Raw genomic sequence first — 72,089 nt, 5'->3', positions numbered from 1 at the left:
AATAACACACAAGCAATTCCTGCCCCTCACTGGTTCCCCAGCCACACACCCTGCTTTTATGAGCATCATCGCTGCTCCCACATGAGGACTCCTCTCATATTTACGCTAAAGAAGAAAAAAGTTAAGCCATTCCCATAACAACGACTGCAGAGAGCTGCCGCTAAATCCTACCTTATAGGACTTTTTCACAAAATGTGGCTCTGTCTCTGACTGGTGGGTAGATGTTTAAACTTTATGTTATTACCATTGATGGCAAATTAGAAGCTAGCCATACCTCAAAAGAGGAGGGGAAAGCAAATACTTGCCTTATATCTTAAACTCTTTCTCCTGAAAAAGAAGTCATTTAGGTGTGGGTCATTTCAAATATGTAAAGAGGAATAATTAGAAAGAAAGAAAATGGGATGTTAGGAAAGGTGTTAGGAAAATACTTAGGTGAGTATAACTTTTTTCAAGAGCATTTATACAAGACTGCAAAGAGTGTAAGACAAGCATCCTTTGCTTCTGGGAACTTCTTAATTATCAATCACCAAATTTTGTAAGTTCCCGAGGTACCTACGTCACCTAAGCCATGAGATAAAAGATGATTTGTAAGATATAAAATGAAATATAAAAACTGTTATGTCTCAGTGAAGGGACTACATTCCTGGTGAGGAAGAGACTGAAGGACTGAAGTGTGGGGAAGATGACTACAGAGATAAACCTTCCATGTTCTCATTGATGCATATAGGAAATCTGTATCAGAAACAACAGTAGCTGCAAAGAATATCTACTGATATGATATTTTCTTTAGTTGAGAGCTGAGTTACAGGATGCGCATCTCATTCACTGTCATTATTTCAAAGGCCACCTGTATTTCGAGAACCTCCCTAAGTTCTACTTCTACATGAGAGATTTCATCAGAACTCCATATCTGTATCTCTACAGTCTACTGGACATCCCAAAGGATGTCAAAACACAATTCACACCCAATAGGTCCAACTATTGACCTCATCAATTTTACTACTGGCCCATTCTTACTCATTTAGGCAGTCAGTCAGTCACCAACTCATTTACCCAATATTTATTCAGCAGCCACTACGCGCCTGGCATCGTTCTTGCTGGGGACACAACAGAGAGAAGACTTACACAAATGCCTTACCATAAGGAGTTTATATTCTAGAGGATATGTACAAATGAGGACAAATAAAATATGACAGATAATGATAAATTCTAAAAACAAAGATGGATGAATTGGGAATTCAAAAATTGTACCTTTTGGGGAGTGATGGAAATGTTAGCTATCTTGATTGTGGTAGTAGTTTCATTAGTGTATACGTCTATCAAAATTCATCAAATTGTACATTTGAAATATATGTAGTTAATTGTACAGGAACCATACCACAGTAAATGTGTCAAAAATAAATAAATAAGAAAAACAAAGAAAGCAGGAAATGGGGAGGTGTTTTAGATAGGGGAGTCACCTCATAGAATATGATCCTCTTCCTGTGTTTTTTGTCTCAGAATGTCACCAACACACACTCAACTGCCAATCCAAAGACAGAGGTGATTTTTGATGTTGGAATTATTCTATATCCAAAATAACTCTCAATTCATTCAATTATATCCTTCCCACTGTTATGACATTAGGTCAGCCTGACATTATCTTTTGCCAGAATAATTGCAACAGACCTCTGAAAGGTCTCCCTAGCTCCAGTTTTGCACAGCTTGAATCCATTTTTCATACTGTAGCCAGAGAGATCTTACTAATATATAATCATTAGAACTGCTCAGTTTCCCCCTGGATAAAATCCAAATGAGCTACTTTCCTTTTCCACCCCTTCTCCATCACCATCACTCTCTATTTCACGTTGGACTCTCAAGCCATATACTCAGCTACTGACAATCTCCTGACCTCCTCATACTTTTTCTTGTTTCTACATGCATTATCCATTTCCTTTCTCTGGACTATTTCTCATCCTCTCACCTTCTCTCTCTCTCTCTCTCTCTCTGTCTCTCTCTCTCTCTCTCCGCCTCCCTCCCTCCCTCTCTCCCTTCTATTTTCAACTGGATAAACTCTACTCATTTTTTTGTTTAGACATCATCTTTTTTGCAGGGAGATCTGAGACTCCCTGGAACTGACTCCTAGGGCTTCTCATAGCATACGGTGCCTATGCATGTGAGAAACCTTACAATATTATATTGAAAACCCAATCACTTATGTGAAAGAATGATGCTTTATGATACTAACTTGTGTTTTTTTCTCCCTCCTTTTTATTCAAATAGGTAGTTGGTGATGTAAATGTTGTTTCAGGGAGAAATGCATCAGAACAGAAAGGAAAAAAAGTCCATGAATCCTCCTGCTTCTAAAGGATGGAGAGGATTTTTATGTGTAGGCAAAATGACTAGTTTTGCATCATGAAAGAAAAAGGATTTCCCTGCTACTAGAAAGAAACTATTGTGTCATGGGGGCAGGGAAGGGGTAAAGAACAGAGGTCTGTGGGTCCAAGAGCAAAGAAGACCTGGGCTTGGCTCCCAGAGCAGAGTCCCTGGGGGTGAATAACTGTGTGGTACATCTCTGCAGATGGATCCACAGGCAGTTTTCAAAGACATCCGTACGCCAAAAGTAGTATCTGAGAAGTAAAATGCCACTAGATCTGAAGCAGCCATGTGGAGCAGGCTGGTGGGTGACTCAGTGATTTTCTGGAGCACTGGGGACTGAGTGCTCCATGTCTTGGCAGCACATGAGAGTAATATTTTTTGGTGGAGTCAGTGTGGAAGCTGTGTCTGGCTGTCTACTCAATAACTATCTACTCTTCCACCTTATTAACAAGAACCAATCTTCTTCAGCATGTCAATGCGCTTAACAAAAATCCCTATGATTTCCAACCTTCCTCATAGCTCTGAAAGCTCAACAAGATGTTAGCCTAAGCCTGGAAAGCTCTGGAAATGCTTCCTGGAAAGCTCAGCTGGCATGCAGACTTTGCCCTTTGCCTTTCCTCAATTCCTTGCGGGTGACATTGAAGACTGTCTTTGTCACTGTATCATTCCCAACAAAGTACACACAGCATAGTGATCATTTAATAACTATTATTTAATGAGTTAATAAATACATAAGGAAACGTTGCGTTCTGTAAATGTAAATGATTATTACTTTTGAGCTCTGAGTTTCCCAAAGTACCTAAAATAAAAGAACAGCATTTAGGTCACGTATTCCTTAAGAGTAAGGACCTATGTATTAACCATATTAGGTACATTAGCCACACAGAGCCCGATGTCATTTTTTTTATAATTACCGGTAAAACATCAAAATTAATAATATTTTAAAAACTACTCTGAATCACCTTCTTACTCTAATAATACGGGGACTCTGCCTTAGCTCTAGTGTAATAATCCCCTAGAATTGTCTGCCCACGCAGCTTTTCCCATGAAAAATCAGGTACCAGCCAGGATAGGCTAGTTTATGCAAGAGTAGTCAACAGCCTTCAAGTCTCGGGGATTTACCACCAATAACATTTTTCTCTAGCTCATGCCAGGCCTACTGCCAGTCCAGGTGGTTTTCCAAAGAGACTCTCCTTCCGGCGCTGGCTCTGTACTCCAGGCTGCTTTAATCTTTGGCACCTTTATGTCAACACATGCCTCCACGATCACAACAGCAGGAAAACAGAGTTCTTAAAAATCTCTTATCAGCCATCAAATGTTCTGACAGACAGTGACACATGCCATTGCCACCCACAACACTCTGCTACAACTAGTCACACAGGTTTGCCCTTTCGTGGGATATGCAGAAGTACACTCCCAGGCTTCCAAAAGGAGAAGAGAAATAGACATGATGATTATTTACAGTCTCTATCACACACAGGCAATTTTTAGAAGAAACATTCTCATATCTCTAAAGTCAGATGTTCTCAGAATCTTTGGTTTCAGGATCTCTCTTTACTCTTATAAATTACCTGAGGGTCTTAAGGGCTTTTCTTGATGCTGATTTTGTCTGTCAATATTTATCATATTTGAAATTAAAGCTGAGAAATTTTAAATATATTTATTAATTCACTTTAGGAGAAAAGTAATAAATCCATCATATATTAACATAAGTAATGTTTTTTTAAATGAAAAAATAACTGTATTTCCAAACAGGATAAAAAATAGAGGAGTGGCACTGTTTTACATTTTTTGAAATCTCTTTAGTATCTTTCCTAAATAGAGAACAGTTACATTCACAATCTGCTTCTGCATTCAGTTTGTTATGATGCCAGGCTTTATGTGGCCTCTGGAAACGTTTTATTGTGTACTCATGAGACAATAAAAGTAGTAAAGGCAAATGACACCTTAGTATTATCACAAAAATAGTTTGACCTCACAGAACCCCTGAAACGGTTTCTGAGAGTACTCCCAGGACACTTTGAGAAACACTGCTTTAAGATGGTGAATGCGACTGCTCAATGGCACTGCCCGCTGTACAAAGATAAATGGTTTGCTGCCTATAGTGTCTTCTACTTTTATTTACTTTCGTTCTAAAACTTTTATTAGGTCAACTCATTGTGCTTTGATTGAAAAGTATTCAGTGCCTCAATCAGGGGATAAACTTGCCTTCTGGTTTTTCCAGAAACGATCTGTGAAGAATGTCTCCATTATCTTAAATAATAGTATTGTTTTCTTCTTCTGGTGTGCCTTTTCAACCTCCTCAGTGAATCCATCAGTCATTTTCTGATCAGCAGCTGAATAGGCACATTTACTTTCACATTCTCCTAAATCCACTTCCTCAAGCCATCAGGACGCTAAATCTCATAGTCTGAACACACTCTTACCCTTAACACACTCGTTCTTCCTACCTGTGGGTTTATTATCTTACCCTGTTCTCTGGATGGTCCTTTGGTTTAAATCCTTTTTTTCCTCAGAACTCAAGGATTCTCTAAAATAATATGAAAATACTTCCCATCTTCTTTCTAATTAAAATATCCAAATCAACAAATACTCATTGAATATCTATTATATACAAAAGATTCCCTTCTGTATGTACAAAGAGTACATACAAAAGAGTCTACATTTATTCACATAAATGTAAACTGTAGACTCTCAATACTGATTTTAAAGTTATCAAAATGAACAATATACTGGTGTAGAAAATAAGGTTAAAAGTCAGAGGACAAAAAATAAATATGTTTTGAGTCCCTTCCCTTTTTTGAAACTCAGTTTCTGAATCTGCAAAATAGGACTAAACAGAGAGGTCTCAGGTGACTGGGAATTCTTTTCTCAGTCGGCCAGGAAATGTACCACTCCTCAGGCCTCCTTGAGCCTTGAGAGAGCTGGGGGGATGAAGGTGTCCTAGGGTCAATCCCTTGGGGCCAATGGGACAAAGCACGATGGCTGCCCAGCCCCAGGATGCTGACCAAAGACTCAGGGTCTTCTTCTCTCAACTCTGACAGGGCATTCTCGGTACTGTGGGGACCAGAGCTGCACAGAAGAAGCTGTGCTTGGCTTGGAGCTCATGCTGTCTTTGATGAAACTGAAACTGTAGGTGAGGATGCCATCTCGCAAATAAATGCTCATGCCCGCCAGGAAGCCCTCCAAGCAGCCAGTGTCTTTTGAGTTGAAGGGTCTCAACATTCAGCAACTTCCCCTCCCACAGTGGGATCTCCATCTTCAGAGATCTGAATTCAGATCCCTGCTCTTCCACTCCTGGTTGTGTGGCCTTGTGTTACGTCTCTTAATTCTCTGAACATGAGAGAACAAGACATGATACTCTGCAAACAGTAAGTGCTCGATACATGTTAGCTTATTATTATTATTGTTTTTATATCTCCACTTCTTAACTGCATTACCTTCATCAAATAATTTCTCTAAGCCCCATTCTCCTCAGCTATAAAATTGAGAAAATTGCATTTGTTCTCCCAATAGGGATGTGAGAATTAAATAGCAAGGTACTTGGCACACACTTAGTATGCTGTAAGTATTGGCTTGTGCTACTTCCATCCATACCTACTGGCCATGTGACTTCCACATGTTACTTCACTTTTCTGAGCCTCAATTTCCTCATCTGCAAAATGGAGGCAAATAGTATCAACCTCCTAGAACTGTGAGCATTCAATGAGATGATGTTTAACACACAGTAACTGACACAATGTGTTAGTATATTAGTACTATTATTCCTGTGGTTATTATTAGTGCTCTTTACTAGCTGTGACCTTGAACAAGCATCAGCTTCCTCATGAAGTAAGATGGAAAAAGTCAATACCTTTCCCAGTTTTAGTATGAAGAAGAAATGGCTACATCAATGTGCTGTCCTTATCAGCTCTGTTTCCTGGTTCTGTGACTGCAAGCAAGTCCCTTCCCCCGTCTATACCTCAGTCTCTTCATATCTCTGCTTTATCTGATGCTGTAGGATAGGAGGAAATGCTCTAAGCCTAGTGCCTGACCAGGAATGGCGGGAACCATGGACGGGCCTGGCCAACCTCTGGGAGAGGAGAGGGACTCACCAAGGAGGAGGAACTTGCACTGTCTGTGTAGAGCTTCCACAAGCATGCACAATAGTCCTGGACTGGAAGCCCCAGCCCGACAGCGGGGCATCCACAGAAGCAGAAAAAACTCCTGGATAGGGTGGGGGATGGGGGATGTGCCAAGGCTGCTTACTCCACAACTGTGGGGGCCACCATTCAAGTTCAATCCCGGAGGGCAACTCTTACCCAACCTCTGCCTCAAAGACCCAGAGTCTTCTGGAAGGACATGTATGACCTAGGCCTCCTCTGTGGCCTACTTGGGGGACATCTAAACCCTTTGGGCTGCATGGAAGAATGGGATATGGATTCGAAGAGCCTGAGTTCAAATCACAGCACCTTTTCTGATCAGCTCTGTGAAGAAACCTGTTTTTGCCTGGGGTCTGCTATCAATTAACTATTCCTTTAGACTTCATTCTCTTCAACCAAAAGAAGAATATTTTACTGTTCACATTCTTTGACCTCTATCATTCTATGATACGAGTCAGGGTCCAACTAACCCAACTATGCATCAGCAAATCTCTTGACATATGTTCCTTTTTTCACCATCTCACTACATACCTGGTGGAAGCTCTACAAATATTAGTTATCTCATTGTCAATCATCATCTGAAATTCAGAACAAACTCTAGACCAAATATCATAACATGGCTCCCTGAGAGAAAGAGGAAAGTGTCCAGGGCATCCCACAAGATGGCTATTCACAGTTACTCCTTGCAAGTTGTAGAAGTAAACTGAACAGGTTAACTTGTTACTAAAATGTTTAAAATATTAATAACCATGTAAAACACAGCTGAAACTTGAGAACCCACTACTGACCAGATACCACAGCTTATTTAGAGTTTCTTGTAAGGGGAGCAATGCTTGAATTTTCAAATTCAAATTTTCAGTTTCAACTAAACTATTTTTCTTATTAAATCATTTAAAAATGCAGTTGAAGAGGAAGAAAAAAAAATCTGGTAATGGAAACCTTAAAATCTAAGAATCATTATGCACCCGTGGTTCACTATCCACAAGTCTAAAAGAACTTCCTTAGTATTATAGGTAAGAAAAGCAAATATGAAAGAAACTAATCCAATAATTCAGTGGATCACCATCTTTGGAATCAGAAAGACCCAAATTTGATTCCCACTCTGTCACTTTTAGAGATGCAACACTAGGCAAGTTACTCAACCTTGCTGAGCATCAGTGGCCTCACGTGTGTGGGGTCCTCCCCATCGGTATGACTGAAATGACACAATGCTTGTACCTGATATATTTAAGGAATTCAAAATAATTGCTTGACAACATCATCCTTCTGACTTGACTTTGCTGATTTCACTGGTTTCATGTAAAGGAAAAGGGACTTTGAAACACTCTTTGACTAGAGTATTAATCAAAAGATTCAGAAACATGATTTTTAAAGGATAAAGCTAATATAAACTAATTATAATCGTTAACCAGCTTTACAAATTAAGTTGTTAACAAAAATTACAACTAAATGTCTGCAACATTAATATCAATAGTAATAATACTTCCATCTATAAAGTCATTTACTTATATTCTCAACAAAACAGTACTGCTTTACAGTCTTAAGTGCATGTTGGAGAAACGAAGTGTACTGCTAATAGTAATTCAAGATTGGAAGGAAGGATTAGGCTTGCAAATAAGAATGCAGTGCTTTTTCAGTCCTTTTCAAAGATAAAAATGTATAAGGACTGACAGCTTTCATCATAATGACTGAAAATGATTTCAGAGGAATTGAGGGAAGGGTACAATTATCTATAGCTTACTAAAATGGTTCCTATGGGCAAAGTAAGTATGTATACGGCAGGCATGACTAGAAGGAATGCCTTCAAGTGAGTTATCAAAATGCTCGAGGTTTATCTTTACATTGGAAACAATCTCACATCTGAATGGAAAAATAAATCCAAAGGAACAAACTCATTAAGTGGTTCAAGAAACAAATCTAACTTTCCATATGTGTGAAAACTTGGAGAAGTCCACACATGAAGAACAACAGGAGGTTTTCACATGAAAAATAAAATGGATTTGAATAACCCCCTACACATAATTAACTATACCAAATAAAATGCAGAAATCAATATCTTACTTTATTCACCCACACACACAGACAGTTAAAAATAAAATCCCTACTGTGAAAATTTCCCTGAGTGAATACTTCTGTAATCACAACTTTAACATTTCTCTAAGTCTACGTTTACAGATAAATGATACAGAAATTATTCTGATAATATCCCTTTTGGGGAATATGTGGATGCTATTTTGAAGTGGTCACATAGGACTAACTCCTAACACTTCCACATTCACATTTATGGGAGTAGAAATTATTTTGTTAGTATCCGTATTTGGTAAATATTCCCATGCCATCTTCCAGTTTTAAACGTGTCCTACAAATGAATCGATGCCCAGGGAAGCTTTTCTGACCGTACTACATTTTTGCCCATGAAGGTGATCCCTCCCCGAAAAAAGTCAGTTGGGAAGTGGTGACAAGGTGTGACTGTGCTTGCTGTTTGACTTACATCAAATCATTTCTGACACAGTTCAAATCTTTAGGACCTATCTGTGGTCAATTCAAACAAATAAACACTTGAATAAGAAAAGTACAATGAAGTCCTGCTGTCATACATTTCACTTAATAGTTGCTTTCCTGATGTATCCGAGAGGAGTGTTTGAAAGGACAGTGTGCATTTTCCTATGATGTCAAAATGTCAAATCAAGATCCATCTGTTTTAGCAGAAAAATAATACTTTTGCTATAAATGCGAGCTAACAGCCAGTATTGTACCAGGCACCCAGAGGAGACTGAGATAATCCTCTATTGTCCTAACACAATATTAGTTATTATTTATAAGGCCTTATGGAAAAAAATAGTTGTCTGACATTCATAAAGTTTTCTTATGAGAAATATTCCCTTTCCTCAAACAGTGTTTAAAATATATCTGGGCAGTCAGAGCTCTGGTTATTTTCCTTGATATTGAATTATTTTTCTAAAGCTTGTCATTTTAAAGAAGAGATGCTAAATATTGATAAGGTTTGGTTGGTTCCACAGCTTCCACACTGAGAAACATAGAGAAAACCAGGAATAAAATAAAACTTTTCTCCTACTGTGCTGTAAATACATCTCATTCAAACCTGGTGTGAATGCCCCTCAAGTCTATAGTCTGCAGAATTTTAAGACTAGAGCATATCAAAGACAAGATTGCCAAATTAGTACCAATTTAGTGCAATTTAAAATTGTGTAATCTTGTATAAGAGAATACAAGCTGGGACTCTTTATCTAGTGACATTTTTGGCTGTCTCATTGGTCTTTATTGCCTCACTATTGCAGGGACAGCAAATATCTTTTCAAAATATCATATGGCTTTCTGGCTAACATGGGGAAAAAACACCTATGGAGGCCAATTGTTGGTTTAGGGGGTATTCATCTTTCAAAAAAGCCACAAAACTTAATAAGCTAGCCTGAGAGACCAATTTGTGTTTAATAAATAAACAGTGTGACATTCTAACCATAACATTTTATCTGAGATACAATAAAGGTATGACCAATGATTCTTTTAAGAGCAGATTTTACAGATAACCATAATATATACAAAAAAGTCTGGGACAGTAGGGGATGGAGTAATGATTTCTCAAACTAGACAACTCTCTTGAATGTGTTTTTAGTATCTTTCACTTTTTCTCCTATCGTCTACCCAAGGTATAATAAAACACCTTGGATTATAGTTAAGCATCTTTGGAAAACTCAAGTTTCATTAGAAAACTCAAGTTTCATTAGACCCTACATCTTCTTATGCAAAATGAGAGTGTCAGACCTCACCATTCATTTACTCACTTTGTGTCCTCCCCAAGTATTAATGAGTACCACATGTCAGGCCTGTGCTATGTGCAGTGGGGACAGATCAGCAAATAAGACGGACAGGGTCTCTGGACCACGGAAGCCTGCAGCCTCGGAGGGAAGACCGACACTATCCCCAACAACAACAAAAATCTATTTCAATTGTGATAAATACTATAAAGAAGCAGTAGAGGGTGATACGGAAGCGTTTAGCAAGCAAACTTGACCTAAGGTTGGAAGGGAGAGTCTTTCAAGCAGAAAAACACATCTAAAAATGCCTTAAGGTGGGAAAGTGCAGGTCAAGTTGAAGAAAGCAAAGAATGTGTGGTTGGAACGAAGACAGCTACGGGGCAAGCAGGCCAAGATGGGGCCACAGAGCTGGCAGGAAGCACGATGGGGTGGGTCTCTCAGGCCACGTGAAGGGTTTGGGGCTTTATTCTGAGAACAAGGATAAAAGTTCAAAGATTGTAAGAAAAGGGATGACATGGCTTAATTAGCCTTGAAGTTAAAACGTACTCTAAAAATTCTATAGGAATTTTTTTCCTACTATTTAAAATTGAAGTTGGCAGGGCTGCCGTTATTATCATTATCTTACTATAGAGATTACGAACTGACATAGGCGCAGAGCCCAGGTTGATAAATGGGGACTTTATTTTTACATTGTTAAACTTAATTTACCTTATTAGCCTCGATTCCTCTATTCCCAGTGATGACAGGATAACACAGTCTGCAATTCAAGTTAAACAGTCACTTCTGCTTTGAACCTTGATCTCTCTGTTTAGTACAACTCAGTCAGCTGTAGTCACTCCTTAGGATTCTTCCACCGCCCCCATTCCCATCTGACTCCCTTTCCTTTCTTACAGGAGGTAACCTATATTCTCAAATTGTTGGGCATCTTGCCACGGCCTCTTCATACAACTCTCCACGTTATACGTAACTCATCTCATCTAGTCTCCTTTATAAGATGCTGGTATTTTCTGCTGATGTCCTCAATTCTACTTTTACCCAGTCCAAGCATGAATCTACTCCTCACCCTGACCCAGGATGTAAGATCTTCTTCCCCAAGTTAAGAGGACAAGACTTTGAGAGAGTCCACCAGGCCGTGTTAGAGGTATTTCTCTCAGCCTTTGCTGCTCTGTCCCTCCAACAACATGCTAGATACAGAAGTTCCTAACGAAGTTTGTAGTCTCACCCACCTATCCTCCGTAAGGCAGGGCATGTGTCTCTTCTACACCCACATTCCCCTAAACATATCAATGCTCTACACACTCCCCTGCCCCACTATCTACCCTGACCACCCAGACCACGACTCCAGGCAGCCTCTGAGTTCCAGTCACACTCTCTGATCTTCTTCTCGCAACCACTGACCAAAACTGGCACCATGTGAGTGGGCACAATGCTTTTATGTCATTCACACAGTCTTCCCTAGTCTGTGGTTTATTGTGTAAACCCCCTGCCCAGAGTCCTCCAGGTTTTGCTTTTGATATTCAGAGAACATCTTTGGGAATTCAAACAAAATAAAACAAAACTGTTCTCTCTGAATAAATTCTACCCACTCCTACTCAAAAGAGCTTTGACTTTCAGACTATTGACTTCGCAGTAGATTTTAAAAGTCTACCTGGGAGTTCAAAAGCCAAGAATCTAACTCTTTATTCCCTTTAGATTATTTCTGTGCTTCTCTCAATGGGCAATATGCCTCAGCCTCTCAAATCAGTTCTATTGGGAGGGTCCAGGATGTAAAGAAAAAAGAAGTACATGAAAGGTAATCTCTACCTGGTATTCTTTCAAAAGTTTTACCCAATACATAATAAATGAGGCACTAAAATAAGACAATAGGTTGGAAGATACAGCATTGAAAACATAACCTTCTATGTTAACTTGCAAAGGAATAGAAATAAAACATCTCAGATTTTGTTTCCAAAATGAGGCTTCCCTTCTGACAGGCTTAGCCTCATAAATTTACAATAAAAACAAAAATATGGTTTCACTACTGAAATCTGAAAGAATTCTTATATAAAACAAGGGGTATCCTGGAATATAAAGTTTGCTCTCACAGGTTCATAGAACACGATTAGAATGTCTTTCCTCATAGTTCTAGAACTCAAAGCAACTGAGTCCTAATAATGACCAAGGCATATTTTCCCCTAGATTTAAGGTATTTACATTTAAAATAAAGTAACATCAATGGCTTAGTTCAGGCTTTGCTACTCGAAACATGGTGCATGAACTACAGACAAAGGCATCAATGGGAAGATGTTCGAAATTCAAATTTTCAGGTCCTTCCTCAACCCTAATGAATCAAAATCTGCATTTTAACAGAATGAATCCCTGTGATATGTCGATAGAAAATTTGAGAAACCCTCTGGGCTAGGGTATTTCTCTGTTGGCTTCTCTTCTACAAAAGAGAAAATGGGATGTTTTATTAAATTTATTTAATTACTTACTATAATCAATGAAGTAATTAAGAACTATTTTCTGAAAATAAAAGGTATTTTAATGTCATTTGCATAGCATTCAATGCTGAAATATGTAATTACCTAACAAAGTACACTAATGTTGCTAAATGAGCCAAGCACAATGTGAGAGTGAACCCACACTTTCCATTCTTGAACTGTTTTCAGTGCTAACATGAATTATATCAAGTCCACTGGCAAGTTTAGAATCATGATGCAATTGGATAACTCATTAGTACTATCTGCTCTAAATCATCCTGCTGTGGTTTGAAATAAAGTTCAAATATTTAAACATTTTTCTGAGAGAATTTCCTATGGTTTCACTTTGTGTGTGTGTGTGTGTGTGTGTGTGTGTGGTTGTAAAGCCATCACAAAACTGAATAGTATAAAGTGATAAAAGAAAGCGTCAAAGAAAGCACTGTATTCAAGTCTTCTAAAAATTTCATTGGAACAATTCATACATTAAATGATGTCTTGTTGACGCATATGATGTGCTTGAACATACTATATTTTTAGTTGTTCCATCAAAAATCAGAAACCATGTGCGGCATGCTTTTCAGTAGTCATGATAAAATCTTTCTGTGATCATTTTCCATCATGAACACTCCCTTATGCAGCAATGCATAATCATGTCTCCAGAACCAAAGTGAAACTTGGAGGCAAACAATTATTCAGTAATTTCTAGTGCCAGGTATGGTGTTGGCCCTGGTGGATGCTTATAAATGTTTACTGATGATGATGTCCTATAAAGCTGCCACTATTTGCTATGAATTACCCAGATTGCCTCTTGGAATTGTGAATGTTCTCTAAATAACTCTGAGCTTCATTTTGATTCTTCAACCGTGGCATATATGTCTATCTTGAATAAGTTCCTCCAAACTGCCCCAGAATACCAAATTTTGAAGCCTTAATATGCCATTTCTCTTTTGGCCTTCTAATTCTGTCTCTTAAAATGATAGAGTATTGATGAATTGTGAAGACTGAACCTCAAAATTCAATCTGAATGATTTCTCAGGCAAAAGGCATGGTCTGTTCCAGGCCATCTGTAATCGCTTTGCTTTTGCAGCCCACAGCACACAGCGGTGAGGCAGCTGGTTGGGCTGGGGATAGAACAGAAGGCAGTTACATCACCGTTTACAGCCCTTTCATTAAGTTTACTGATCTAGAAAGAATTACAGCAATGCTACTGGCTCTTCATGGTTCAGTGTATTTCAAGTAACTTGTAGGTGTTTTTCATTCATTATCTCATTTAATCTTAAAAACACCCTATGAGGTAGGTGCTATTATCATCATTATTCACACTTTACAGATGGAAAAACTAGGTAATAAATACTAGATAACAAATAGCTAATAAATACTATAACCAGGATTCAAAACCAAGCTGTCTTTCTCCAAAGTCCTCCTCTTCCCGAAGGCTTTCATTACCATGACATTCACCAAATACAGCTCCCTGACCTAAGCTATCCCACACAAACTTGAATAACACTGTTCACGTGAACAGAATTAACCTCTATATTCTGAAAACAGAAAACTTCAAGCACATATACACTCATAAATACAGGCTTGAAATGGAACTGTCCTGAGTCATAAGCAGTACACATGGAGTGGCACACATCTGGCACCATATAACTACGAAATGTAAATGAAATGAGAATTACTACGCCATTCCTACCGGATCATATCTGATCCCTCACACATCAATGGACATAAACAAATGTACATGAAAGTAAGAATTTGCATTCTCTAGATAGACCATATATGTGCATTCTAATGTGTACGTACAAATGGACCTACACATATAGACCTCCACTGTTAATACATACCACTTTTAGGAACATTTTTACGTAGGAAAACCCTGAGTCCACTTCAGAAATTTGATCATTCCATGTGCATGGACATCAGTAGAGGCTGAAAGCTTATTAGCTGTAATCAAGAAGGTCCTTTTGGAATTATCTTCCTTAGCCTACTTCCAAGGGAAATCATTTGTAGGTTTCTTCAGGGCAACAGTTATCCACCAAGTGCTCAGACTCATCTTCAGATGTTCCAGACCAAATTTACTGTAATCATGATAACTGCTCTTTCAGTCTCCTGATCTTTTAAAATGCTGTACATCTTTTCATCGATTTCCATTTCCTTCGGATAGAGTGAAGACTGAGAAATCATCAAACCCATTTTTCAATGCTATACATCATCAGAAACAATTTTGATAATCATATTATTAGTGTGCATAACCCCATCCTTCAGAACTCTGCTAAGAGTCGTTTAAATATCCTGCTTTTATTCATATGCTCTATTTATATCTACAAATGTCAAAAATTCTAAATGAAGTGTATGAGCCTTGATTGACAAAGAGAGATGGCTCTCTTTTGTAGCAAGTAAAGAACAGTTAATAAAATCCTAGCACCTGCTTAAAATTAATCTGTAAGTCTCTTTAAAATTGTTCTTTAGCTAATTCAGATGACGCACGTTTGGATCTCGGTTCAGGAATAGCTTTTTAAGGCATGATTATTTGGGAGAGAATATTAGATTTATTACCTTTGCTAATGAACACTTAGATAAAAGTGGTATTCTCAAGATGAGTATTCTCAAGAGGTGAACTCTGATTACCATATATTAATTTTCATTTCAGTTCAGAATTATATAAAGAGTGAACCTGGTGGCTTTTACATATAGAGAATGGGCCCTCTCCAAAGTACACTCTGCCATAATTCTCAAGTGTCCCCCGTCACTTTTCTAATGTCACATATCAGGAGAACCAGAATTCATCATCACAGAAGCAATTCTGGAGTTTAAAAAAGCAGTGGATGAACCTTAAAGACACAGGATTTAACTTCAGGTCTTTAAAAAAACATGTGTTCTCTGTTTCAGTGGGATTAAGGGAACTAGCTTTAAGAACGGTCAGTGAATTGGTTGAGATGCCCCTTCCCATATATTCTACACACATTCTAAATTTTTCTGCTCCTTTTTCATAGCAGCATTTAATACAGAGTCAAATGCAATAGAGAATGCAATTCTTTAGTAAATCCAAGGTGCATCTGCATCTCCAATATTTAAGACAACGCCACAGCTTCTTCATACCAAACAGTGCCTCTAGGACTACAGAACTCATATTCTCTGCAGGATATGTACTCGTCCTGAGGAATCTTGGGAAAATAGATATATCAGAAAGCCAGCATAATCAGAATTTTAAGGAAAATTATTTAATCTTCTAACTAACTAGAATGACCAGGGGGAAAAAATTGACTGCCTTCATGAATTCTCAGAACTAGAGGTGCCCTGAGCCATCATACATTGTGATAATTTATGCCAGGATATTTGATGTTCTGGTGGGCACAGGAACTATCAACCTATTGTGCAACATTTGCTGCAACAGAGAAATGGCACATCTGCATGATTAATTAGCTTGTTTATGCTTAATATTTTTGTCCTGTGTATCTTTTTTAAAGAATCTCTTCAAATCGTTAATAGCTTTAGTGAAAGATGATCAAAATTAGCATTAAGCATTTTAACTCTTTTGTGGTAATAAACATACATACAGAAAGATTCACGAAAGTGTAGAGCACAGGGAATTCTCACAAAGGAAACATACCAATGTAAGCAATACTCAATCAAGAAATAGGGTAACATTCAAGTCCCTCACTCCATGTTCCCTCCCAGTAACTACCTCCTCCCTTCTCTCCAAAGGCACTAGAGTTTTAAATAGGTCTGTAAATTCTTTGATCATCTTACCTTCAAAAGGTGGAGCCCAATTCCCTTTACCTTGAGAGTGGACTGAACTAAATGGCAGTGATTTGCTTCTAATACATGGAATCTAGTAGAACTGGCAATGTGCGACCTTGGGCAATACATTATAAAAGGCATTATGCTCCCTCCTCATGTGGGCCCTTGAGTCACTCACTCTGGAGGAAGCCAATCGCCATGCCATGAGAACACTCAAGAAACTCAAGCAGCCCAATGGAGAGAGTCCAAATGGAGAAGAATGAAGGCTTTTGGGCAAAGCCAGTGAGGAATGAAGGTCTTTTAACAAGCTCATGTGAGTGAGCCATTTCAAAACATATTCACCAGCCCCAGTCAAGTCTTCAGATGATTGAAGCTTTGGCATTTGGATGACACTTCATGAGAGACTCTGAGCCAGAATCAACCAAGTAAGCCGCTCCAGAATTCTTGACTCAGAGACTCTATGAGATAATCAATATTTATTGTTGTTTAAAGGCACTAAATTTTTAAGTATTTTGTTTTGCAGCATTATAATTAGTGCAAAAGGTAGTCATTTTCCTGACTGCTAACATCTTAGTTTAATTTAGCATGTTTTTTAAGTTTCTATTTAATCTTCTATTAATCATTGTTATTTATTTTTGTATGTTTAATTTATTTCACTTAATATTATGTTTGTTAGATTTATCCATATTATTACACAGAGCTGTGCTGTGGTTATTTTCTTTGTATTTTTCAAGGCATGAATATACCACAATTTATGTATGCTTTTTACTGATGATGTCTGGTCTATTTTCAGTTTTTTACCATTATAAACAATATTTCTATGAACATTACTATACACATGTTTTGGTACATAAGCAAGGATATATTTAGGGTATGCAAACCTGAGAATAGAATGCTAGGTCATATAATTTGAGAATAGTCAAATTTCATTCTTAGTAACAAACATATTTCCACAGTGGCTGGAAAAATTTACATTTCCATTAGTTCTGTGTGAGAATTTCTATTGTTCTATATCCTTAACAGCAATTGGTATCATCAGGGATAAAGATTTCATCATTTTTTCCAACTTAAAATTTATCCCATAAAGACATATGCAATTCATATATCTGATAAAAGAACTGTATTATGAGTATGTAAAGAATTTTTACAAATCAACGGAGGAATGTAAATGAAAACAAATCAAATTTTTAAATGATCAAAAGACCTGAAAAGGAATTTTTAAAAAGAGAACATCAAATGACCAAAAAATATAAAAAGATATTTAGCATTAACAGTAATCAGGAGGGAAGTGCAAATTAAAATCACAATGCTATCCCTACTATTACACACCCACTAAACAGGCTAAAATTCAAAAGAACAAGTTTAGGCAAGAATGTGAAACAAATGGAATTCTTACACATTGGCAGTGGATGCAAGGTGGTACAATAACTTTGTAAAATTGCTTATCATTTTATTTGAAAGTTAAACACATAGTTACTTATGATTGGTATTCTACTCCTACATATTTATAGTATAGAAGTAAAAGCATATATCCACAAGAAAAAAATATAAATAATTATTCATTGCAGATTCATCCATAATTTTTCAAAAATTGAAAAAATAATCCTAAAGGTCTATCACAACAGAATGGGTAAGTAAGTTGTGGTTTATTCATGCAGTGAAATAGTACTCAACTATAATGTTGTACGTTTTATGTACAACATAAATGACTCCCAACACATTGTACTGGATGGAAGAAGTCAAATACAAAATGAGTATGATTTCATTTATGTGATATTCAGTAGCAGACAAAATTAATCGATGGTAATTGTATTAGTTTGCCAGGGCTGCCAAACATCACAGATTAACTCAATTAAATAATGGAAATTTATTTCTCACATTTTTGGAGGCTAGAAGTCCAAGATCAAGATGTCAGCAGGTTTGGTTTTTTCTGCGGTCTCTCTCCTTGGCTTGCAGATGGCCACTTTCTCACTGTGTCCTCATATGGTGGCCCTTCCATGCTACATGTTGGGATATAAATTTAAAAAACAGTTTCAATAAGTCTTGCATATTTTAACTGGAAGAACTTCAGAAAAACTTGTTTCCCTTTTTTCATCCAAATCCAACTACTCTAACCTCTTGAAAGAGGAAAAAAAATAATAAAAGTTCATCAAAAAGAAAGCATTAGTTTATTTCTTTTAATAAATTTGTAAGTCATTCTAAAAGATTGTGTTCTAAAAATAAGAAGAAAGAAAAATATGACATAAAACTTTTTCTCCTAAGTCATATATTTGTTTACATAATAAGATAATTTCATACCACCAGGCTTAAAAGAGATAACATCATGTTTACACCATGCTTTGGAATCTATATAATTAATGATGTCTGTGAAAACTCTTATTCCAATGGTAGGTAAAAGGATCCCAAAATCTGGACTTTCCTGCAATTAATTATCCTTTCTCAAGTTTCAACAGATGAGTCCTAATAAAGTACTGGTAAATTATAACGTAACAAGTAAGTGATGTATAATAAGACCTTTTAAAAATACTTTCCCACACACGTATGTTTCAAAGGCACATGAGAAGTCCCACAAACTCTGTCATATTTAACATCATAGCAAACAGGAAAGGAGAAATAGCTTAAGTACAAAATGGATTAGCTGACTATTTTTTTATATAAAAATGCAGGTGTCCAAAAAAAGTACTGTATTAACATGACTGTGAACTCTAGAACATCAAGACCTACAATTTAGGCAGACTCTATCTCTGCTCAGTAAATGTTACTTTGCGAAAAGAAAGAAAAGTATCCATCTTTAACAAAAGAATAGATGATTAATTAATCATTATAAATAACCTCCCAGATACATAATTTCTTATTTTCTTCTACTTGGTGATCCACAGTGTTCTAGGTACTGTGGGTACAGACGTGAACAAAACAAAGTTCCTGCATTCATGGAGGTGGCATGCAAGTGCAATAAATGATGATAGGATAGGATAGGATATAGGATATATATATGTGTACATTTAAATTAGGTAAAACTGAAAAAAAGTTGAAGAACATTTTAAAAAATAAAGCAGGTAGGAAAGGATAAATTTGGGAGCTTAAGATTTGTAAATATTAGCCACTATATACAAAAATAGATTTAAAAAAACAAAATCTCTTCTGTATAGCACAGGGAACTATATTCAATATCTTATAATACCTTTAATGAAAAAGAATATGAAAACGAATATACGTATGTATATGCATGACTGGGACATTGTGCCGTACACCAGAAACTGACACATTGTAACTGACTATACTTCGAGAAAGAAAGAAAGGAAGGAAGGAAGGAAGGAAGGAAGGAAGGAAGGAAGGAAGGAAGGGTGGAAGGAAGGACGGGTGGAAGAAGGGAGGAAGGAAAGGGGATAAAGAAAAAATGATGGATGGGAGAGGACACAACTTTAGGGGGCAAAGGGGAGGTTAGAAATATTTTCTTTGGAAAGAGTAAAATCTGAGTTGCAACATGGGGGAAAAAGTAAGAAATTAAGCTGAGCTCTGACAAGACCTCTTAGGGAAGAGCATTTCAGGCACAAGGAAGAGCAAGTAAAGAGGCTCAGAACAGTAAAGGTGCTTTTGCTTCTGAGGAACTGCCAGAAAGGCATTTGACTGGAGCAGAGATTATCAGTGGGGAGACAATGAAGATGGTGAGCTATACAAGGGTCAGATTATGGAAAACCTTTTTTATGTCATATTAGGAAATTTGGAATTCATTCTCAGTGTGATGGGACCTCACTGTGGTTTCTCACAAAATCTGATTAATCTTTTTAAAACATCACTGTTTACAGTGAGTATAACAAATAAGGGGGTGAAAGTTGAAGCTCTAAGAAGAAGAGTCAGGAGGTCACTATAGAAAAGAGGTGATGGACTGAACCTTCAGAGATTCGGTCCTCTCAGGTGGGTAAGGTACCTGCCAGGAAGGACCTCACCCCTCTCCACGTTACATATGCAAATTGATGCCTGTGAGAGTCAGGTGCTTGGTCAATGTTACATTATCTTACTGCTATCAGGTCCCACACCGTTAGAAAGATGTTACTCTTGCTCCTGAAATGTGCTTCCTCAGTGCACTCTAAAAAGAGTGATCGAGGAATCCTGAAGCTTCATCATCACTGTGTTCTAAAATCTCAATAGATAAGACCAGGGTTTTGTTGTGTTTGTTTTTTACAGCAGTGTACTCAACTGTTATTTTCAAGAGATCAATAACAATACCATTTAAAATATTTGTAAAATACATTTTCAACTACAGCATAACAATGAACATTTCTCAGTACCTGAATTTTCAAGAAATACTCTGAACATAATGAAATCATTTCCATTAACATCGCATTAATTCTGCTTTGAAGAGTTGGGGAAGGGACTGCAGGGTTCCATTCCCCTCAGCTCTCCGTGTTATGCACCTGGACTCGGCCTGAGTATTTGGTAGATGCAGAGAGAATAATTGAGGATTATGTTTATCCTTTCTGTTGACATCTGGAATAAACCCCAGGCAAAAGTCAGCAGCCGCTGATTCCAATAAGTATAGTTCCTCTGACAATGCAATTGAATATCTTTCCTTTTTTAAAGATGTAAAGTCTCTTTCTAATCCATCATGTTTTTACCACATCTAAGCTTTGCTACATAACTTACATGTTGTGAAGTTGTTCAAACAATATTGTAAGTACTTCCTGAATTTCTAATAAATATATAGTTATTAAAAAAACAGTATTTCTCAACAGCCCAATTTTGGTAGCTTCACACATGCTGGAAACACCTGCCAACTACTTCTGCAGCCACCTTGTTTCCTAACACTGTATAGTTTAAATATTCGATGTATTATTCATGAAGCATTCCTAATTGACATTTGTTATTCAGATGAACTGCAAAGCTATGGATCTTCCTTAAAAAGCATGTCATCTGGCTTGTACGAGATGAGAATCAAATTCAAATATTTTTCTTCTTTCATCTTTTCTTTCCTTCCTTCCTTTCTTCTTTCTTCTTAATTAGTTAGTTATTTTTGGCAAGTAACGTTCATTTGTATTTGTGACTGGTAATATACAGCTTCCATCTCCTAAATCCCCTCAACTCTCTACAGTATCCCCCGGTCTCCTAAAAGGCCAAAAGGGATTCTGGCCACCAAGAACCATCTTCAAAGTGCTTTTGACAAGGTTCTTGCATCTCAGCTGCCTGCTGTGTGAAGCAGCAAAGTATTCAAAGCACATGAGAGAAAGAGAGAAAGAAAAATGCATTTGAAAGAATTGACATAGCAGCCACATAATTGTGTTTAAGTAGTTACATTTTGCCAGAACTATGTAAAACACTAATCCAAATCATAAATTCCTTGTCGTAAGACCTTATATTCCAGTCATTTTTAATAAAGACATCATGTTTTTAATCTTCTACTCTTTTTTTTTTTGGTCAAACATACACTGCTTCCATGGTATGGATACTGCATGCTCTCAGCACACTGGTACGGCATAATTAACTGCCTTGACCAAGATTCCTTGAGAAACCTCAGACAGGTAAACCCAGCCCCACAGAAAAACAGTTTCCTACAGCACCATCACTAAGTCTCAAATCACAACGGAGAAAACTATCCTCAGCTTTCTAGGAGTGCTTCATTCACTGCTCTAGAGTAAATACTTACTCATCGTAAGTTTACATATATGTGTGTATGTATATGTACATAAATAATTTATTGCTAATACTGACTTTTAGAAAGTCATATTGAAACCTTCCTAAATAGATACATACACAAGTGACTAAATCAATGTTTTCTCATTTTTCCTTCATTGTTTTGTCATAGTTAGATGTCTTTCTATTTTAAAGTAGGTTTTTTAAAAGGTGTCAATACCCAGTAGTCTATCACACCACATCAAAGTCATTTTTTCATAAACAGAGAGAAAAATGCCTTGGAGGGTGAAAAAAAAAAAGCACTATATTATAATCATGGTTTGACACTGATTCTGTTGAACTTACATAATCACCAAACTTTATTGTTAGGAGTCCTCCGTTACCTAAAGGGGCCTCATTAACCTGTGTGATCAGACAGGAAAACACAGTAGCAAACAATATAATTTTCGTCCTTTGCCACGTTCTTCTTGTCATTGCTGAAGGCACCGCATCCTGACATGGGATAAAAGAAAACAAAATGGAATCTGAATTTCAAGTGAAGAAAAATAACAAAACGTTGTGATTATAAGGCTTCATTTCTAAAGTTCACATGAATGAAACTAATCCCCTGGTATTGATTTAAAAGGAAATTCATATTAGGAAGGATCATATTTAATTTTAGGCTACACATTGAAGTGATGAAAGACATTTTCTTCAGAAGAGTTGTTATGAAAAAATGTACTTAAAAGACACTGATACTGAAGCACTGTGGAGAATTTAGCAAATTAGCTTGACTTATTTTTGCCTTATTTCTTCAAAAATGTTGACATTATATTTTATGCAAAATTTAAAATATTATAATACCTAATTTTAAAACAAAATCGATACACCTTTGTTTCCTCTGTCCCATGAAGGTTACTATTTTTCTAGAAGACTTGGACGGCGTAGCTATAGATTTAGAGTTAGGTTTGACAAATTTAAAGGATGCTGCATTTAGTTCCTAGAGGGAAGTGGTATGTGATGAGCAGGACTGGGAATGTTAACCCTACTCCCAGATCCAACTTTAGCACCGGCAACGCCTGGATGGAACAACGTATTTTCCTGTAGTGGCTTCTTCTGTCTAAAGTAAAATCAGAACAACTATTTACTTTACAGTGAACTTAATGCTTTGTTATTTTTTAAATGGGCAAATAATCTTAAGGGAAAGGAAAAGGTATCACACACACAAAAATATGGCAAACAAGTAAATCTATATTTAGGGCTAATTTTTACACAACTCATCATCCACAAAAAACTTGAGACTGCTTGTACTATTAACATATACAAAACCAGATGCAGCATTTTTTTAAACATTTTTTATTGATTTATAATCATTTTACAATGTTGTGTCAAATTTCAGTGTAGAGCACAATTCTTCAGTTATACATGAACATATATATATTCATTGTCACATTTTTTTCGCTGTGAGCTACCATAAGATCTTGTATATATTTCCCTGTGCTATACAGTATAATCTTGCTTATCTATTCTACAATTTTGAAATCCCAGTCTATCCCTTCCCACCCCCCGCCCCCTTGCCAACCACAAGTTTGTATTCTATGTCCATGAGTCTGTTTCTGTTTTGTATTTATGCTTTGTTTGTTTGTTTGTTTTTTAGATTCCACATATGAGCGATCTCATATGGTATTTTTCTTTCTCTTTCTGGCTTACTTCACTTAGAATGACATTCTCCAGTGACATCTATATTGCTGCAAATGGCATTATGTTGTCTGTTTCTATGGCTGAAGAGTATTCCATTGTATAAATATACCACCTCTTCTTTATCCAGTCATCTCTTGATGGACATTTAGGCTGTTTCCATGTTTTGGCTATTGTAAATAGTGCTGCTATGAACATTGGGGTGCAGGCGTCATTCTGAAGTAGGGTTCCTTCTGGATGTATGCCCAGGAGCGGGATTCTGGGTCATATGGTAAGTCTATTCCTAATCTTTTGAGCTATCTCCATACTGTTTTCCACAGTGGCTGCACCAAACAGCATTCCCACCAGCAGTGTAGGAGGGTTCCCTTTTCTCCACAGCCTCTCCAGCCAGATGCAGCATTTTTAATAATTTAACTCAAATCAGACTGCTTAAGTTCAAATCCCATCTCTGACAATTATTATATGGTGACCTTCAGGAAATTAACTTTTCGGCATGTTGATTTCCTTGTGTGAGAAAAATCAATCTCTTTTATAACTCATTTAGATGATAAAAGTTGTCATAATATATTTGAAAGTACTTAGAGCAGTGCCAGCTTGTTGTAAAACACTAGTAGACATTCCAGCTACGATTATCATTGTACTAACGCATATAGAACAAGTTAGTTATACCATAAACCCATGCAATCAGGCAATGAAAATGAAAATGGAAATTTGAAAAAGTGAAAAAGTAAGATTCTATGTTCATTTTTACTCAACAAAAGAAACTAATATGCAAAGTTCTATTTATTATCTTTATTAAACTTACATCTTCTATAAATGTTCTAAAATCCATCAAATTCTATCATTTCATGCCCTCCTTATTCTTTTACTTCAAATAAGTTCCCTCTCACCCCCTCAAAAATTAAATAAAATAAGTTGCTAAGAAGCTTAATCAAATCTAAATGGTTTCTATGTCTGAGATGGTAGACAAGGGAAGACAAATGACAATCTTATGCTTAGAACTATAAGAGTAAATTCACATGCTTTAAATCCAGTCCCATAGAAAGCATATTTATACCTTTCAAATTTGACTTCAACAAAGCGCCTTCCAGAGTTTTGCTTAATATTCTAATCATAGTGTTACACATGTGCTTACTGGTTTGTTAGGACTTATCCAGGAAGCTCTTCTCAGCATGCTTATAAATTTTGTGATTATTATTATTTGGGACCAAAGCCTAGATCTGAAGGAAGCATGGAAAGGTAAGACCAATATTTACTTCCTAAACAAGTTTAAAAAAAAAAAAAAACTTATTTCAGAGATTTTCCAAGCATCATAGCCTTTAGCTTTAAATTCAAATTGTATTTTTATGTTAACATATATATTGGAATTAGAACATTCAGTTATTTATTTAGCTGACTTTAAAAGTCAGAAATTTATTAACTCATTTATTTCCTTAGTTACATAAAATTTTTTAACCTCTTCTAACAGATACGTTTACCACATCTAAATAGAGGACAACTGTTTATTTTTCTTAATAATTTTTATTTATATTCACTACCATGTCTACCTTCAGTAATCACTCAGCACCAAGAAAATATACACCCACTTGTTTCTACTCCCAGTTAATTTGCTCCGAAGAGATATATCACAGGTTGAAAATTCACCTGGTATTGTAGAGACCAAACTTCCCTAAAAGACCCAATGCCAGATGTACAACAATATGACCTCTACAATACAAACTATCAAGGGATGACAAGCTCAAATACTCTGAAATCAGAAGCAGAAGCTTGACTTTATTGGCAAAACATTTTTAATTATACTAGGTATCTCGTCCATGATAGAATTCAACTTCAACATCATCATCCACTACAGAGTCACAATGATAAACACCAAAAAAGATTAATATCCAGCCTGTCATTCGAGTAGCTCAAAAAACACCTACATTTGTAACTATTTCATGCCTTTATAAATTTTACTCCGGAGAAACTACTTTCCTCAAGGACAATGCAGTAAACAGGATGCTCTTAAACGTAAATGTATGCTGTTTATAACCTTTATTGTCTTGGTCATACTTTTCAATCTGTATATTCACCTTAAACTAGTCAGATATTTTAAAAATTTCTAATATAAAAATGTGGTTATGAAAATAAAAGCAGAAATTTCCACACACACAAAAAAATGGACAAGAATGTTCATAGCAGCATTACTCCTAATAGCCAAAAAGTAGAAACTACCTAAACATCAATCAACTGATGAATTAATAAACAAATGTGGCATATCTGTACAAAATGGAATGAAATACTGATACATGGTACAACAAGGGTGAACACTGAAAACATTTTGCTAGGTGAAAAAAGCCAGTCACAAAAGACCATACACTATAGGATTCCATTTATATGAAATTCCCAAAATAAGCAAAACAATAACCATAGGTAACAGTGGTCCCCCAGGGATGGCACTGAAGGCAGGGTTGTTGGAAAATGGGGATTGTTCTAAAAGTGATTGTGGGGATGGTTGCATAAGTGTGTGACTATACCAAAAAACATCAAATTATACAATTCAAATCTGTGAATTATATACGTGGGTTGTATCTTAACAAAGCTGTTTTTAAAAAGTCATAGCAAACTTCAGCAATACTTCCACTATGTTTACAGTCTGTCTTCCCTCCAACTGAAGGACATTCTTTCAGAATGAAGCTTTCTAATCAGACATCTGAAGTTAATGATCCTCTAGCCCTTCCCCCTTAGAGATGACTCAAAGGGATAAAGGGACTAGCTCATAATTACACAGCTAGGTGGCAACAACTAGAACCCAAAGATTCCTTTATCAAGCTTTGGCCAATATCAGCAAAGTTTCTTGTTTGCTTCTTCTGAAATGGATTTGTACCTACTGTAAGTATTCTCTGACAATCATTTTGTTATATTATGACCACTTTCTTTCTTAAATATGTGTTATTTATTTTTAAAATACTTTACAATATATTACAATATGATACTTAGAATAAAATATATAAATTAACTATCTTCTTTCTTGGACTTTTATTTAATGGAATAGCCTCACTTTCTATGTGGTATTTAGGTCTTTTACATTCAAAATTCAACCATGTTTAGGTAACTGTAAAATTTTTAATATCTTTTTAACAAGTAGAGGATGTCAAGAAATGATTTAATTTATAAATATACACACTATTTTTTTTTCTTTCCTTCTTTGCTTGCTTAAGAACAGTCCTTTAAATAATTGGTGCTTTAAAATTTTTTTCCAGTATCAATTTGACAGTAATAATTCATGTCATTTTGACTAAAGCTATGGGTTTTTTTTTTTTTAATTTGGTATTTGAATCACTGAAAATGGTTTATCCAGGGTCATCTTCTTGACTTAATACTCAAGGCTCTAAAACATAACACCCACGTGGGAGCTGCAGATGTCTCATTGCTCATATCCTGATAGACTGTCCACTGAAAGATGGATCTGTCTTCCACCCCTAAGAAATTCTAAGTTTTCCCTTTCCTCTTTAATTCTTCAGAGAACAGCTTTTATTGCACCCTCTTCCCCTTTATTTTAATCACTTTACCTCTCATATTTCTCTCCCACCCATTTCCTAAACAATCTCCCTTGGTAGACTTTCTTCCCATGTGAACAATTCATCTTAGCTTTTCCCTACAAGGTGTCACAATTTTCTCTCCAAGATATTGAGGAATACCTATTCCACATTTAGAAATAAAATAACTGACACACAAAGATCATTAACAACGTTATCATGATTAGTTAACAATAAGTCTAAACGTAGAGCCCAGTTCTTACTTGAGATCTGCTGTGGACGTTCAAGTGACATTGCTTAATACAAACCTAAGAAATCGGGTTTGCATTTCACCAAAGCAGACAGAAACACTGAAAAGCAATCGAATACATCATCACAGTCTATAAAACCTATTACAATGGTGCATGCTATGTACAATATTTTTTCTTTGTTAAGCTTACTCATAATTAGGATGCATGCATTTTGAATATTTTTGAAAACTTCTCCACTAACCCTGGTATACTTTGCACAATCATTTCAGGTGGAAGAATGTCTTCTTCCTTTTGACACCACACTATGTTATCTAACATGGAACCTAGCATTTTTCTGCCTCATATTTTATGTATGTTTTGTCTCTTTTACTTAAAAAAAAATTCTTGAGGGTAGAATCCACATCTGAGTCTTTTTTCTCTAACCAACGATCCTAGGCAATTCACTGTCACCCAATAAAGCTCAGTATTCTTTGTAGGGGCACATGTTCCTATCCTCTTCACAGCCTATGGAGTTGTTACACAGCTATGAAGTAAATTTCAAAGTTGCCGTTATTTTTGAGCTATGAGAACCTAAATTATTTTCCCTATTAACTAAATTAAATAAGAAAAATTATTGTCAGAATTAGGGGAGAAACCTTGTCTTTGCATCTTGCGATGAAACCCAGTTACATCAGAGGAGACCTCTTAAAGATCCAAAATATTACTGCATCCAATCATTTTTTTCAGTGCTTTTCGTATCAAATTTGTTCTTCAGAGACCACATTGAACAAAATGGACCCGTGCATTTCCCCCGAATGAGAGACAGCAAGGATCACAAGTGAAAGGCAGACAATCTATCTGCAGAAGTACCACCACTCATTTAACCAAAATTCAGATTCCTAAGGAACTCAGTAATCCATGAGTTACTTTGCCAACAAAAGCTAACCTTTCCGTAAACACAGATTTTTGCTTTAGGAACTTCATAGACATTTCATACCAAGTGGTTCCAATGCAGTGTGTCAGACAAGACTGTGTAAGAGCCTGACCCAATATGAAAAGAGTAAATATACACTTAAAGCAAATAATTCAACAAAGCTCATTTTTCATGATTTTTTCACAGATATATATTTAAATATATTTAAATAAAGGACTTTACCTATTGTAATTCTTCCAAATAAATTTGATTAATAAAGTAGAATAAGGGGTATACATTGCATTTATAGACTGAACTCTAATATCAAACCTACATTTGAATTCACGCCCCACTACTTATCAACTGTGAGACACTGGGCAAATTCAGCAACTTCTCTCTTCTCTATTTTCTTATCTGAAAAATGAAGTGAATAATTGTACCTACTTTTGTACCTACCTAATAAGGTTATATGGCTTAAAAGAAATACTGCTTATGAAGGGTTTAGTACTGGCACATAATTTAAAATTTTAGATATTTTTAAAACAGAAATATCATACAATAACATGGATAATTAAGTTTTGATATTTTCTTTATTTCAATTGCCTTTTGATGTTTCAAAAACAAAAATATATTATTTACTAAGAGAATCTCAAAATGTTACTACTTTAGAAAATAATATATCATTATAAGCAACACATTAAAATCTTAATTTTAACAGAACATGACTCACTCAGATAAGACCCAAAGTTTTAATGTTGTCATAGGAAAGGGGCTACTTCCATATCCCTGGGCAAAGAACAATCACCTATATTGAAGAACATGATATTCATCTGTTTTACTCTATCAAATAGGTTGGTGGAGGGAATGGGAGTAAGGAGCGGTTACAGAAAAGACAGGAAACCCTCTCAGGTAGCCAGATTAACACATGAAAACCTTTGTATAGATCTGGTCACCAAACCATACTGTGCTTCCATATGAACTAACTGAATATATGCATAGAATCTGTATTTTAATCACCAGAAGATTCAGACAATTATCAGCAATTTGAAGGCAGAACAATTTCTTAGAAGGTGGCAGGAATCCAGCTGTGCAAATCAAGTTAAGAAGTAAAACTCCAGTCTTTTGGAGGTGAAAGTAAGAGGGGGAATGAAAACTGCCAAGAATCCAACTCTTCGAGGCCACTGCGTGAAGTCCAAGGCAGAAATGCAGACATAGAGGAAATACAGGATTAGGGTAAGGACTAGGTCTTGGGGTAATATCCCATAAGGTCATTTGATGATAAGTCTCAAAAACTGAACCTTCTCAAATTCCTCCTGCCCAAGATGAGGAATAGCCCAAAGACAGCAACCGAGCTACTCCTAGGGGTAAAAGCCAAAAGGCTCCAATTTGAGAAGACAGACTTCAATGTCTGATGACTTGCCCAGGAAGGGAAAGACTTCTTTGCAGAACACTGAGCAATGAGAAGAATACTAGCAGCATCTAGTGGCCCACCTGTGTAAGTGCCCCTGGAGCTAGGTCCTACGATCGAAGGAGCGAGATCCTAAAGAAACACAGTGAACTACTGCAGGATTTTAATGGATTTCTTATTTCTGGGGGAATAACAGTGGAAATAGGGTAATTGTCTAGACTACCATGTTCAAAGCATTGTGGTGAACAAAGAAGCATAAGATGTCCAAAGAGTTTAGTATAACTGTATTCGTCCTGCACAGTAGACCCAGTTAGACCAAAATCAGTAAAAATCATGGCTAAATATATTGCTCTTTTCATATTCTTGATCAACCAATATGTAGAGTATTAAAGTAACGAAGAAGTAATTTCGAGAGACTAACATGACACATGACAAATTTCCTGCTCTCAAAGTAGATACGGCTACAGAGCCTACTTAGATTCCATTTCTGTACCTATACCTGGCATTTTTAGCCACCTTCGTGCAGTAGCAGTTCCATAGTGTAACATTAAACGGATGACGAATTTTTCACTGTTTGCTATTTACTCACCTGTCTAAACCATTTATCCTATGTCTATGGAGATCAAACATAGTTTATGCTAAAGAGTTCTGAAGAGTTGCTGATATAAATCATTCAGAAGAATTATTCTATCACGGAGACAACTCTATGACAATTTTGCCAAATATCTGTGCATAAAAGGATATAGGTATGCTTTTTTCAAAGGAATGCACATTTTAAATTGTCAAAATGATCTTAAAGGAATGAAAGCAGCTTCTTGAAAAAGAAGTGTCTAATAACTGAAAAAAAAATTAATTAAGCTCCCCTTTAAAGGTAGAAAAGAAATGGACATTACGTGACTTCTCATTCACTTGACTGTTTTTAAAATATTAAGGAGTTATTTAAATCTTGCCCCTAAGTGCTTACTTAGAATTTCGCTTTGATAACTAAGAGTCACTCCTTTTCTGAATGCAGCATAGTTGCAAGTTTCTCTTTAAAGCCTTTTTCAAGGCAGTTCTTTTTATTCACAGCTCACTTCTCTTCTTTTCTTAATTAGTAGCTTGAATGTGATTTTCCTTTTTTTAAATTGAGCAGGCTGTGTAGCTAAATGGTGTTTTTGACATTCCTGCACTGGGGACAGATTCAAGACGAAGGCAGAAGACAATAGAGATTGACTACATACTTCATGGCCCTAAACCAAGGAAAATGCTGGTAATTACAGGAATTCGGCATCACTTTGTCTCTTGGCATCTGTACTTGGAAAAACAATGAAATAATCATGGACAAATATGATGTGAAATGTGTTTATGGAGCAGCATGTTTTATTAACACTGAGCACTGCAGAGAGATAAGCACCACTTGCTAATTTTACAATTTCTATGAACTGTGGCAATTAAGCCTAATAATTCTTTAAAGACTGTAACAAAGATGAGTCCATTTTGTACTGCATTTTAGAGGGAAAAAATGAGCAGGGTGCTAAGGTTCAGTTTGGTAGTATGCGCCTGTGCAATTTTGTACTTTTCCTATCTGGTATGATTTGAAAATGGAAACATTTCCTAACACGCTAGTCTTATACTTAAGGATTTCCTGAGCTCACATTTTTCTTTTTTGCTAGTTTTTTCTTTTTGTTGTTGTTGTGGAAACTATTCCTTAGGGGTCTTTTGTATCTTAGATGTTAATTTTATAGAGTGTTACTGAACACCACAGGTGGCCATCAGGAAACAATAAGTCTAACTGAATAAAGCATTGACTGTATTGTTTCTTCCAGAATAGTCATTTTTCCATTACAGATTCTTCCCAGTAACAACCAAAAAAGCCGCTGATTGTTTTTCATCTTTTGATGAAAAACTGGGGGAGGTTTGTTAGAGCGCTGAGCAGAGCAAAACTGCGTCTTCCACTGCCTTAGCCCAAAGATGACAGGTTCAGACTGGATAGCAAAACCACCAGAACTTGCACTGAGGATTAAAAACACAAACAGACAAGAACTGAATTACTGATCATTAATAAAGGTTTATGTTAAGGAAAATTTTAATATATTTTAGTTTATTCCCTATGGGGGAAACAAGACATTTCAATTAATTAATAGAAAATAGTGTGTCATCTATTTTCTTCCCTCCATATTCTTGTGTTATCTTTTGCAATTCATCGTCATTTCCTGAGCAATTTTAAAAGATAAATTTGCATATTTTACGTTGTAGCAAGAGAATAAAACACAATGTATAGCTGTTCTCCAAGTATAAACCAGGGAATGCCAAGCTTCATTCATCTCTCTCCTCACAGAGCAAGTTTATTATGGCATTCATGTTGAAAAAAAAAACAAATCATTCCTTGTATTTGATATAGAAAAGGCATGTTGCCAATAATTTCTGAGCCAGAGTTCTGTCAGCAGGAATGGAGTATGATTGCCTCCCATCCCCATAACAAAAAAACTCAGATGAGTTGATTTGCAACACTGTCCATTGCTTGTATTCTTCCTGCATTCTCAGAAAGATTATTCCAAAACATTGGTACATATTCCATAGTTGCAGAGGCAATTTCTCATTAGACCTGTAACTTGATAGAGAACCATACTACAAAGGAATATGGAAAAGAAGATTGTGCCAGCAGCATATTTTCAATGCCTCTCTTCTTTATTTGCATCCACAGTTGAAGAGGAACAGAGGTGGCTTTGGGCAAAAAGATGAAGTTGGAAGTCCAGCTTCTTTTTTGGTCTCTAATCTTCCTGAGTTGTGAATTCTCCCCAGCATCCAAAAGCCCATTCTACCCCAACACATACACATACCTCAAACTCTTCTTCCTCTTTGTTTTAGGTCAAAGGCTTACAGTAATTTTTGATTCCCAGCACAAATGATTCTAAGTCAAAAACTGACTTTCCCTGAGATATTTACATTTTAATCCAAATTTCTGTTTGTGAGATATAAAAACTATCTCCAGTCAGAGAGGGGTAAATGTAAAAGATATTGTTTAAGGAAAAAAGATAAAGCTGAGAGGGGGAAACATGATAAATTTTTGGTAGAAGTTCAAGCAGGTCTCTTTGTTTTGCCAAAAAATTATACCAGCCACCTCTCAGAATCGGTTCTGAAGCCCAGCTTGCCCAATTGTGTCAGAGAAATGAAAGTGTGTATAGAAGTAATCAACACGAGGAAGGCCCACATACTTATCCCCACATTTCCACAAACCTCATGCAACTGCTCCTAGTTAAAAAGAAAAGGAAGGAAGGAATGGAAAGAGAGAGGGAAGGACAGAGGGAGAGAAAAAGCATTTTCCACTAGGAGCTATGGGCCTAAGGAAGCAACATACAAGCACCATCTGTTTCTTCTTACTCAGAATTTAGGTTCTGAAGTCCATTTATGCAGTGAGAAACACGTAAAATCAACCAGCAACAATTTTGCTCAATGATACAGCATTTCAACAAGTTCAACGTTGACCCAGGGTTCCCTGGGTCTGTTCCCTCCAGTCTTGGAGGCAGACTACTGCCCACTGTGAGAGGCATGAGGCAACTGATTCTGAGAGAAAGTAGAATCCTGTCTCGGATCACGCTGTGTGCAACGTTACTAGGTGAAGGGGATGACACAACTGTTCACTTCTACAGCCAAAGAATCTGGTTTGTCCGCCCCACTCGAGCAGGATGAAATAACTTTCCCCAACAGGAGTACCCACTGGTTCTTGACCCACAGGCTCTGCTTCTTTAAATCAGTTCTAAACCTCAGTCCTCTAAGACGGGTCCTTCTGGGAAAGGAACCACTAGTTATGCTCCTAAAGAATCTTTGAGATGAAAAGCAGCAAAGCAGGGAATAAAGGAGACACTGGCAGGAAGAGGGGGGCATAAAACTCTGGCATTATGTTTTAGCTAAAGCACTGAAGACAAGTACATGGGGATCAAAGGTATGGTGATGGTTAAATGTAGGACTTTTTCTTTTAAATTGTGTTCACATCTCTGAGTGTGAACGTAAGATGGTTAGACAGTCGGTGGTATTAGGAGGAACTGTGAACGCTGACATAGTTTTAAGACACTGGTGAAGTGATAAACAGAAAAGAAGAAACCACAAATCTGATTTCACTATGAGAAAGAAATGCTAGTTATAGAAATTCACATAACTTTCATAGCACTGATGACCTTTTGCTGTGTGGGATAAAAGGTACATACTTGTCAGAACGCATGCTAGATTACTGTTGCTTTGCTTGACTTCATGCATCCTTGCATGCTTGCTATGTGCTCTTCTACAAGCCCGGCTCACTATTGTTTTTAGTCCAAGTAACTCAAAATGTAATTTGTTTTGTTTGCCGTCACCAAATTATTATTTAGGAAAAATGTAAATTTATAATTCAGCATAATTGATAGTATTAATATGAGTGCTTTACCAAATAACTACAAGAAGCCTCTTTAACTTATTTATGAGGAACCAAATTTTCTTTTTTATAAGAAAACATAATACCTATGCAATATGTATTGTGGTTCAGAGATTGACAGTTTATTACATTTATTGTGAAAAATAGTGCAAATATTATTTGGAGTCATACTAGCATCCTCTATAAATGCCATTAGCTTATGATGATGGAAGTTTCCCATTCACTTTGTAATTCACAGTGCAGATATTCCTGTCCAGAGGGCTGCTTTCTTCCATGTAGTGATTCAGTGAACCAGGATCCATCTACTTTGTAGGTCTTCTTACCTTAGGGCTTCGCAGTCCTCTTCACTCAGCCAGTAGAAGAGGAAGTATGTAAAGGGCGTATATATTTTGTAAAAGCTTTGCCTTAGAAGTGACACACCATTTCCAGCACTATTCCATTGCATTTTGCTTGACTACCACCACTTAGGGATTTGCTGCCACCATTTTTGTTTCCTCCCAGGTCTCTTAGTTCATAAAAGTTATTCTTTTGTCTCATTTCCCATCAGGAAATCAAGAACACAGGCACTGAGGAGGACAGTGATGAAAAGGTAAATGAAGGTCACTTATTCATTCTAGTAATCAAGGTACTGAAGATCTTAGTATCAGTACGATTCTGGGGAATAGGCTGAGTTAGGAGCCACTGATCCTACATCCTTATTCCATTGGCATCTCTGCCCTTAACTTGTTGGGTAAACTTGGAAAAATAGTTGTGCTCTTTGAGCCTGTGTTTTCGTAGTTATAAAATAAAGGAATTGCACTAGGGGCAACCTCATGAACCATAATTTGAGATTAAATTACTACATAAACCTGCATTAATCAATAATCTCATGGTCTCGCCACTGATAAATGTATGGTTCATTTATTCTTTTCGAAATATTAAAAATAACTCAGAGAGTTTATTATGAGTAGTACTACTACCACTACAACTACTATTGCTATAATTTGAATTAAACTGACTCTTTATTGAGAGCTTACTATATTTCATCCATACAGCTAAGTAAAATATATTTATATATCAAGCTCAATCAGCCATAAGCAGCACAATTGAGAGACATGCCACGCCAGCTCTGAAACCGTAACTCGTGGCCATATTACACTACACTCATAGACCACACTGTAGGGAGCCACTGGATTTTCATTGGGTTGTTCTACCAATTCTGTGCATCTGTGAACTCAGACCAAAGAGTAAAAAAAATCACTCTGGCCCACGATTCCACCAAGTGCCCTTCTTCAGTTTGACTATTCTGTCTCAGTTTCCTTATTAAAAAAAATAAGTTTATGTAGCTTACCCTACCTCCCTCAAATGCCTTAAGTACCTATTAAGCCACTGCTCCAGAGCAATAAAACACCCAACTTCTGAGAATTAACTACATGAACAGAAGGTAATGAAGCCAAGTCAATTATCCATGGTAAGAGATGACAAGGAAAAGTAAGGCTAAATTAAATATACAGGTGTCCCCAGATCACATTTTTACCATTCACCTGAGCTCTTAACTAGCGCTAATAAGCTGCAGAAGAGATCTGAATTTTATCACGTTACCTCTCCACCCCCTGCTCTTCTCTGGTTTAAGTGCTAATGGGCAGTCAACCACCCTTTAAAGGGCAGGAAAAGCAGAGGCTGGACTGTGCAATCAATAGACTGGATAATTAGCCCTTGAGTAATTGAAAGTTAACTGTCTTATATTAACTTCACCCCATTACTCCCAGAATATGAACAAGTTGGACATGACTATGAGAAAGCAGAAGAAAAAAGGAAGGGTGGTGAATGAACAGTTCTTTACCTTGGGGATGATGTGAACTCTAATGACACGAAACCAAATAACAAAAGCAGCCTTGCAAGGTAACTCCAGACATGACAAGATGGCCCACAAGAGCTGCCAGGGAGCTGTTTCCCCTCAGCACCAAATTATTTTTCTCTTTTCTTCCTACAACAAAAGATTCACTCCAGGCTTTGGCTACGTTCCCAAAAGATTGGGTAATTAAGCAGGTAAGATTTCCAAGGAGAAATAAATATTTTCCAGTTACTAGACACTGTCATTGGGCTTTGATTCAAATGTGTATAATTTTTGAACAGGAAACATAATGAAAGAAATGTTTCACAAATTAATATAAAGCCCAAAGGCATACCTGGCAGCCTCTTACATGAAATCATTGTCTTTCATAAGCCAGGAATGTCGAATGGGTACCCGTCTTGGAAAATGCTTTTCTCCCTGTAGTATTAGCACTGGTTTTACAGAAGGAAAATACAACTTGAAAAAAAAAATACATATAAAAATACAACCTAAGTCTATTTTTTTCTAGGTGTGAAGGCATTTTAAAATATAATGATACTGGTTTCAGCATAATCAGTGAAAATAATGCCTCTTATTCAGAGGTTGAGAAGCTAAAGAGAAGGGTTAAATGACATGCATAATTTCACAGAGTGACTAATTCAAATTAGAGGTTTGGATACAGATGCTGGCTCTCAGACCAGAATGCCAAACTACTGATCTCTAAAAGTAATGGGAAACTCTGAAAGGGCAAACAGCTTAAGAAGCTGTGGAAATTCCCCCCAAATATAACTTTAACTATGCAATGAGAGTGAGTCAAGCAAGCCCAGGTTAAACGAAAGACAATTTTAGGATGTTGGAAAATAACTGAGCCATCATTGGGAAGAATGAGCAATTTTTTTCTCTTATGGTGTTGATCTGTTTAGGGTGATCATTCTACACGCTCTTGTCTGTTCTCCCTATAGCAAAAAAGTAAGGTAATGGTTTAACCAAGCAACGGGGGATATACTTAGTGAGATCACAGTTTATATGAACTTGACTTAGGAAATGTGAAGTAATGTGATAAAAATATATTTATTAAATCTCATTTTACACAAAACAGAAAATAACAGGCATATCAAAAAATTAAATATCTCAAGAACTGCTTAATTTCTAAGATTACGGTGAGCTGGCTGAAGTTTAAATTCATTTGAATCGGTAAATATTCCTATGACCTGAACACCACATTTTTATGTTTTGTATATGATTTGGGGTGCATATTATGTCATTTTAATGTTTGCCATCAGCATGATTTAAAATCTTTTTATAGTCTTTATTTTTTAAGTGGTTAAGTGGTCATGATGGTGCTTAGTTCTAGGGGGAAATAAATCCTGAAATCAGTATTTGGTAGTAAAAATTGGAGGCAAAAAAATATTGAGATAAAGGCTGTGCCTGTTATCAACTTATTGCCTGTTGGCTTCAAATACATTCTTCGTTGCCTGCTCAATGCAAAAGGAGAAGGACCCTTTAAGTATTGTTTTCCTTTGCTAGCTGGCATGATGCTAAGCTTTGTCAACAGGGTGTGCGGCAAGGACACTGCATGAGAAAAGGGCTTTTCCTTCTTGGTCCTGGTGTGCTCCTGGGCAGGCTTCTGCAGAACAAGTAGCTTCTCCAGTACCACGTACCTACACCAGCAACACAGAAGCTTCCATAGCATCTGCTCCTGCCATGTACGTGTATGGCAGTAGCTGAACCCAAAGGCTAGAAGCTTCCCCAGTCATCTGCCTCGGACAGTTTTGTGGTTGAGGACCTCAACTTTCCTCAGCACCCTCAGAGGTAGATGTCTGACAAGTTCTAAAAGGCAGATTTCTAGCAAATTCTACCAGAGCAGCAACACAGGATTTATCTGCCATCCAGTGAGCTACAGATGTGCCATCTCCTTCAAGGTCTGCATCTCACCTTGGAGATGGAACTCTTCCTCAGATTTTTCATCTCATCCCTAGGAGTAGAGGCTGCTCTTTCCATTAACTGATCCTATATTCTTTAGAAGTTTCTATTATTAGCCAATCCCTTGAACTTTCTTTGTTCAAATCACTCTGTGGAATCTGTCTTCCAAATGAACTCTGACTGATACAAACTGTAACAGAAACACTGTGATTCTCCATAATATGAATATTACAGAGATCACTGTAAATATCTTGGAGAAAATTCTGAGAAAAGAAAAACAATTTTTAAAATATGCCAGAAACTTGAATATTTATTCATTTGAAGGAGGCATTCACTGTTTATATTTATTCTTCTAAGAAAATTTTTTTGAATTATGGTAATTTTAAATTATGCTACACTTTCAGGAACTCATTCCTTATATAATGATGTCCTATACACACATGTAAGCTTTCTAAAATGTTGTTGATATCTTACATCAGCCAAAATCTCACTAAGTGTTGAGCCTGCAGTTTAAACATAAATATAACACTTTATAACTGTAAATACAAAACTACACATGACCAAAATTATAGAATGTTCAAAAATATTTTAAAATTGAAACGAGGTATGGCTTTGTCCTCAAAGCAACATTCTTTATGCCTCTCCTACCAATACCTGCATCATGCTGATCCTGTCTGCTCAGTCAAGTGTCTTTTTTCCTTGCACTGAAAAGGAGTCACAGGGGGAATAAAAGACTAGGCAGAATGGATCAGCATCCAGCTTGCAGGCCATTGTGAATATTTACAGAGCAGTTGAGTATGATCAGCCGAGTCTTTTTCTCGAAGCACTGTTTTACTACGTGACCAGAACAGTATCTGAGAAAAGAAAACTCTGTGTGTGTATGTGGTTTGTGTACACACGCACATATATGTACACAGGCTCACATCTCTGTAACTTGCCCACTGACACTTTTCCTATGATATTCTCAGTCTCCTTCTCAGGCCCAGTTCTGTCTTCCATCTCTCATTTTAAGTATCTTACAAAGTCTAGAACTAGACCTTATTTTTCTTGAGACATGAGAAGTGGAAGCAGAGTTTACGTTATGAAAGCAAGGCAGGCTCCTTCAAGAGAAATCAAGAAATACAGATAAGCAATGGTCTATACCTAATACTCACAATTCCTCTGACTTATTCAATTTCTGTACTCACTGTGTACACACATACACATGTATACACATTCACAAACACAAGTCACATTCTTTAGGCTATTTTTCTAAATATGCAATATACGTATTTACTGTTTTTCTAATAGATTCTTCCAACAGGTCCACTTGTATTTTCTATTTCAGTACCACAACATTTCAGTATTGAAAATAGCACAAGGTTAAATTAGATGACTCAAAGAGGAATATGAAATACAAAAGAATTTCTTTGAAGGGACCCTGGAACTAGGAATATTTATTTTCTAACAAAGCACTGTATTGACCAAACAAATTGCTTTTGGCTAAGTCCCCTTCTTTTGAAGGAAAATAGCATTGTTTGCAATAATTGGAATTATTGAAATGCAACCAAAAATGCATGAAGTATGTCCAGATATGTCAGAAACAGTGGTCAAGTCAAAAGTTTAAGGTTCAAAACACTGAGATTTGGAATAGGAAACATCAAAATAGATCAGGCCAGTTGGCTCTTACTAAATCTTATATATTATTCCATGCCCCAAAAGAAAAAGTTGATATAGCTATCTCAGCTGTCAGTTATGAAAAATCACTTTGTCTTTTTCACACAGATTGGTCATAATGAACTTCACAAATCAAATAACTTAGTGAATTAAACGTTTGCCATAGAATCAATATGTACTTTCTAAGGCTGTGTGTGTGTGTGTGTGTGTGTGTGTGCGTGCGCTGTGCACGCGCGCGCGCACACGCGCATGCATGCAACATGTCTGTATCTAACTTGTAGGGAAAAGGCACTGTCTAAAATATCTCAAGCAAATGCTGTTCTTTGTTATACAATCTTATCCCAAAAAAGTACCTTCACTAATATGTAAATTCCAGAATAGATTCCTTTCTTCTACCAAGAAAACTAAAAGGATCAGATTTGTGTCACCATTACTAAGAATGAGATGACATTCTACATTATCCCAACTTCAGACAATAAAGAATTTCCTAGTATGTAATGATTTATTTTTGATGTTGAACAAGCCACTTGTGGGAATATGTGACCTGATTTAACATATGTTTCCAAAACATTATGCTGCTATCAGTAAACAGAATCTCTTAGCAAAATTGAATTACAGAGTTAACAGAAGTAAATAAATTTACTTAAACTCTAGCCAGAAATTAAAAACACAACATTTTTTACAGATATCAATATAAAAGAATTTTCATCCTATCTTTTAGTATTAACATACTGCTAAGAGTTTTATTTCCAACATAAGAAGGTAACCTAAAGAATCATACATTGGGAAGTTCAGATCTTTAAAGGCAAATCTGGAAAAGTTCCCAGATGATATATTTTTACAATATATTACATAAAACTCAGAGGTTTCAACTGATCAAAAAGCAAAGAAGAATCAGTAATTAAACTTACTCTCCATGGACAGATGATTCACCTAGGGAAATCTCTACATAGGGCTATACCATTGCCTGGCTGCCTTAGGAGGCATGAAGTCATTATAATTAATCTCACAATATCCTGACATTTAAACTCTGCAATTCCAAATAACTTACCAAAATACCCATATCACAATTTAACAAATCTTCAGAATCATTAGAAAAGTGGAGTTTTACTTTTCCACTACACGAAAACCCTGTTTTAAAAGGTATTCAAACGTGTACAAAATTAAGATCTCTACCCTCTAGGAATTAAAATGTGATTAGGAAAAGATACAAATGTGAAAGTTACAAAGAGAAGCTTGTTTTAAGAGTTACCATTCAAACAGTAAACCTTTACACATGTATATAAACTATGGTTTCGACCCTAGCCATAAATATATTCTTAAATTACTATAGCCAAAATTCTTCATAATTTTTGAACATTATTAGTATACAAGTAAAATATTTTGCTGGCTTAAATAGAGAAAGGTTGTCAGTAATTTCAGACTGCTTTCCTCTTAGAACATAAAACGTTGACTGCGAGGAAACCAAAACCTCAGAGACACTATCTCCTCAATCTACATTACAAACAATTGTTGGGATGAAAGTATTAAACAAGATGAACACTACAGTTCATCAAGCACTTAATTATGAATAACTGAAATCTTGAATCCTATAAACAAATGTGAAAACTTGGGCAATGAGGTTGTCAGGGAAATTTCCCTCTCCACCTCTTGAGCTCTTGTGTCTAGACTAATAATAAAATTGACACAAGACAGATCAAAGGAGATAAATTTTAATTTGTGCACATGAAGAGCTCATAGAAATAGGACCTAAGAAGTGGCCAAAGCAGGAAGCTTTCATACTTCTTAGACAAAGAAACAATAAATTTGTGAGGAATTGACAGGACAAATAACTTAGGTTTTGGGTGAAATTATTTATTTATTTATTTATTTATTTATTTATTTATTTATTTATTTAATAATTAGTGTGGAATCAAAACAGAGTGTGAGCTTAGGGTAGTAAATAAAGAAGTAACAAGGTATATTTATACAGGTTTCTCAGCCGTAAAGGTGCCCTACCAGGTGCAGGGAAGGCACCTTTCATATGAGAGACTTATTTCTTGCTTACAGGAAGACAGAGAGGAGGGTCAATGCATTCCTCATGCACCAGCTCTTTCGTAAGTAATTTTAATTCAAAATAATCAATACACCATTGAGAAATACTTTGGGGTGGCCTGCCGTGAGCCCCGACAAGGTTTAATCTCTGATGTATAAACTCAAGGATAGCCTCCATAAACAATTGCAGTGTATATTCAGAATTATAAAGTGTAAACAGAATAGAGGACTTACAAATCTTCCAGAGATATTTTGGATGGTGGGGAGATAGATAACTTCATTTTTGTATTTCACAGACACACACAAAAAACAAACATAAGAGTCACAATGATCTCAAAAGGCCCACTAATGGCAAAACCACAGATGATTTAGGATTAAAAAACGTCGTTTTTCCAACATGCAGTAACTTAGTCTTTTTTCAGGGTAGACAACAATTGAGGGAAAAAAGCTGCACACAAACATTGGCTCTAAACTGTGGAGACAACAGTTTGGAAGTACCCTTTAAATTTGGTTTATAATTATAGAAAGTTGGATTCCAAACTTCCCTGATTTGGGGGAAACTGTTATTTGATTCTTAAGTGTCCTGAGACTCTACCTTCACTGCTTCTCAAAGAAAAGTACCAAACCTTTCCCACTTCAGAAGTCTGACTTTCCCATGATACATTTTGAATTGAACCATGGTTGACAGTTTTATTACAAGTATGTTGCACTTGTAATTGTTACACCAAAGAAAGTGATTGAAAAAAATTTGCAAAGCTATAAAATTGGACTTTAGTTCTATGGAGAATGAACAAATAAATGTTAGCTTTAAAAATAATATCCTCGGAGATGTATATATCAAGTCAAAAAGATTCAAATATGATTTATTACTCACTTTGGGCATAGCACTTTCTGATTGGGAAAAAAACTGCCTGAAATTATTCCACTTTACATAAGTGGTGACAAATCACTACTTATAGATTTCTTTCCAAAAGTCTCACTGTCCATGACATAAAAATTGCTTGAAAGGGTTCTGTGTGTTGCTATTTTAACATCTCCCACCACACTATACAAATGCCAGTCTGACCATTCTGCCTTTGGGGCTTTCGCAAAGCAGCTTTCTTTAAAGGTTACAGGTGATGTTATGTCTTCTAAGAATGTCAGCTCTCTTGACAGTAATTCATGATGTCAACCTAGTTGATACTAAAATTTAGGTAAACATTTAATTTGGGAGAGGATTCTATTCATGTATGCTAATTGTTTCATATATTAGTTTTATTTCTAACAAAAGCCATCCTGCTTCATTTGCATAGCTTTGAACTTCTAATTCTTTGGTATCTTTCATTAGGTAAAACAACACCTTTAGACCTCTGGACTGTTAGACCTGACTAGAGGACAGATTTTTTCATTTAGAAATAATATTCAATCACACCTGGGTAATGGGGTAATGGAGACTTTCTCATATTCTTCATTAGAAATTCTCTTCTACAAAAGAGCAAGCTATAAAATTTCAGTAACTCAATTTGTGGTTAGAAGGGATTGAATTTTGTAACATTAAAAAATTATTTTTATGTTATTTCAATTTTAAAAAGCTGAAAAATGTATTATAAGCTTTACTGTGTTCTTACACAACTCAAAAATTAATTCCCATAAGAAAAATAAGTGTGACAAGCTGAGCAAATTATTATGCCTTTTTCGAATTAAAAGAAAAGTTGCACATAAATTCAGTTTGCAATAAAATGAATTCTAATGCAAACATGCAACATTTTATTTTATCCTGGTGTTGAGAAAGGTTTATTTTCAACACTGGAGTAGCAGCCCACAGACTAAGCTAATCAGTGATCTAAACTGCATTAAATCATTCAATTACAAATTAGGTATTTTTAAATTTTTTTCTACTAAAAAACAAACTAAATTGTCACTAACTTGTATTTTGTTTAGTAAGAATTGGAATGGCAGTTTGATAATGCTATTGACAATGATTTAATGACAACCAAAAATATACCTTAAAAACTTAAACTGTATCCCACAAAGATGCAGAAAAATATATAATTTAAAAGTTAATAGTGTTGCTGAAAATACATATGTAATTGCGGGTAGTTTAACATTACAGAAAAAAAAAAAATTAAATGACCCAAGCCAATGTTCAGCCAGGGGAAAGTCGTAGGCAAAATAATAATATATCAAGGTTTTGAAAATTCATAAGACCACAACTGAAATAAAAGCATCATTTAGGTTTATTATACCGTCACATGAACTTTGTGCCCAATTTCCCATCTGGTTCATAAGAATCAGGAAGCAAAGTCTGATTGCTCCTATTCAACACTACAGGACAGTCACTCCACTGCTCAACCCCCTCACCCTCCCACCCCCCACTGCACCCCCCAGCCCTGTTCTGGGTTTACCACTGACCTTCATGCTGGAGAATTCCTAAAGTATTTTTTTCTTCCTTCTTTTGTTTTAGCAACTTTTTAAAAATTGAAGTACAGTTGATTTACAATGTTGTATTAGATTCTGGTATACAGCATAGTGATTCAGTTATATATATATATATTCTTTTTCATTATAGGTTATTACAAGCTATTGATTATAGTCCCCTGTGCTCTACAGTAGGACCTTGTTGTTTAACTATTTGTTTAAAAGCATTTTTGAAGCATTCCAGGAAGTCATTTGCTGTTGGGCAAAATTTAAGAACCAGCGTGGGTTCTCAGAGTTACTTTTTACATTATAGTCTAAGTTAGTTTAGGACTGTTGTCAGACCACATTCCCAGTATTTATGACTTTCCAACCTTAAATTTGTGCAGACATCTCTGCTAAACTCCCCCAGATGTGAGGTATGATAACCGTGGCACACTGCCATCTCACATGCAATCATCAACTTAAGTTTACCATCAATATATAATAGTCTCTCAAATGTGCCTTTCTAGTTAGATATTTGTTTAACCTTCTACTCCTGAGTACCAGGATTCCATCTTAGTTTATTTGGCACCCATCCTTATTGCAGGTGTAGCCTTCTAGTTGACAGCCTATATTATAATGCCTTTTCTACCCTCAAATCCTACCTCTGGCTAACTACAGCCAAACTCTAAATCATGTTGTTATTTTTTATTGGTTCACCAAACTTGCAGCAGCTTCAATAAGAGTTCATAAATTTAAGTGTTTAAATTTTAATGTTAAAAGTAGCATATATCCTTGCTGCAGGTATATACCATCCCAATAGCATACATACTTAAACAGAAGAAGATGTAAGGAGAGAGGGAAAGAAATAAGGAGGAAGGGAAAAGGGAAGGAAGAAGGAAAGGAGGAAGGAAGGAAGGAAAAGTTCTGCCCTTACCTACTTATAAAGCCAGTTGATTATGGGGAGAAAATTTACCTGCCTGGGTATCATTATTTTTTTCAGTTGTAATGTGTGAAACATTGTTTTGTACCATTTTATTTTTGCAACCATACATTTAATTGAATCTGAGGCCAAAGTCCAATATATTAAACAAAAGCTTGGCTGTCCAGTTCTCTGCTCTCTGGCTCCCTCAGAAGATAGTATGATAATACCCAGAATAAGAAAACAATAGCTACATTTAATGAGACCTTACCAAATGTCAAATGCAGGTGACTATCAGAGCAGAATGCATTCCGCTATGATAATCACATACATTATCCATTTTTCTAGCAAAATAAGCTGTTAATGTGGACAGGGAGCAGTACGTAGCATCAGTTAAGTGGCTAGGATGTAGAGTGAGTCTGCTGGGGTTAGAATGTCGAGGCTAACACTTGCTTAACTATATCATTTGAAGAAGTTACTTAATTTGTCTATGCTTCAGTTTCTTTACATGTAAGATAGAAAAAATATTACCTTCCTTATGAGTTTAGTGGTGTGGAGTTTAAATAAGAAAAAGTATACAAGCACATAATAAACCCTCAGTGCACATCAACTATTCTTATTAGATCCAATTCATAGGTTAGAAAAGCGAGGCTCAAAGAATTTAAGTAACAATCCTAAATCATACAGCAACCGAAGGTCATAGCTAAAACCCAACCCTGTTTACAGTCCCTAAACCATGCTTCTATCCACTACACTAGACGATTTCTTAAATCTTCACCTGGAGAGCATCCATGATTCTGTGATATATTCACCCAAAGTCAAGTTAACACACTGTTCTCATCACTTTAATTGGCTTCTATTTCTGACAAACTGATTCTCAATAATTTTAAAATACAAAATCCACCTACTTTGATATCACTATCAGTATTTTTAAATTATTGTTAATAGGCACATATGAAAATAAAAACCTTTTAAACAGGTTCACAGTATTATATCATATGATATCCCACAATCACTTTCAATGATTCTTGATTATCAGATATTTTTTTCCAGTTTTTTTTGGGGGGGGGTTGTTTTGTTTTCTTACCAAGACTATATTGAACTAAATATTCATTGATAAAAATCTTTGTGTACTGGCATGACTCTGTTTACAAGAATTTCTAACATTGATGTCACTGTGTCAAAAGGTATGTGCTTTATCTTATGCTAGATACTGACAAGTCGCCCTTCAAAAAAGTATACCAATTTACATGCTCAAGTGAGCATCTATTTCCCTTCTCTCTTAACATTTTTTAAAATAAAAACATAATTTAAGAAAAGAAAATTCAAGCCATATCTGCAAGTACATTATGTTGGATGGTTTTTTATTATTTATTTGTACTCTACTATGTTTTTCAGAAGATTGGAGGTAGCTTATAACTTTTACATATAAGTGGGACTGTTCAGTTTAAAATATAAATATTAATACATACCAATAAAAAGAAGGGCAGATATATCAGAAAATTTGGAAAGATTTACTCCTGAATACCTGGCACTTTCAGGCAACAGAGACATGGTAGAGAGTAAAACAGAGAAGTCCTTGGTCTCATATAGCTTACATTTTAGTAGAATTAATGCAAGTAAATTAAAATATGAATAAATAGTATTTCAGCTAGAGAAAAGGGCTATAAACAAAATAAAACAGTGCAACAATAAGTAGGGTTACTGTAAATAGATCAATCTTAACAGAGAGACAATATGACTATCCTCCTGTACCGGAGAACAATTCAAACAGAAGCAATCAGTAGGTTTTTAACCACCAACTGGAAAAGAGAAAAACTCTACTGGAAGAGAGATGAGCTACTTGGTGGATCCATCTCTTTGGCAATAAGGGAAAACAGGCAGAGGAATATAGTTAACTTATGGCAAATCAATCATTACATAAAAAAAAAAAAAGAAAGAAAGCTCTCACTTCCAGGTGATATGTTTGTCCTGTCATTTTTCACAATTCATGGGAATCACTGATTCCTAATCATTGACTGTATGCTATGTGGAGACAGAGGGCATTAAATCTCATATCCAGTGAAGGTCAATATGAAGAAAGTCAAAAGAATAGAAAACAACCAGACATTCTTCACTTCTATAACTGGCTAATACAGAGAATACCCCTTTCAGTGAAATTGTTTTCAGGATTCTCGGAAGACCTCCGAGCTTTCATTCCAAAGTAAAGATATGAAAGTTAAGTAAGATTTCCTGAAAGTCAGTGATGAGGGGAGACAACCAGTGTATTTATGAGTCTCTTATATTGACATGTTTGAAACAGTAGAATGTTAAGCAGACTACTAATTCACTGGAGAAATACTCCCAGTCATCTCAGGTTTGTTTACAACAACAGACAAAGGAGAGATGTAGCTCATAGATCAGCATGTCATAAAATGGAGACAGCTCACTGCCAAGGGCAAATTTAGAACTCTGAATGAGGAAAAGATACGTGCCACGGAGCACCCAGACACAGAAATCCAAGTGAGATAATGAGGGTGTCAAAGTTATAACTACCATATATAGTACAAGAAAGCTCATAAAAAGAAACTTAATTCTACTGCTGTAATTAGAAATTAATGGAAGAACCTCAACAAAACCTTCAGAGTAAAAATACAGCCCAGGGGAATCCACCTGAAATGATTTACCAAATTAATGATTAATTGTCAAAGGACCTACACACGCAAAAACAGAGAAGATTTTTTAATTATGTAAGTACAATTCTATGATGATGAATTTGAAAGCATCAGTGAGTTGTACTCCTTTCAGGGGAGATAGTTATACTTAGTTCAGGTAGAAGGAGAAAAACCTAAGGAAACCAAAAGTCTCAGAAAAAAGGAGAATTGCGGGAAAAAAATCACAGAATGTCTCGTATGGGAGGGAAATTTCCCCATCTTTCCCCTTTAGCTCTTTTGGATGGCAACTAACATGACATAAAGCAGATTAACAAGAGAAAGTCATATTTATTTTGTACATACAGAGAATCCACATAAGCATGAAGAATCCCAAAGACAGTAAGGCAAGGAGAGGTATATATATATTCTGGACTAAGGAGAAGAAACTAGTGGTCGGGACTGCAGAAGGAAGTAAAATAATTCACAAAAAAATGAAAATAAATACTGTTTGGCAAACAACTGTTTACTGGGCCATCTAGAGACAATGGGACACAGAGAGGACTTTGATCAAATGGGCCTTGCTGGGTTCCCCACCGTTTACCACACTTAGTTCATACTTCACTATAGTTGCCTATGTTAACAGCACCTTCCTGGAACAGGCCTTCTATCTGAAATTCTTTCAGGCAGTAAGGGCAAACTTCAAAGACTTCCTGAGTCTTTTGGGTCTTGCTTGTTTTCAGGTCTAAACAATTGGCACGCCAGACTGGCACATCTTGGGGTAGCTTGCCCTGAACTCCACCAGTCTCAGAGGAAGTTTTACCAGGAACTTCCTTCACATTTTCAGGGAACAGGTAACTGGTTTAAATGCCGCTGAAGAATACAGGAAAAAGCAGCTTTTGATGGAAGGCTCATCCGAGAGTTTGTTGGTGGTCTGATGGAACTTCCTCGTAAAAATCGGCATCCTCATCCAAACCCACCTGGGGAGGAACACCTTTCCTTAAGACTTTGTTAGCAGCAATATTGCCTTTTTCCCAGTTCCCTCTCAATTCCATTCTAATCAAAAATAACATTAACCAGAGGGATGGTGAGAGGAAAAGTTTTTGATGTTATGTTTCTCAGGAGTCTTTGGCCTTGTTCTTTGATGTTCCAAGATGTATACCAATAATATCAAGTCCCTGATCCTAACTTTGAAGAGCCTTACTTACCTTATTGTGACCAGTGGGAGTAATGTGAACAAAAAACCTTCTAAAGCAATTAGTCTGGAACAACTAAAAGAACAAAGGAACAACAGGAAAGACATTATGTAAATGTGCGGCTTCTCAAAGCCATACTGCCTTGAGAACAGCATGGTCAGATGCCTACCAGAGAGTAACACAAGGAGAACTTTGAAAATGTTCTGCTGTTTTATATTCACTTACAGTTGTGCTTTAATATTTAGCCTCAATTTGATTAATATTACACATTTGACACATATAAAAATAACCTTTGAGGAAATTCACTTATGAATATAGATACAAATATTTCTGAATAAGATATAAGCAAATTAAACTCAACAGTGCATCTACCATGACCAAGTTGGTTTTAATTTAGGAATATAAAGATTTTACAATCATAGAAAATCTCTTTTAATAGCAATGTGTTCAAATAAGAGAACACTTCTGACAATTTCCATAGACTCCAAAAGGACATGTGATAATATATAATACTTCTGATACTATTTGAAGAAATGAGCAAATTTCAATTCACCTTTATGTATTTTAATATAATACTTCTGGCAATTAAATTCTAAAGTGTTTAGTAAAGAGACTAGAACATTGCTTTCCCAGTATTATTTCACATTTTTCTAAATGTTCTAACTGTTGGGCCCACTAACGCCCTTCAAAGTTCAAGGACTCCCATTTCTGGGCTCTCAGATGTCTGCCTGTGATCCTTCAACAGGTAAAGTACATTCTTTACTGGGCGTATTTCCCCTAACAAATAGCCCAGGTAATGCTTAATCTCACTAGAGCCGTGGCTGGCTTGTTTCAGCCCACCTTGTCAGAGTCAAACCCCACCGCCCTTCACAGACCCTAAACCTCTTACTCCACCTACAACCAATCAGACACAAGCGATCAGGCACCTTGTGACCCGACCTTATAAAACACCCCAACAACTGGCCCGCGGTGCTCAGGCAGACACCTCTCATCTGTGTGGCCTGCTGTTGTCTATGACGATGTACCCTAATAAACTTCTTTCTATTCTTATACTTAATCTCTGGTAAATTCTTTTACCAACCGGTGTGTCACTGGCTCACCAACCAGTTGCCCCGCTGTGTCACACAACACTAACAAATATACAAAGATATGAACAGGATGAAACATACAACAACTAGAAAGGAAGAAACAATAGTCTTATTGGCGTAATTCTATATTAAAAATACCCCAAAAAAGCTAGTATGAAATTAATTACAATTAATAATTAAATTAAGTAGGGTAGCCTTATAGGAAAAAAGTAAAAGCAAATGATTTAAATTATTGTCAGGGAGGAAGAAATTTTCCTCAATCCTTCTAGGTCCACTTCATTGATCTAGGAATTAAACTGATCTGAGACAAATTAACAGGAGAAAATTTTTAGAAATCTAATAACATTTATACATGGGAGAGAGGAGGAAAACTGAGTAACTCACCCAAGTGACAGAAGCTCTCACCTTAAATATCACTCTCAGCTAAAGACATAAGAAGAAAGTCAGTTAAAAGAAGTAGCAAGGAAAAGCACAGTAAGCAAGGGTAAGGCTGTTATGCATATTTAAGTCATTGTTTCTCCACTGAGTTTCTAGAGATTTGGTCACCCTCCTCTTCTTAGTTCAAAGAGGGAGACACCTTACAAATGGAAATTTGTATAAACATAAAAGTTTCTTACAAAAGGGTAAATCCTGCTTGGTTTTCAAAGTCTCCATGCCTGCTGTTCCTTAGAAAACAACCAACTTAAAATAACTGATCTGCCAGAGACACATACGCTGCCCTACAAGTACAAATCTACAATTATAAGATAATGTGATATTGTCAGGAAAATTTACAGATATAAAGACAACCACAAAGCTATCCCTAAAACAGACCTTTGTATAAAAAATAATTTAATATGTGATATAAAGGCCATGGATACCAAAAACAAAGGACTTGCCCAAAGGAAGGTATGAAAAACTTAATTATTAAAAAAACCTTATTTACACTACATAGTATTCTACAATATAAATCTCAGATGAATTTGAGTTAAAGGAAAAAAAGCATATTAGAAAACTAAAGACATGGTATAATCGATTTCAGAAAGGGCAATAAATTAAAAAGTAGTAAGTAACTCAGAAAGAAAAATATTTATATGTATGTATTTGTGCATGTGTACCAAATATTTAACAGCATGCATGTCAAAATATGAAAGAAACATAAAAATCAAAATAAAATTTGGAAAAATGTGTTATACTTAGTAACCTTAGATGATTTAGAGATACCAAAAACTTGTGTCATTGCAACAGGGCTCTTCAAGTCCAAAGAAGAGAGTAAAATTGTAAGTCAGGTTTTGGGGAAGTTTTTTGCTTTGTTTTGTTTTTTGCCATTGTAAGCATTCCTCCCCCAGAGGAAGAGAACCAGACATAACTTTTCTAATTTAAGAGAAGCCATTTTAGGCCTAAGCCATTCTGTGATCTAAATCAGGGCACAATGCTTGTTGCCATTGCAGAAGAATAGGCCTCAGTAGTTAATGATTTTAAGGGAACAAAAGGAAGGAAAAACAGCTACTACCAGGCCAGGGAGATAACTTAATATCAAAGGTAATGAATCAGTTGTAAAGACTCCAAGTTCTGTTTCAATGGTCAAGACTAGCCTGAAGCACATTCTTGAGCTGTTTTACAGACTTCACACCCCCCTCCAGCACTTAACCAGATCAACTAGAATGGAAGGAATGATGGCGTTGACCTTTTCTGACCCTTGTGACTTCAGCTAGAGCCTGACTCTGTCAATGAGCCCCAATTCTCCTCTGCTCAAGCCCCTTCATGAATATGCACGTATCCTTTGCTTAAATCTTCCCTATTTTGCTGTCTGGAAGACACTGTTTTGAGAAAGATACCTGGTGTTCTCCTTCCTTGCTGCAAGTAATAATTATTTCCTTCTCCTGCTCTTTGATGTGGTTGTGTCTTTTGGCTACACATCCACCAAGAGATTAACCCAGTTTTGGGGAAACACCATTATGTTTAGAAGCATAAGAAACAAGCAAGAAATCAGAAACTCATGATCATTAGGCTCAAGTGTATGACTTCTGATGTGACCTGTTTCATGTTTACACACCTTCTGTGCACAAGCTTTTATTCAGAGAAACACTTAAAAGGGGCAAAAAAAAAAAAAAAAGCAAATGAAGGGCAATAAAAAATGCGAACAAAAGATATTATTTTTATTGATGATATTATTTTGGTATTATTCTGTTTTCAGGCTAAGTAAGGAAAAAAAACAAAGCAATGGGGTTGAAGGAGGATTAATAAAATGGCTGCCCTTAGGCTAATAGATTGCCTATTTTATGCTTGCCCTTAAAAGGGTCAACTGACCTGACTGAATGGTTGCTACTCACAGTCCCAGGCCCATTGCTAAAACTAAAGCTATAGATCTTACTGTTTCTACTTTATTCCAGTAATTGAAAGCTATAATCATGCTTGGTCTCTGAGTTGATCTTCAGGGAGAAGGTCACAGAGCTGTAATCTTACAAAGTAGGCTAAATACCAAGAAGACCACACTGAGTGCTTACCAGATAAAGAGATCAAAAAAGTGACAACCACTAGCCTCTATAGAATTAGTCACCTGAAGGCATCATGACACCATTCTAAATCTTCTGATGAGGAAATGATTCTGTTGATTGTTATCAATGCTTTATTGTTTGAGCTATGGCTATATAACCACCCTATCCCATCCTCCAGTGCGTTCACAGTTCTGAAGTCACTAGCCTGCTGCCAGTCCCCTTTGCCCGGCAAAGTAATAAAGCTGCCTCTTTTCTTCTAAGCTCCAAGACCTGGTCTCTGAGTTATTTGGCTCATCAGGGACAAGGGCCAATCTTTTGACAACAGGCTGAGAAGAAAAGAAAGAAAGGGAAGAAAGGAAGAAAGAAAGGAAGGAAGAGAGAGAGAGAAGAAGGAAGGAAGGAAGGAAAGAAGGAAGGAAGGAAGGAAGAATCTTGTTATAGGAGGCTATAAAAAAAAAAACAGCAGTGAACAAAAGTATGGTTGTGCCAACTAAAAATTGGTCCCTGTCATCAGTCTCTACAAGGATTAAATCACAATGGCATTTGCCATCTTACCTCCATAAGGATTAAATCATAAGCTGCTACAGCCACTGACCTTCAACACACCCTGAAAGGAGTTCAGGGTAGAGGTCAGGAATGAGGTGCTCTTTGCTCTGGGGAAAACTGGCAGAACAGGCCTTCAGATAGGTATTTTCAGGAGAAGAGTTTATGGACCCCAATTCTTGCATCTACTCATATCTAGAAAAGAACTAAAAGCAGTCATGGTGACATCTGCTCCTCATGACTAGCAGCAAGACTGCCTAAATGTGTGCTTGACTGCACGTGCCCCCTTCACTAAAATCATAGATAATACTGCTCCCCCATCTCTTCGAAGCAGTTACTTAGAGCTATAGGAAATGCTGTCTCCTGAGCTGTAGTCTTCATTTTGCCCAAAATAAAACTTAACTCACAACTCCCAGGTTGTGCATTATTTTCCAGTGGACAATTTTTACACAGATTTAAGTTAGCTGCCTTCTCCCTTGATAAGCAGTTCTAGAGGTTTCGTCATCCTCCTCCTCCTGGTACAAGAGGAAATTTTCCTTATAAATGTAAATTTCTCTTAGAAAAGGGTAACTTCCACTCAGTTTTCAAGACTTCCCGTGTCTGCTGTTTCTTAAAAATAATGAGCTCAAGATAATCCTTATGTCAAAGAGACATATTTTGGATTGGCAAATTCTGCTCTCTTTTCAGTATTAAAGATAGATGATGTAGATGAAGTGCATGAGTCTACTTAGAAGCAGAATTTTTTTCAAAAAGTACGTGCTACAGTACTACATCATCCACTGTTGGTTAAGTCCTCAGATGCAGAACCATGAATACGGGGGGTGAACTGTAAAGCCATACGGGAATTTCTGACCTCTTGGAGGGTCAGTGCCTCTAACCCCTGAGTTGTCCAAGGGCAACAGTACTCAGTTTTCCTGGGTCTCTCTTATGTAAACATATTATAAACTTTTGTTTGATTTTACCCTGTTAATCTGTCTCATGTCAATATAATTCCTAGACCAGTCAGAAGAACCTAGAAGACAGAGGAAAGTTTCTTCCTCCCTGACAATGACTAACAGCAGAAGATATTATTTAAGGCTACATATAATTTCTAAGAGTTGAGTTTCCTGAATTCCATTCCCACCTCCCAAGATGTATTCTCTCAGGTCATATAAGCACTTCTCCCAAGCCAAGACATTCCAGTTACTATCCTTTTCTCTCCTTTCTTTCATCAATGCATTGTCTCCTGCCTCTTATTCACACAAGTCCTTTCTCATAACTGGCTATCTTATGTAATAAACTAATTTCCTCCCCCAACAAGCAATTAGACACAATAGGGCTCCCTACCCCTTCTGCAAATAAAATATTGCTGTGACTTTACCAACTGTATACTTTGAAAGTGTGGTCACCAAAAATAGCTTCATAAATAAACATTCTCTTAAACATATTTGTGTGGATGAGGGGGTAGGCATCTGCATTTTAGTTGTTCATGGGTATATATGAAAGGGAGCAAAATTTGCCACCCCAAAATATGCCTCCTTGGCATAAGGATCATTTTAGGCTGATTATTTCTAAGAAACAGCAGACACAGGAGAAGTTCTGAAAATTTAGTAGAAGATAAACTTTCATAAAAGAAATTTGCATTTATAAGAGAAATCTCTATTTGTAAGGGTTCCTCCCCCTCTGTACCAGAAAGAGGAGAATGAAAAACCTCTACAAACTCTTCAGTGGAGAAGGTAGCAACTTAAATCTCCATAACAACCTCATACCCTTGTTTACCATGCTTCTCCCAGTAGTCTCCGATAACTGACTTCCAAGCCTTGCCTCCTATCCCCTACGTGCACAACATCTTCTTTTGTCTCTAAATGGAGATGGTATTTAAGGTGGTGCCCTGGGCCATTTGGGGGAGTTACTCAGTTTTCTTGGCTATCTCCCAAGTACACAAGAGATATATATGTTATTAAATGTCTTTTTTTTTTTCTTCTGATAATCTATCATTTATTACAGGGTGAGTCTCAGCCAAGAACCTAAAAATGTAGACAGAAAATTATTTTCCTCCCCCAACACATAACATATGAAATAATTCAATTTGGGGTAATGCAAGCCACAGTCATAGACAACTCTAAATTTCTGTGATTAAAAGAAGTTTCAAAAAACCTGTCCAAGTCTGATCTAAAGGGCTTACTGATCTAGGTGCTTTGAGAAGTAAAACTTTTCAAAAATACAAAGTAGGAAAATTGTGATCACTAGGCCGCGGTTACCACTGTGATGTTCCTGGTGTATGGCTTATTCAGAGCCTTACAAAAAAGAACACAAGGTAAGCTGGGGGCCTCTGAAGCTTCAGCCCCATGCTTCTTCAAGGCTGCAATCCTGTGAGCTATTCTTGCAATGGTCTTTGATGTAAAATAGTGAAAACACTGGATTATCCTAAGAATACCATTTTAAAAGGAGGAATTTCTGGAATTGCTTTTTTTCTACTGCTGACCCAGAAAGACCTACCAATCCCTGGGCAAGCAAACTGAGAGTGTGACAAGATGATCAGAGATTGCTCAGTTACATTGAAGGACCTAGAGTTACCATGGCCCACAGCAGGGATAAAGCACAGTTCTTGCTTCCATAAGGCAATGATCCATTAGGAAAAGGGAGCTGGCCATGGGAAAAATTCTAGAGTCAATTCACTATCCCAGCACTCCAGGGTTGTTTTTTCACTAATCACCAGGGAAAGAATTCTTTCTACCACCAATTACTGGTAAGTATTCATCAAAGACATAATTGTCCATAAATACCATTTTTTAAAAATAGATGTTCTGATCAAGGATGTTCTGGCCTACACTGGCTCAATCAATTTAAACTTGTGTTCTCTTCTAGCACTGTGGGCAATGTGATGTCCTGGTCACTGCCCCTGGAAGTTTTCCAATTTAATCTCACTCAGCTACAATCACTGCCTTGGTTATTCATTTGAACACACTTTCCATTCAGTACACAGTGCTCCCAGTCACCTGGTCGCATTCACCCATAATATGGCAGTTTCATTACTCCAACAGTCATTTCCTGGATTTTTCTTTAATAGTTACTACGAGCAACGTGGGAACTGACTATTGCTTTCTGTCCACCCCTGGGGTATGACTGCAGAATGCTCCTCTGCTTCTCTAGGAAGCAACCAAACTGCTTGAACTGATTTTTTGTCAGCCCTTTGCCTCACGTGTCTATTTTGATTCTATCAGCTTATGCCGAGGACATAGTATACATGCCCTTGAATGAACACCCAGTGCCAACTTGAGTCCATTTTCCTCCCAGTTTAGCCAAGCATGGATCCTGCCTCTAAACTCTCATTGCCTTCCCTTTTTGTGACCACAGCTGGTTCCTGTCCTAGAATTTTATCCCCACTACTGACTAAAGTACAGGATTGATTTCTGTACTGGAAGTAAAGAATTTAATTGGTGAATAACAGTCACTTTTGTTCCCTTGCATTCAGCAAATTTACAAGCTATCTCAGTATATCCAAAAAAAAAGGGCCTTCAGGCAGGAATCACATCTATCCACCTCAAGTACTCTGCACACAGTGAAGTTCTGTCGTTACTTAGAAAGCCTTAATAGGCACCAAGGGACCCTAACACATTCTCTCCTGCACACACACAAGCAGTGTGTCAACTTTCTAAAGAAGACAGACCCAATACAGCAGCTCTCCACTTTCCTTCCAAGCTTTGTTCCTGCTCACGTAATTTTTATGTATCCCAAATTAAATTATTTAAGGTATTTTCCCCACTAAAATTAAAACTAAACTATTATTTTAGAAAACAGAAATATTAGTCAGCCTTTCTCAGAAATATAAGAATTAAACTAAATACCAATACTCTTAAAAGAGTAACTGCTGTGTGGCCTACCTATTGTGTGCCAAGACTCAAACAGCAATCGCAGTCCCTACACTAAGGCAAACAGAGGGTGCCCCTTGAAGGACTTGCCTTCCTGCAAGAATACCCACAGGTTGTGTATCAGGCCATTCCTGTGTCTGCCTCAGCCACAGGGCCACTTCGGTTCCATGCTAGAGAACTTAACTGTATCCAACTGCCCTGCATGCTGGTATTGAACAAAAGCCAACCATAAATACTGACATAGGGAAGTAAGTACAGTGTCACAGGACATGGATCCATGGAACAAGGTAATAGAAAGATCTATTTTGTTCATGAGGTAGAGGATGAAAACCCACACTGAAATTCTAATAGGAGAAAAGGTGAGTAGTATGACTGTGAGACAAAATAAATGGAAATCTGTGAATCTACAAATGGGAATCAGGGAGGAGTTAATATTTTTAGAAACCTCAAGGTCTCATTCTCAACTATCACTTCTACCCTCACTCCCATACATACATAACTCACAAATATTATAAATTTGGTATAAAGAATTATCTACAGATAGATTTTTCCCATAATGACTACTTGTATTATTTATCAAAATCTCCATTATTTTTTCTCTGAAATATTCTTCTGTTGGTGTGCAAAGCACATGCTAAAAATGACAATAGGCTATCTGCTATCTCCACACCAATAAAAACATAATTATGAGTATGTGAGGATAAGAAGGAAGTTACACGGAAACAGTAATGTTTATTTTGGTTCACCCACATTTTTTCTTTTTGAGATATTGTTAAGGATGAAGCAGAAAGTGAATTTTTCCCTCCTTTGGAGGACACTAGGACTATTCTTAAAGACAGATAGGAGACTTGTAAATAACTAATAATTAGTCAACTACAAATTACAACTATGCTATAAGAGCCAAGCAAAATATTACAGGAAAAGAGAAAATAGACTGTTGCTTGATTTGCAAGAAGGAGGGAAAGTATTAGAGAAAACTTTGGAAACCAGGTTGCATTTGAACTAGGTCTTCAGTGTTGAGTGGGATTTTGAGAACTAAGTGGCTGAGTGGGAGGATGGGGTCAGTGTTACGTGCAAACAGGATTAGCACAGACAGAAGATGGAGGAAGCAGGAAACACGTGGGCTATAGCCATTTGCTACCAATGTTAAAGCAACAATTAAATTCCTTTTATTTTTATGATTTTTTTGCTTATATCATAAACTTCTGACCTGTAGTATCTTCTGAAAGGCCTTCTTCACTGTAGACCAGTCAATGAGGCAAAAGATGTAGATGATACTTTCCAAAAGAGATGACAAAACTGAACCAAATAAAAACTGTAACAGCAGGAGCGACTTTAAATATCTTGACACAAGCTCAAGTCTTTTCTTCTTACAATGGCACTTCTTAAAATTCAGCCAGACTTACAGATAAATTCATCTCTTGTTAAGCAGAAGCCAAGACAAAAACTATCCTTCTAAATTTTACAACTTAATTCTGACCAACAGAACTGACAGAATAGTAGGGAAAGAACAAATTTTTTTTTTAAAGAAGATGTGGTTTGGAGCCTGTCCAGTTACAAAATATGTAACTCTGAGCATATTTTGTGAACCTCAGTTTTACCACATACATAATAAAATAAAAACAATCCATTCTTCATATATATGCATATATAGCAGTATTTTTGGTTCAGAATAGATATTCAATATATCATTGTCTTTATTTTTATTATTGAATAAAGAAGTTATTAAGCCACTTGAAGTTCATAATAAACAACTAAAGGTTTTATACAGCCTAGATTTCAGAAAAATATTTCAAAACATTCAGAGAAAAGATGCCTATGTATTCAGAGCCATGGATTCTGAAAGGAAATAAATATTAAGAGAAATAGAAGCATATAAAAAATTAAGTTGTAACTCTACAATCTTGACTCAGCTTGGTCCATATGCCCATGCTATTTCCTTTGGCTAAAATTTCCCTTTTACATATTCAAATTATGTTATTTAACAAATCAGGCAGAAATTGCTTCTGTATGTCTAATTTAATTTTTGCTCTCTTGCCTCATATGTGACCATATTTTCTTTTATTCATTCTTTCATGATCCCTCTTTCCTTTTCGTTTTCCTTTTTATTACGGGAAACACTCACAGTTACCTGAATCATTAGAGAGAGCACACAATGCTGACAATATTGCTCCCTGTCCCTTACAGACACCTCTTTATAGGTGTCACTGGGCCACAGAAAGATGGTGAGGGTAACAAAAATGCATCATAAATTACCTCATTTAAGTTTCTTCCCTCCAACTAATGTTAACACTAAGATCTGCAATTCCTGAAGCTACATCATCAGCACTCTCATCTCCCTGAGGTCAAGGACTAAAATATCCATTATTGAAGCAAGAAGCTCATTTCCATTTGCACTCCAGCTCTCTTAATCTATATAAAAAATGCATAAAGGATTATATAAGTATGTACTCTCCTTTTCCGAATGGCATCTTTTACATGAATTATCTCAGGGCAAAAATATAGTAAGTTAAATCAAAATGCACAAAAACAACTATAGTGGGTAATGAAATGACAAAGTATAAACTTAAGCTGATAACCTATCATTAAAGTCTATTTAAAAAGTGGTCCATCATTATGCCTAAAGGTTAGATCATGACAAATTTCTAGAAGCATAACTATTCTAGAAACATAAAGTTGCACATCAAAGTATGTATTCTCTGCCTTCAGTTCTGTAAAGTACAAATTTAGAATGGGTTAACAGAAATATACCAACTGATTGCAATATTCATAATGATGCAAAAGAATCATTTTCTAAAAGAGGGTCCTTACCATAAAGATACTGATTTTATTCTTTCTTAAAATTAATGTGTGTGTGTGTGTGTGTGTGTGTGTGTGTGTGTGTGTGTGTGTGTGTCAAGGGGGTATTACTGTGAAAGAGAAAATGAATACGCAGAGGGGAATAAAGCAAAACAACAACAAGCAAATGTTAGGGTTTACAGCATAGATCTGTATTTGAATAAAGAAAAAGGTAAAGAGAAAAGGTTCTGTTCTTAGAAAATCATTGACCCCCTTACCCTCCCACATATGCTCTAATTAGCTCAATAGCAGTCTTTATCTCATCCAAAGCCTTCAACCTTGAAAAAGCACTCATCTCTATGCAAAGCAATTAGGAAAAAAGTGTGCCCTGCACAAAGTACATTCTCAATAATGATGCTTTGACCATCCAGAACAACATGGAAAGGAGACAGGCATTAATGAGTCAGGTCTGCTGGAAGTAAAACACATTTTAGAAATAAAAGGCTTTGGTAGAAAGGGCACAATTCCATCTCTGAAGGTCACGAAGTCCTTCACATTCATATCATTTCTGGATATTGTATGCTGAAATTAGAATAGTCCTCCTAAGCTTGATCAGCATCTGCTGAACCAGGTCAGCAAAATGAAACCAATTTTAACCCAATTTGAAATTCTAATTATTTCAAAACGGTCACTACTTCTGGAGGAATTATTACAGGAGCATACTTGTTTAATATGTCCATTTAATTTTGTTTTTTGCTCTCAAGCATATGAACAATGCTGGGGTAATTTACCAAGAAATAGTAAAAAAAAATTCCAGTTCCTCCAAAACAATAACAATAAAGCTAGACTACAAGTATCTGTAATAAACTTAGATTCCCAAACCAAGGCTTAGTCCTGTGATTTATGTTAAATTCTATAATCCTAAACCATAGTTTAAATTGAAATTTCAAGACATACACTATAGTATTTTCCAAAAATGTCCATGTTAAGATTTCTGGTTCCACATGCTCTCTCAGATCCTTGTCACTCTCCCACCAAGAGGTGTGGTTTATTTCCTCTCCCGTTGACATTAAGAAAGACACTATGATTACCTTGACAAACATAATACAAGAAGAGATGCCGTGTGACTTCTGAGACTAGGTCAAAAAAGGCAATTTAGATTTTGCTGGCTTTCCCTCTTTTCTGAGCATGAGTCTTGGGAGCATTCTGCCAATATGTAAGATGTCCAGCTACCCTGAAGCTTTGCCACTGACCTGGCAAGTTTATATGGAGACTACCGAGACAGAGAGAGATGCCCAGAGAAAACTTCAAATAATTCCAGCCCTGGCCTTCAAGTCTTCTAGCTGAGGCCCTGGACACTGTGGAGCACATACAAGTCCACAGAATATGTGAACATAATAAATAATGTCTTGTGCTAAGTTTGGGGATATTTTATTACACAACTATAACAACTAGAACACCCACATGCAGAAATACAGAGTGAACTTGTGGAAAATGTTCCATTTACTGAATCTTACTCTCCCCTTCATTTCTATTGACTTTTAGGAATGGTGTAACACCTCTATGTCAGGATTAGATTCTTCAATGAAACAAGAGAACTTCATGTTTCACCAAATACCCAAATACAGAGATATAATGGCTATTAAATACTCTGAATTGTCATTAAGAGAAAATGAGGTGTTAAATCTTCCCATTTGAGTTTTAAAGATCTGTCCTTTGTCCACTCTTCCTGGGACACCCTCATTTCCACCACCCTGCCAAACACACACATTATTTCTAATATGGCCAAGGGATAAAACAAATAACAAGCCAGATATGTCTCTCTCTTATTTTTCATCTCTCACTTCCTGCATTCCAGCATCTTGTCCCTGAGAATCAAAGTCCAAGCAAGAGAAATTACTGACTTGAGAGGGCTGTCAGAGGAAATTGCTAACCTTCAATAAAAAATCTCTACCTAGAGAGAAAGACAGTTTTTACTGAAATATTTGCTCAGTACATAACTTTCAATTTCAATGAAACTATTTACACATATTTGCCACCATCATCATGGTAACAGATTTCTTAGGCTCTGTTAAGCACAAAAACTTCTTTAAAGGAATTCAGGGAATAAGACGAACAATTTGTCTTTCATGAAGAGAAATTAATAAAATAATCCTATTATAACTGTAGCATCAAAAAGAGTAAAATACTTAGGAATAAACTTGTCCAAGGAGATAAAAGATCTATACACTGAAAAGTAAAAGACATTGATGAAAAAGATTAAAGAGTACACAGATAAATGAAAAGACATTCCATGCTCCTGGATCAAAAGAATTAATATTGTTAAAATGTCCATACTACCAAAAGTGATCTACATATTCAATGAAATCCCTATCAAAGTCCTAATGACATTTTTCACAGAAATAGACAAAATAATCCTAAAATTTGTAAGGAACCACAAAGGACCCCAAAGAGCTGAAGCCATCTTGCAACAGAAGAACAAAGTTGGAGATATCACACTTTCTGACTTCAAACTATATTACAAAGCTATAGTAATCAAAATAATATGGTACTAAAACAGAACATAGACCAATTAAGCAGAATAAGAGCACAGAAACAAACCCACACATGTAATTTATAACAAAGAAGCCAAGAATACACAATGCGGTGAGGACAGTCTTTTAAATAAATGATGTTGGGAAAATTGGATTGCCACATATAAAAGAATGATCCCTATCTTACACTATATACAGAAATCAACTCAGAATAGATTAAAAACTTAAATGTAAAACCTGAAACTGTGAAACTCATAAAAGAAAATATAGGGGTTGGCTCCTTGAGCATTAGCCTTGGTGATGATTTTTTAAATTTGACACCAAAAGCAAAAATAAATCAGTTGGATTGTATCAAACTAAAAAGTTTCTGCTTAGCAAAGGAAACCATCAACAAAATGAAAAAGTAATCTATGGAATGGAGAATTATTTCCAAACCACATATCTAATTTGAAGTTAATACCCAAAACATACAAGGAACTCATATAACCCAAAAGCAAAGGAGCAGATAACTCAATTAATAAATGGACAAAGAACCTGAATAGACATTTTTCCAAAGAAGACATACAAACAGCAAAGGGCACATGAAAAGGTGCTCAACATCACTAATTATCAGGGAAACAAGTTAAAAACACAGTTCACGTAACAGGATAGCTATTATGAAAAAGACGGGAGATAAATGCTGGCAAGGAAGTGGAGAAAAGAGAACCCTGGTACACTGTTGGTGGGAATGTGAACTAGTACAGACACTATGGAAAACAATACCACTATTCCTCAAAAAGTTAAAAATAGAAATATCATATGATCCAGTAACCCCAATTTTGGGTATATATCCAAAGGAAGTGAAAAAAAATTATCTCAGAGAGATCTCTCTTCTCCTATGTTTACAGCATTACTCATAATAGCCAAGGTATGGAAACCAACTAAATTTCTGTCAACAGATGAACGGAGCAAGAAAATGTGTGTGTGTATATATATACACACATACATACATACACACAATATGGAATATTATTCAGCCTTCACAAAGAAGGAAATCTAGTCATTTACAACAATATAGATGAAAATGGAGGGCATTATTTTAAGTGAAATAAGCTAGACAGAGAAATATAAATACTGCATGGAATCACTTATATGCAGAATCTTAAAAAAGAGAAAGAAAGAAAGAAAGAAAAAAAAAGTTAGACTCTGGGTAGAAGAGTAATTGCCAGGTATTAGGAATAGGGGAAATGGGGGAAGGTTGCTAGAGGGGTACTGTTACTGGGGTACAAATTTCCAGTTATAAGATGACCGAGTCCAGGGCTAAGGTGGGGAAATAGGGGGATATTGATGGAGAGGCATAAATTTTCAGTCATAAGATGCTAAGGGCTGAGGATCTCATATACAACCTAGTGACTATAATTGATAGCACTGTATTACATAATTTAAATTGGGTAAGAGAGTAGAAAAAAATTTATCACACACAAAAAAAGGGTAAATATGTGAGGTAGTAGCTGTGTTAATTAACCCAGTGGAGAAATCTGTTCACAATTTTAAGGTATATGTATATCAAATCATCATATTGTACATATTAAGTGATAATTTTGTCACATATGTCAATGAAGCTGAAAAGGATTTTTTTAAAAAAGAAAAAAAAAGTATTTATAGAGCAGTTAGAATTTGCAATGGGAAGTTCTAGGCATTTGGGGAACTGAAGAACCCCTTCAGGATTGTACAGTACAGGAGATAAGGCCTGCCCCTAAATAAGGCAGAAAGTGACGAAATAAAGAAAAACAGATACCATCTTTCAGATTTAAGAGGAACTGCTTCTATATGTAAAGGAATGGAGTTATGAAAGACCTCATGGATGAACAGTAATTTGAGTATTTGGGGAAGGAAATTCTATGTAGAGGATTAACATGAATAAAAGCTTAGAATTTGAAAAACGTCCTTGGAATCAAGAGAGCATGAGAGAGAGAGGCGAGGGAAACAGGACTGGAAAGGTAAGTAAGGACCATACTGAAGTGGGAGATTGGAGTCCTTGAATGACAGGAAGGTGTGAATTGATCATTTAAGCAATAGGGAAGGACTGGAGTTTTTGAGTAAAGGAATGACATAGTATGGGCTATGCTTCAGGAATAATGACACCTTTACTTATAGAGCACTTTATCATGAAAAAGCACTCAGTGTATCTATCTCACGTCCCCATCACAGAACACTGTGAAGTATACACGGAAGGGATTATTAGAAAAATAATTCACCGAAAATCATAATGTTTCTTGGCGGCATAAACCTGACTCAGAGCCAAGCTTCTACCAAAGTGCAGCAGGCTTTCTACCGAAATGCACAGTGAGCTAGGTGCTGGGGTGTGAGAACGAGGGTGAAGAGACAAGTCAGGGAGGTTCTGAATCAATCTTGAGAAAGATAATGAGAGTGGGAACAAGATGAGACATGTCTTATTGATACAGGAAGCAAAAGCATCCAGGTGGAAGGTGTGAAACCGTATTTCTCACTGAAAAGTAGAGACTATAAAAGCTTTAAATTTTTTCCCATATGTATTTCCCTCATAAATCAATCTATAATTTTCTAGCTTATAAAAGGAGAATTTATGGACATCTTAGTAACTAAATTACCAGCATAGAAAATTAAGTTGAAAATACATACATTCCTTTTAAAACAAGATAAAATCTTAACATTTTCTTATTTCATGAAGTTTATTTTAAAACTGGATAATGAAAATGTCATGCTCTCACACTTACAGTGGAATGACATCAAAGCCTGGGGTTACAAAGAGATTTTAAAATATTCAAAATATTCTAACAAAAGAGTCAACATCTCCCTTATATTCACCCCAATCTCCCTAATGTAAATGACTGCTAAACAAAAGGAGAAAGTGCTTCTTCCTTTTTCTTTCTCCTAAATCTTAAAACAATTAATAAAAGTTTCATCAGCACTTTGGACTTTTATATATAGATCTAATTAAAAAAGCCTAGAAGTGCACGCTGAGCTAAGCCTCAAGAATTTGAAATTGCTAAAAATCAATAAGAAATTAACATGGTAAACCATAGTTGGCCTTGAAGATCTTTACAAATTCACAAAATGCTTCCAAATTATGGTCCCAAATAATTGGGACCATAAGCTCCAAAGAAACAGGATAGTTTTGTCATTTTTCTGTTTCCCCATGAATAGTAATAGTAATTACTCTCCCTTCCTCCCTAGTATCTCATCCTGTGCCTCATTACAATGGGAAAAAAAATGCAGTAACTTACAAACATAAAATCACCCGAAATAGAAACAGAGACAAATGAATATATCTGAGTACCAAGAACTCTCAGGGCAGAGTAAACACCCAACATTTCCACATAGAAGACTTGTGGGCAAAGTTTCAAGAGCTACATGAACAGGAAACAAACTGAAACAATTAAAATGTTGCTGCATTTTAACTGACACAGAATCATCTTCTCTCCATCTTAACAACTCTGCCAAAGCAATCCTCACAAGCAAATGTCAGGAGGTACATTTCACAGTTAAATCAACAATCAGAAAAGAACAGCTGCATGTGTCTGGCACACTGGAGAGTCCAAGAGCACTTACCAAACAGACAACCTAGAGACACAGTTTGTGAAGTAAGGACAGAACCCATGTAAATGTTCGTGAGAAGACATTCTATCAAAGTCCAGGGAGAAAGGGAAAAGAAAGTTCACTCCCAGGAATAAATGTGTTCACACTGGCACTCACGTCAGCTTCATCCTGTGACACTCAGAGCTCTCAGTACATTCATCTTCAATCTTTCCCAGATGTAGCTTTGTAAGTAGGAAATACCTAACACTGGATATGCTGAGTGGGCCCTTGTGCCTGTAACAAGACCACCAACTGTACTGCAGGAAGTGCTGCAAATAATGAGCGAGAGAAGTGCCATCAGATTTTCTTCCCACATTGTAATAGCATCATAGTCACTTCATCACTAAGATATCATTTTTTAAAAAACCTCATTGAACACTGCTGAAAATACTCTTCTGCCTACAGAAAAGTACGCTGATTGGAACTCAATTGGCTTAATCTTTTTAGTGTTTTGATCTTAAGGGTCTTTATTCATCTCAGCCTTCCCCATTAGGAAAGATATTCTTGTATGATCTCCTTTCATCAACTAATTTGCTTGACTTGAAAGTCACTAAATCTCTGTACAAGTTCTTCCATTTTCAAGATGTTAAAAGGATTATAAAATCTATAATGCAAACTGCTGAAAAAATGTTTTAAAAACTTCATTTTTAAGGCTGTGGGTCATACACATTTTATTATTTTTGTATTCCCATTAACCTTCAATACATCCATCCCATTCTTTCCCAAGTACACATCAAATATTGATCTAAGCTCCATGCTCAGAGTCAAATAAGAATTGCCACATTCCTCCTGTATCTTCTGTACAGGACTGTTCATTGTTTTCACTTATACTTTGGCCTTGATACACTGTCTTGACACACTAACAATAAACATGAGCCCTTCAAAAAGAAATAAATCTGCAGAGCAACATGCCAACAACTTTGAATAGCAAGGCAAAAATTTGCCTGGTTGGAAAAAGCAAAAAATAATGACACTACCAGTAATAAGAAGTAACAAGGAGTTACAGTAAGTATATTAAGATAAATTAGCCACCTGTAGTGTTTATATCCCACAGTATACCCCAGCGTAGCTTTCCCATGTTGGCAGAACACAGATATTCGTCAATATTGATACCGTGTCACGTGTCTCAGTGTTTCAAAGGAGCGTTTCCATGCAATAGTGGACAGCATAGTCCCGGCCCAGCTCTTCCTGGCCACACCCTTTTCCTCTCTCCCCTCACCTGTTTTCTCAGGTAGAAGGCGGATGGTAGCTCACCTCAAGAGCAGTTCTTGATTATGAATGTCAAACATTAGGGAGAAAAATTAAGGTGTTGTAGGTAAGTCAGATCTCATGACTTCCCAGCGAAAAATACTAGGGTACTCCCATAGTCCGTAGAGTGAAATATCAGCTCTCTGCAATAGCTCACAAGTCTTGAGTGGTCTGACCCCAGTGCCCCTCTGTGACCTCAGCTTTATGTACGTATCAGTCCTCCATTACCCACAGGGATACGCTGACCCCCGGTGGATGCCTGAAACTGCAGACAGGACCAAACGCTACATATACACTGTTTTTTCCTACGCTATCAGGCAGATAGCATATGCAGCATGGACACACTGAACCAACGGATGATTCCCAGCCCAGGTGGGACAGAATGGGACAATGCAAGATTTCATCATGCTACTCAGAACCTTTCCAAATTTAAAACTTATAAAATTTTTATTCTGGAATTTTCCACTTAATATTTGCAGAGCAAGGTTTACTGTGGGTAACTGAAACCACAGAAAGCTGAACCACAGGTAAGGAGGGCTGCACTCCTACATTCTCAGTACGCTTCCGCCACACCAGCCTTCCTCCTGCGCCGCCAGCAGCCAGCAGCAAGTACTGCACCAAGAACGTAGGTTACCCGAGTATAAATCCCAGCCCTGGCTCTGCCGCTTTGTAAGCAGCTCTTCTGTCCCTTTCCTACTTGCCTATTTCTGCTCCCCTTACGCCCTCATTATTAAAAACGAGATCACTAGATAACATTTAACCTAACTCCTGACTTATGCGCTACTCAGTGCACGTAAAACCCTGCCTAACTTGTTCTTTCCCTAGATTAAAAGAAGTAGGAATGGTGAATTAAGTATAGTTAAAGAATGGCTCGCTCTCTACAAGAGTCCCCTTAGCAATCCTGCAGGCAGACCACGTGGGCGAGATAATACGTGAAGAAAGATCGTGAGGAGTCAGCCAGCCTGCATGCAATGGAGAATGACGCAGAGCTGGACCTCCTGCCTTGATGATTCGCTGAGATTCTTCCCCCTTTTCCCCTTCAAAAAATGCCATGGCTAAGCAGAAGCTTTGGAGCTGGTGTGGGGAAATAAGTCCGTTCTCTCCCCAGAATGCTGCCTTTCTGATTAAAGCAACTTTTCCTTTCTACCAACACTTGCCTCTTCAGTATTGGTTTCCAGCGGTGAGCAGCTGATCTGAATTCGGTAACAACTTCCCAGCTATGTGATGTTGGCCAGCTTAACGTCTATCTGTGCCATAGGGAGAGTTCCTCCATTTGTAACTCTGGAACAAAAATAGTAGCTACTTCATAAGGATGTTGAGAGGATTAATATGAATATTTCTTCATAAATGACTTGGAAGTGTGTCTGACATATACTAAATGTTTTGCTGATTACTTACCCCGCTAAGTTTGTATAATTTCTATTGCTTCTATTCGGGGTGTGACTATGCCAGTACTCAGCTCAAATGTCCACTCCTGAGAGCAGCTTCCCCAAACATCTCATCCAGAGAAGCAAAACCACCCACCCTGACAGGTTACACTTTCTCTCAGAGTCCTCGTTGCTCCCTGCCATTACCTCGTTCCCATACTTTTTTCCTTTCATCCTGTCTTTTCTCATTAGGATGCAAGCTCCATGAGGGCAGAAACCTTGCTTCCCTTTGAATCTCTAGCTCGTAACATAGAACTTGAACACATATTGGGTATTTGTCTACATATGTGTTTAATTAATTAGTTACTGGGATCAGGAGATCTGGATTCCAATCTCATTATTTGGAAAGTCACTTAACTTCTCCAAGTTTCAATTACCTCATTTATAATTGAAGATAATTACAGCCTCTCTACCTTTGCCTCAGTGTGAAGCGTAAATTGGATAATCTACATGAAAGTACTACAGAAACTGCAAATATTACCCAAATATTAATTGTTAGTTTAAACAAATAACTAACACAGGAGAATAATTACTAGACTAAGAGCAAAAACGTGAAATGTGACTCCTTTCAAGTCCTTATTGTGAGAGTCTGGGAAGACGACTTCCCTGACCATCCCATTCTTCACTGCAAAATGGTGGTGATACCTTTTTATGAGAATTCTACCACTCATCTAGACAACTGTAAATCTCATGTGTGAATATGGACAAAAAGCTGCTTAGAGTGGAATCAGACCAAGACAGCCTTAACTTCCCCTCAGCTTGACTAAGTAGGGTGAGTAGAGAGGGATCTCCCTGACTACACATGCCTCGTCTCCTTCTCAGTGTTTACCTTAGAAAACTTGAAATAGTAAGTATTTTCTCCACCCTTTTGCAAAATAAATCTTCTCTGAGCCTCCTGCCACCCAAGAATGTCTTCCTCTAGGACCTGGGACCCATCTTTTTGACATGTAATAGTCAAGAAATATTGTACCCGATCTCTGAGTCTTTCTGAGAAGGTAGAAGCTGAACTTTGATAGGCAACAATTAGCAAACACAAATGGTCTAATCACATTGACCAATGTCCTCCAGGACTTTTCTACCAAATTATCCCAATGCTAAAACTCTTCCACCTTTTGTTCTAGCAGAACTGAATTCAGTCTCTCCCCTACAACAATAAGCGCAATTACAATAATCTTGAATAAAATGTTCCTTGCCAGTTTAACTTGTCTGGTGCAATTTTTCTTTGACAAATTATAGGAGGGAAGACAATGACACCTTTGAACTGGGCTGAGCTCGCTGCAACTCCATCAAGATAATTTGGATCAGACTAACAACCCTGACTATCTCCCTCAAATTTTTCTAGCCTCTTTTTCTTAGGGACTATATTTTAGAGCAGTTTTCCATTCCGAGCAAAAATGAAGGAACGGGAGATTTCCCATATAACTCCCTGCCCCTACACATAAATAGACTGACCCATTATCAACACCTCCCAACAGAGTGGTACATTTGTTATCATCAATAAACCTATATTAAGACATCATAATCATCCACAACTCCATTTCTTTTAGGGTTTACACTTGGTATTGTACATTTTACAAGTTTGGACAAATGTATGATGACATATATCCACTATTATAGTGGCATACAGAGTATTTTCACTGCCCTAAAAATTCTCTATGCTCTGCCTATTTATCCCTCCTTCCACCATGGCCACACACAACCTCCACCCCCAACACACACACAAACCCCTAGCAACTTGAGTTTTACTGTCTCCATAGTTTTGCCTTTTCCAGAATGTCATATAGGTGGAATCATGTAGTATGTAGCCTTTTCAGATTGGCTTCTTTCACTTAGTAATATTCCCTTAATATTCCCCCATGTCTTTTCAGGACCTGGTAGCTCCATTCTTTTTAGTGCTGAATAATTTCCCATTGTCTGAATGTACCACAGTTTATTTAGCCATTCACCTACTGAGGGACTCAGGGGTGCTTGCATGTTTTGACAATTATGAATAAAGCTGCTATAACCATTTGTGTGCACGTTTTAGTGTGGATATAACTTCTCAACTGTTTCGGGAAAATATCAAGGAGTGCAACTGCTGGATCACATGGTAAGTGTATGATTAGTTTTGTAAGAAACTGACAGTCTTCCAAAGTGGCTTCACTTTGCAGTGAATGAGAGCCCCTGTTGCCCTACATGCTCTCCAGCATTTGGTGTCATCAGCGTTCTGAATTTTGGGCTTCCAAATATGTGTATAGTGGTATCACACTGTAGTTTTAATTTACATTTTCAGGTGACATATGATGTGAACCATCTTTTCACATGCTTATATGTGCCATCCTTCCTCTTCTTTTTACTTTCTCTTATCTTTTCTTTTCTATGTCAAATACATTGGAAAAGACTATTACCTTTAAGTTTCTGCCTATAATTGATGTTCACATGTAAACAATTTGATGATAGTAACTGCTTATCTAATTTGACAGTACAAACTTTATAACACTTGGCATTGTTGTGATTCAACGTAAGTCACTTCAAGGCTTCAGTTTCTGCTTCTGTGAAATGAGTAGGAGCAGGCAATCCCTTTCAAATCCTGTTATTTGCTGAATCTAAACGCTTTTCAGAGGCCTTCTTTATTATCTTAATACTGCATCTATAATCCTTTTGGACATTTAAGGGAGGATACAAGGATGATAAACCCTCTACCCAGAATGCAATGTAACTATGCCACATAATTTTTTAAAGTTTGAAATGTATGGATTTTTATGTTTCCTTCCATCATCACTACTGTACTGACACTGTATTTACCAGCAATTTACTTAAACCTCCATGGGATAAATTCAGCTCTGAATGACACATGTTGAAACCAATTTTAGATACCCAAAGCCAAAATTAAATCAACATTTATTTAGCAGGAAATTGTGTCACTGTTTTAAATTTCTAAAGATTGTTTTAGTTTTGTTGCTCTTTTTAGAAGTTAACAGTCCTACGAAAATACTGTATTATTGAGAAGATTTTTCCTGGGTACATTTACGTTTGTTTATCTCACACCTTTGCCTGTGGATCTCCCTAGTTCCTGAACTTCCATGTTCAGAGTATCCCTAAACTCAGAACCATTAAAGCATCTGCTTCCAATAGATACATTTGGAATTTCCAGACATAGAGATACTCATGAAAGTCAAATCAAACTTGAGTATCACAGTAAATCAGATTTCTATTTGACTCAGTGACTGATTTTCATTTGATCAACTGCCTGATTTCTTTATCATCCTCTTGCAGGTGGGTCACTGTTAAATGTTGTGGTTGCTTTATGTCAAAACAAAGTGAAAATTTGAAATGATCAATAGACATAAATTCAAATTTAGTAAGAATCTCCTTGAGAACCTATGATAAAGTCTTCTTTGCTTTTCAAAGAACTAATCAGTGCCTTCCATGTTTCATTCGGTTTTCCATTTTGCTACTCACTGATACCATAAATAGGCAACAGATGAATATAGGAGAAAAAGCTGTTTTTCAGAAATAAGAATTGTAGGTTAAGCTTTCAGCAAATCAATGTAATATAAGAATCTTAAAGAAATAAACTAAAAAGAGTTCCAAAAGAAGCAAACACTTGATGTGAACCATAGTATAACATTTAAATAGTCTCAAAATGATTCTTGATTTCTTTTTCCTGAATAATTCTAATTATAAGAATATTTTCCAACATATTCTAATAATTACTTCTGTTTATTCATTAGGAGTCAGAAAGAGGAAAAGAAGTCTAGCGTTTATTAAACACAT

General features: G+C 36.6%; 1 long non-coding RNA gene across 1 annotated transcript; it reads right to left on the bottom strand.

Moving 5' to 3' along the window:
* Positions 1–18,420: 18,420 nt before the first annotated feature.
* On the bottom strand, positions 18,421–50,301 carry LOC116662634. Its single transcript, XR_004318613.1, has 3 exons — positions 50,284–50,301; positions 22,453–22,599; positions 18,421–18,479 (listed from the first exon to the last, which is right to left on the bottom strand). It is a non-coding gene; the product is annotated as an uncharacterized LOC116662634 (long non-coding RNA).
* Between the last annotated feature and the right edge of the window lie 21,788 nt (positions 50,302–72,089).

Source organism: Camelus ferus, chromosome 3 (assembly GCF_009834535.1).
Source record: "Camelus ferus isolate YT-003-E chromosome 3, BCGSAC_Cfer_1.0, whole genome shotgun sequence".
NCBI lineage: Eukaryota > Metazoa > Chordata > Mammalia > Artiodactyla > Camelidae > Camelus > Camelus ferus.
This window is presented reverse-complemented; position numbering and strand designations above follow the sequence as displayed.